Source organism: Hydractinia symbiolongicarpus, chromosome 4, assembly GCF_029227915.1.
Source record: "Hydractinia symbiolongicarpus strain clone_291-10 chromosome 4, HSymV2.1, whole genome shotgun sequence".
In the NCBI taxonomy this organism is placed as follows: domain Eukaryota; kingdom Metazoa; phylum Cnidaria; class Hydrozoa; order Anthoathecata; family Hydractiniidae; genus Hydractinia; species Hydractinia symbiolongicarpus.
The window spans coordinates 20,285,182-20,357,270 of record NC_079878.1 but is presented as its reverse complement, the minus strand read 5'-3'; the positions used below and the strand labels follow the sequence as shown (position 1 = coordinate 20,357,270).

General features: G+C 34.2%; 4 protein-coding genes across 5 annotated transcripts in view; 1 reads left to right on the top strand and 3 right to left on the bottom strand.

Moving 5' to 3' along the window:
- LOC130642311 (uncharacterized) overlaps positions 1–8 on the bottom strand; it is a 2,799-nt gene extending 2,791 nt beyond the window's left edge. The window contains exon 1 of the mRNA XM_057449400.1: positions 1–8. This exon is cut by the window's left edge and continues 46 nt beyond it. Within this exon, the coding sequence (XP_057305383.1) occupies positions 1–8 (8 nt within the window).
- An 18,345-nt stretch (positions 9–18,353) lies between these two features.
- Positions 18,354–35,201, bottom strand: LOC130642310 (uncharacterized). The gene is made up of 4 exons (XM_057449399.1): positions 35,037–35,201; positions 34,975–35,001; positions 19,748–19,895; positions 18,354–19,623 (listed from the first exon to the last, which is right to left on the bottom strand). Exons 1-4 carry the CDS (start codon positions 35,199–35,201, stop codon positions 19,448–19,450), a joined length of 516 nt encoding a protein of 171 aa, XP_057305382.1. The 3' UTR covers positions 18,354–19,447.
- Positions 35,202–35,464: 263 nt separating this feature from the next.
- Positions 35,465–65,405, top strand: LOC130641736 (uncharacterized). 2 transcript variants are annotated; one of them, XM_057448676.1, is made up of 32 exons: positions 35,465–35,728; positions 36,442–36,551; positions 39,186–39,648; positions 41,383–41,501; positions 42,450–42,975; positions 43,561–43,679; positions 43,764–44,205; positions 44,962–45,083; positions 45,315–45,816; positions 46,545–46,645; positions 48,130–48,616; positions 49,188–49,315; positions 50,956–51,457; positions 51,670–51,782; positions 52,681–53,182; positions 53,313–53,434; positions 53,557–54,055; positions 54,682–54,800; positions 54,885–55,374; positions 56,162–56,283; positions 56,531–57,029; positions 57,306–57,427; positions 57,603–58,104; positions 58,900–59,021; positions 59,281–59,779; positions 60,044–60,343; positions 60,546–60,827; positions 61,182–61,339; positions 63,098–63,329; positions 64,027–64,319; positions 64,418–64,611; positions 64,968–65,405. In XM_057448676.1, the coding sequence occupies exons 1-32, from the start codon at positions 35,665–35,667 to the stop codon at positions 65,212–65,214; spliced, it is 9,102 nt and encodes a 3,033-aa protein (XP_057304659.1). In that variant the 5' UTR covers positions 35,465–35,664; the 3' UTR covers positions 65,215–65,405. The 2 variants fall into 2 exon arrangements, with proteins under 2 accessions (XP_057304659.1, XP_057304660.1); XM_057448677.1 differs by lacking the exons at positions 35,465–35,728; positions 39,186–39,648 and having other exon boundaries at positions 36,448–36,551.
- Positions 65,406–65,667: 262 nt separating this feature from the next.
- LOC130641735 (uncharacterized) lies at positions 65,668–69,611 on the bottom strand. Its single transcript, XM_057448675.1, has 3 exons — positions 68,374–69,611; positions 67,102–68,210; positions 65,668–66,973 (listed from the first exon to the last, which is right to left on the bottom strand). Exons 1-3 carry the CDS (start codon positions 69,205–69,207, stop codon positions 66,397–66,399), a joined length of 2,520 nt encoding a protein of 839 aa, XP_057304658.1. The 5' UTR covers positions 69,208–69,611; the 3' UTR covers positions 65,668–66,396.
- Positions 69,612–72,089: the final 2,478 nt, after the last annotated feature.

Below are 72,089 nucleotides of genomic sequence, written 5' to 3'. Positions count from 1 at the left end.
CCAATCATTCCTGAAGTTTTTTCTGTTACAAATATGGAATGTAAGAAACCAAAAGCTCCTGAGAAATCTTCCGCAAGTCACACAAAATCTTGTAAAATCAAAACACCCGAAAAACTTGCTGCAAGGTCTTTTAAAACAACAGTCGCATTGCCATCTAACACTGATTTTAGAAAAGCGGTCCAAAAAACTTGGGAAACACATGTTATGAAACTCAATCTTACAATGTTTTTATAACCTTCCAAAAGTTAAAGAAGCCATTTCTGTCAGCAAAACAACCTCAAAGTTAGGCGAAGCATTTGTAGGTGTTCTTCAAAGTTTGGCTGTTTCTAGAAGTCCAGTTGATCCCTCCCATTTTTTGCGTGCTATGAAACATCATATCTCAGCTGCGAAGGGAAGTGCGTTTAATATCTTTGCTCAGCACGACGTCCCCGAGGTTCTTGAATATGCCCTACCTGGTCTGTCATTAGACTTTCCATTCCTTGGAAGTGTTTTTAGTATTGGCATCCAGACATAAATCACTTGCAATTCATGTCATATTACCAGCTCCTCAGAAGTTATAGCACCATGCCTCCAACTTTCTCTGCACCCTACGTTACAATCTTCCTTAGATAATTTTTATGAAAGCGAGGAGTTTTCAGACACTAATGCCTACTCCTGACATGTTTGCAACGCTTATCAAACTGCTCTAGTTGAAAAAGAGGTAGTGTCGTGCGGTTCCCATCTCATTTTACAGCTAAAACGTTTTGCCAGTGCCAACGGCCTTGTGTCAAAAATTGCCTCTCGTATTACTGCTTACCCTGGTACCCTTTCCATACCTTTTACCGTAGATGAAGAAGTGAAATTTGTTAAAATTTTTCAATTAAGGGCTATTATCAACCATTGCGGCAACTTAAATAATGGTCACTATACAACCATAGCCTTCGACCAAATGGTTCATAGGTGGATACATTGCAACGATAGAGCAGTAATTTTCTGTGATGACCGCCTTATTAACAGTCATGAGTCATATGTTTTCTTTTTAGAAGAGCTGAGTTAAGAATATTTTAACCAGAATGAGTCAGCAAGGGGGCTTGCCTACACTCAGTCTTGTCTTTGGAGAGTGACCACTCCACTTATTACCCCAGTCAAAAATAAAACAAAATTAAATAAAAATTAAGTTAGCAAGGGGGTTTGATCATACTAGGTCTTGTCTTTGGAGAGTGAGACTTCACTTGTTACCCCAGTTAGAAAAAATATATATTAGCAGGGCGGGTTTGATCACACATGATCTTGTCTTTGGAGAGTAACGATTCTACTTATTACCTGAGCTAAAAACAAAGAATAGCACAGTTGAACAGAAAGTCGTCAAAGTTTGCTTTAGGAAGATAGGGATGTTTAGTTTCTGCTGATGACCGTCCGCGGACCTCTTTGTGGTGACCCAGCTAGACATCCAGGGTACTTAGGTTCAGAAATATGGGTCGAAACCTACCTGCCTTTGGGTAAAGTTCTGTTCATCTTTTCAAATGTGTTGTGTCCTTTTTATTTTTATATATATTTTTAATTAATTTCTTGAAAAAAGGGAGAATTGTGCTTTTAGAGGCATTTTCTCTAGAGGAGTACAACCTCTAGCTTATTTCCAAAGACCTAACAAGTTGAGTTCATCATTGCGGTGGCTAGCCACCTCTTTGTAAATCATTTTCTCTTTCAGTCATTTTTATTCGCGCCTGCTCTAGTATCTCCAAATGTTATCATCGTAGCCTAAGAGATAATTATTATTACTAGCTATATGCAAAAATGTTAAATTTCTAGGTCAGTAATTTTCTGATAACTTCTTAAAAATTTAACATTTCTCTTTTATATCAGATTTTTAAAGAGCCCTAAAAACCAGTTATTTTTTTACGAAGGCTTTCTTTTGGATTGGCTTTTCTTTTTCTTTATTTTCCTTTCCCCTTTCTTTCTTTTCTTTTTCTTGTTTTCCTTTTCTTTTCTCTTCCTTTCTTTTTTAACGCTACTTTTTACCTTTTTTGTTCTTTCTCTTACTTCCACACTTTAAAACCATCTGCAGTGCCATTTCTGCCTCGTCATTTCTTTCATCCGTCTGTTCGCTGCTTTCAAATTTGCCTATTTCCAGGGTCATTATAATATTCCAAAAGCTTTATTTCTAAATTAGTCTTGTCATCTGTGTAAAAATGTATAATATAAGTATAAAATAATTTTAGTCTATGCACTTTAAACTTCTGCCTCATTACGGTCAATGTTTTTAGGAAATCCTTGCAAAAAAGAGGATTTTGCTTTTTTGAAAAATCTTTAAAGGGTTGCAACCTCATTAGATAAGAAATATTACAGCTAGCTGTTTTGTCACCTCATCATCAAATATAGTATAAAATTAGGAGTCATAAATTACCCTTTAAATCAATGATTTCTGCTTGCTCTATTTGTCTTTGCAGCTGAATATCCACCGTCATACCAACTTGTTAGGTCTCATTTTTATGTATTTTGTTGGTAAGACCATTAATGTTTTATCTGAATTAAAATAAAATAAGCCATTTTTGTAAACTTTCAACAATTTTTGTGCAGACATCTTTACTCTTTCGATGAAAGTCGGGATTGTATCTTAACTTTAAACAACTATGAATTATAACTGATGCGTTCTGTATTATATGACGAATTGAAACATGAGAGCTTTGTTACAGCTGCAAAAAGTATTTTATTCAAATTGCCACCAATTATTCATTTTGCTACGAAAAAACCTCCTTCCCAGGTTTTTTTCTCTTGAGCAGCTTTGCCAGCGGTTCTATAATTGAGAACGGGTACGGGTTAAACCATCTACTTTTTTCTCCCTTAGATTTAATAGCCGCAGGAAACACTATGAAACCTCAAGAGTTGATAGGTTTTGTTTTAGTAAATTGTACTGATATGATTGATGTATCGCTGACACTTTTCCTAATCGACGATTTTCCAAAAATCACATATGCCATTTACTAACTCATCTTTTACACATGGTTTAATTTTTTTACGTATATGATGTTTCAATTCATGCCATAACGCTTCGATAGGATTAAGATTAGGACTCTCAGGTGGGGTTGGCCAATAGTTTATGTTGTTGTGCTGAATAAACTTTATTGCTAATTTACCTAAGTTAAAAAAGAGAATATGTTATAAAAAAAGGCTGTGTTAAAAACTATAACAGGTTCTTATAAAAACGTACATTCTCGTTTTAAGTATACCTATTTTATGCTTAAGATCGTTGTCTTGTTGGAATCTATGTCCGTCAGGGTTAACCTCGTTAATAAATGGAAGCAAAGTATTTTTCAATATGTCTACATAAAATTCTTTTTTCATGATCCCTGAAAATATTGCTATTTTCGTGGGACCGTGCTTTGTTATACCAGCCCACACATGTACTTTATACTGATGTTCTTTGGAATAGGTTTGATGTGTGGCAAGCAGTCTTTAGATTTCGGTGAATATGATGTTGTCAAGCGTTTCGTTGTATCGTTGTAACTCCAAAGAAAACTCTAGTCTAGCGACCTGGTTCGCCTCTCTTATTAATTCGCAATATTTTGGACCACTTAACGTCTATCCCAATTTCCAAATCAGTTTTTTCTTTTATATGTTTTGGAAGCTCCAAAGATAAAAAAAGAAGCGTAATAATAAATGATATGCTAATTTCTTAATGTTAGATATGTTTTAAAAGCAAGATTGGGAGAGAATTGAAATGTAACTTGTCATTTTATTTTGAAAAGATATCGTAAATGTATGAAAGAAAGTCATAACAAAATGTCAAGAATAAAGGGCCTCAATAACATAACAAGTTAAAGATATCCCAACCAACAGAACAAGTCAAAGTCAAAGTCAAAAATTTTCTACATCTTCACCAAATAAAATCAATTTTGAGAAGAAACGACAACAAGGCTCCCAACTTATTTGGTCGTGTTTGTTAATTCGCTTGTGAAATTTGACTGTCTTCCATCTAACCGACATCATCTCGGTCTCTCCTTGATCAACCTCGTTGGATCTATTTTGATAAACAATACCGCACAGATTAATCTTTTTTGCTTTGGAAAGGTATGGTATATCTCCTAGTTGGATTGCCATTGTAAAGGGTTACTATTCTGGGCTGTACAGCAAATCATTCTCCAAATCTGCTCCAAGCAATTGGCACCAGCACTTCAGGGGCATCTTCGCTGGCTGCACCCTGTCTATCGTCTTGTTTTTATCAGGCATAAATGTTATTTTGGAGTATACGCTGGCAACATCTGTGTCATGCTACATCACCTCTAACAGAGTATCCTTACCTTTAATAAGGGCTTTTATGGACGACATAAACATCATGTCTTCTTCTGTTGCTGGAACACAAGTACTCCTTAACAGGTGCACCACAGCTCTAAGTTGGGCCAATATGACATTTCGCGCTGAAAAATCCCGTAGTTTTGTGATCATCAAGGGAAGATCTATCAATAGCACCCCTTTTAGTGTAAGTAGCCCTGAAAACGACATTGATTTCTCACAGTATATCCCATCTATTCATGCCTCGCCAGTGCGATTTTTAGGCCGGATTATTGATTGCTCTATCTCAGACAGGAAGTCCATCAACGAATTGGAGGAAAAGCTGATAGAAGGGCTTGGTGTCATTAATAGGTCCTTATACACTGGAGCGCAAAAACTTTGGATCTTGCAACATCTTTTGATCCCGCGAATTCAGTGGCCACTGTTAATATACGAGGTCTCGATGTCTGTTGCTGGGCGCCTAGAGCAAAAGGTTTCAGTGTTCATACGAAAATGGCTGAACTTACACCGTTCCATCACAAACATTTCCCTATATGCTGACTCCTCTCCTTGCCCTCTGCCCATTAAGAGCCTCACTTCTATTTTAAAATCCGCAAAGATTAGCGGCCACCTACTTTTGCGTCACTCCAAAGATCCGATTCTGTCAACACTCGATCCATCTTTAAAAGCAGGTTCTTGGAAGGTGAGCGATGCAGTTAACATAGCTGAGGGTGAATTAAAGTACAAGACCATAAGGGGTCCTGTACAGCGTGGACGAACCGGTCTTGGCATTTGTAAAGTGGAAGTAATACCACCAAAAACCACTCACAAGTACAGAAAGTTAATCGCAAAAACATCGGCTGAGATTGACGAGGAAAGCTATCTATCTAAGGCACTGCAACTTCAGGTGCAGGGCCAATGGACAAGATGGGAGAACTACGTAAAGTTTGATCTTTCATGGAAGAACATCCTAGCAACTCCTCCTAATCTCTTATCTTTCTGCCTGCAATCCACTTACGATGTTCTGCCATCACCAAGTAACCTAAGGAGGTGGAAGATAAATACAGAACCATCATGTTTCCTATGTCACAAAGAAATTTGCACTTCTGCTCACATTCTTGGTGCTTGTAAAACTGCTCTTTCAGGGTAGATATACCTTTAGACACGATTCTGTACTTACCCATTTGGTAGAAACTTTGAAAAAGTTCATTTTTGAGCTTCCTTCTGAACCTCCTAAAAATTGCCAAAAAATAACCTTTCTGAGAGCTGGGTCAAAGGCACATACAAAATCTAAAGTGTCAGGTATACTGCACCTTACCAAAGATTGGAAGATTGTTGCTGACACACACTCGAACTATGTGTTTCCTAGCCATATTGCCATTTCTGAGCTTAAACCGGACCTTGTGTTATATTCAAATGACCTTAAGCGCGTTATTATTGTAGAACTCACTTGCCCATGTGAGGAAAACATGAATGCTTGGCACTCCACAAAAGTTGCCAAATATTCCTGTTTAATGAATGTGATTATGGTTAATGGCTGGCAAGTTGATTTCTTCGCAGTGGAAGTAGGAGCAAGAGGATATTGTGCAAGAACCACCACTGCCTGTTTAAAAAGAATGGGTTTCACCAACAAACTTGCTTATTCCACTGCAAATGATCTCGGTAAAATCAGTATGAGGTCTTCTTTTTGTATCTGGCTGGCACGTGAATCCAATGTTTGGTCAACTGACTCCTTAATGCAATTACCCAAATCCAAGCAGGCTTTGCCCATTGTGGAGACCAAGGGTGTTTCATCTCGCCGAAAGGGGCCATCTAAAAAGGTTAGCCAAAATAAAAATGACACTCAACCAATTAGTGTCTATAAAAACATCGGTTTTTTAAACAAAGGCAACTCTTGTTACGCCAACGCCATTTTGCAAGTATTAAGTACCATTCCAACACTCTGGTGCCAGAGTGGGTCAGAATCGTTTCATTTATCACCTATTGCGAGGTCTATTTCGCTTAACATGGCGAAGCTGAAGCAATCATTGTCACCTGTTGACCCTTCGAATTTTCTCTGGGCCCTTGAACGTCAAATGCACTGTGATGGGAAACTGGACTTCCAATTTAATACTCAGCAAGATGTAGCAGAGATTTTGTTTGTGGTTTTGGACGCCCTTAAGGGATTTTCCCCGATTGCTGCAGATAAAATCTCAACTGAAATCTCAATGTCCGTAAGCTGTAACACCTGCCTGTGCACCTCGGTAAATGTCGAAATGCAGGACATTTTAACACTGCCAATGACATCTAAAATCCAATCTTGTGTCAGCAAATTTTTAGAACCGGAAATTCTAACTGATGGAAACAAGTGGTTTTGTCCGCAATGCTTTGCACATAGAGAGAGTACTAGAGAAACGCAAATCAGCAGGAGTAGTGAAATCTTATTCCTGCATCTTAAAAGGTTTTTAAAACATGGTGAACATCTGGTAAAAGACAACAGAGTTGTTGAATGTGTTTCTTTACGTGACTCTCTCCTGCAACTACCTCTCGTCAGTGATACGGACACAATGTTTAATCAGAACTACTCATTGTTAGCAACAATTAATCACTCCGGTACATTAACCGCAGGTCATTATTGGGCTTATGTTAAGGATCCTGCCACAAATTCTTGGTACCACTGCAATGATAGAGCGGTTTGCAAATGCTCTCCACCTATTCTCAACAACAATTCATGTTATATTCTTTGTTACGTTCGCTGTTGATCCGCTTTTTCTTTCTTTCTTATACAGTTATCATTACGTTTATAAAACCTGTACTTCCAGGGTCATGGGGAGGAAAATGTAAATCCGAGCGGTTTTATATTACCCCAGCTAGTTCATTCGAACCAGTTTGCCGTCAATACCCAGAGGGTAAAGAGTTCAGCTCACTCTTCTCTGGTAACTTAAAAGAAGCTTAGCAAGGGGGTTTGCTTTCAGCTTGTCTTTGGGTGTAACGACCCCACTTTTTACCCCAGTTCAGTAAGGTGCCCAAGTTTACTAACTTGGTCTTCAGGCTTGACAACCCTGCTGTCCTTAGTCAAAATATGTACAGGCTGGTCCTGTCATGACAACCTCCTTTGTAAGGCTGAGTGTTGGGGCCCTGTAACACATGTGGAAAGCTACAGCCAGAGTCACAAGTTCTGGCGCACAGGAGGGTTTTATATAATTCTTTTTTTATATTATATATTTTTGACATATACATTTTTTCCATTTGTGTTTGTTCTGTAACCAGTCCGTTTATGTTGTTAGATCTGTCTTGTGTCGTATTGTTTGTGATTGAAGGATTGTTTTTTCTCTTTAAGATTTTCTCAGTGAATAGTTATAGGTCCAAGTTGGACAGTACTCATGCTTGTAATAAGCAAGAAAGTGTATTCAGCACCTTCTTCTGGGAGCCTAATCCCAATTTTATTTACATCCACCGTCCCTGTAGACAAGATACTTCAGTGCAGCTTGCTGTATTGTAAACCTTTTTCATCAACTAATTCAACAATACTTGTACCAATAAATTGGAACGTCTTATGACACAGTCACTTCCTTACTGTACATATTCATTGGTGCAGGTATTTAGGATTAGGTCATGCCACTGAATTTGTTCTGTTCGCCATCGAAAATCGTTCAAGAGAATTATATCGGCTTCATTGGCACCAAGGCAGCAAATTTTGTTGACGAAGGATTACATTTCGTACGAGAAAACGACTTCTTTAATGGCTCCAGCAGGAACGTTTTCCCAGTGTCTGCTGGTCCACTAAGAAGGATGTTTCTGTGCTTGCCTCTGAAATGTTCCAGTAGATCTCGTACTGCAGCCACAAAGACGTACGAATGTACGTTGTTGTTTCTCAAGACATCTGTCGCACACTTGATCCAGCGGGCATCGCAAGCATTGGCACATTCCGAATCATTGCAGCGATGTACCCGTTCCATCCGTGTGAGCTTAATGTCTTCTGCGTCTTGGTTGATTGTTCTAACTGCCAAGCCAGATCGATGACTTCGCCTAACTGTTCCCTATTTTTCGCAGTGACAAAGTTGGCGAGATCATTGCCTTAAGCCTTGCGTCGTTCCTATGTAATCGGAAAAGTTAATTCTCTGTTTTGATTTTATGTTTTACAAGAAAATCCGCTACTTCGAGGTTGGTTATTCTTTTTTGCTTTGCTCTATTTGCGTTCGAATTGCCGTCCCTCTGCGAAAAGAAAAAGAAGAAAAAGAAGAAGAAGAAACATCTTCATTGTTGCTTCTTTTTCTGTTGGCGTCGATACATTTCTTGATTTTCGGTGATCCCACCATGTCCAGCGGTGGGTGTTCTGCGCTATGGTGCACGTTTGTGTCTTCTTTAATGATATATCTGTAAGCTGCGAGATAGTAGTTGTGACTATCCTGAAAATGTAAGACCGAGCCATATTTGTTCTCTATGATTTCCTTTGTACGTTTCCATCGTTGCGGTGCTTTTAGTTTTATGCTCGCATGGTAATGACGACCGTCCACTTCGTGCATTTCCTTGCAACAGGCATAGTAATCGACAATCAAAATGCCCTTACCAATTTGAAACGCTTTCGCGCAGGTGGATAAAAATGATTCCGGGGTAGGGAATTTGGCCAAATCGGCTTGACCGTGGGTGATTAGGTATGTGCGACGAGGATTGTTTGAATTATGCATGTTTGACAATTACCTACGGAAGGTACAAACTGCTTATTTAGAATAATCTTGAGGCGGTCAGATAGGTGGAAGAACGAGCCGCCAAGACATTTATTTAGCCACTTGTGTGTGGTATTCAACTTCCTAGATTGTGTCAGTAGCATATAAACGCACACCTGTTTCAGAAAAAAATTATTTCGGTCGATCAACCTAATCCTTTTCAAACGATAAGCTCCTCAGAAGTTATAGAACCATGCGTCCAACTTTCTCTGCACCCTACGTTACAATCTTCCTTAGATAATTTATTTGAAAGCGAGGAGTTGTCAACTGCTCTAGTTGAAAAGAGGTTGTGTCGTGCACTTCCCTTCTCATTTTACAGCTAAAACATTTTGCCAGTGCGAACGGCTTTGTGTCAAAAATTGCCTCTCGTATTACTACTTACCCTGGTACCATTTCCATACCTTTTACCGTAGATGGAGAAGTGAAATTTCGTGAACATTTTCAATTAAGGGCTATTATCAACCATTGCGGCAACTTAAATAATGATCACTACACAACCATAGCCTTCGACCAAAAGGTTCAAAGGTGTATAGAGCAGTAATTTTCTGTGATGACCGTCTTTTTAACAGTCACAAGTCATATGTTTTCTTTTTAGAAGAGCTGAGGTAAGAATATTTTAACCGCTCATAATGAGTCAGCAAGGGGGCTTGACTACACTCAGTCTTTTCTTTGGAGAGTGACGATTCCACTTATTACACCAGTCAAAATTTCAGGGTACTTAGGTTCAGAAATATGGCTCGAAACCTACCTGCCCTTGGTTAAAGTTCTGTTCATCTTTTCAAATGTGTTGTGTCCTTTTTATTTTTTTATATTTTTTAATTAATTCCTTGAAAAAAAGGGAGAATTGTGCTTTTAGAAGCATTTTCTGTAGAGGAGTACAACCTCTAGCTTATTTCCAAAGACCTAACATATTGAGTTCATCATTGCGATGGTTAGCCACCTCTTTGTAACTTATTTTCTTCTCTCTCAAATTCAGACAATCCCGGGCAAAAATTATCGGAAAAACGAAAAATGTACCACCACTTTGACATTTTTTTGCCCCTGCCCCCATTTTCAGTGTTGATTAGTGCTAATTTCCTCCCCAAGCTGTCGCGGACACATATGCGAAATAGCTTGGGGTTTTGACATTTCTTTGCAGAAAGACAGAAAAATCAGTTTTTCTAATAATATTTTGGCCGGTGTCGCGGAAAATAAGTACTCCTCTAAAAAAGTACTCCCCAGTATTTATTTCCGGGAAAAAGGTACTCCCAAGTATATATTTCCCAGGAAATTGATACTCCCGGGAGTACTCTTATCCTAGGAAATAAAGGCTCCTTCGGGAAATAAGTACTTCCGGGAGTATAAATTTCCTAGGAAATAAGCACGCTTAAGACATGAAATAGAAATTGAGGGAATTAATTTTCGCTTATTTGCGGGTTTTCTTTGCCAAGATTTGAACCAGCGAAGTATATTATTTCGAAAAGTTCTTGAAAATAAAATTCTTCACAAACCCCTAGGAAAATAAAAGAAACTCGTCCCCAATAGGTCAAAACCAGGAAAATTAGCTCACGCAAAATGCAATTTTTCTGATTTTATTTTTTGACCGCGAAAATGGATTCCCCCTCTTAAGTCAGATTTTGTCAGACTTTTAGACCCCCCTCCCCTATGAAGGCTGCCGTCATATGTGAACGATCCCTAAGTACGAGGGTAAACTGAGCCTTGAAGTATAGTTTTGACAATAATTATGAATTGTTATGAAAGCTATCACGTGATGTAAAAATATTTCGAAATTTTTTTGATGACGTCGCGATTTGGGGAATTTTTGGTACTGGGAGAACAATTCGCGATAACTTTTGATCGGATGAAGCAATTCGCATGAAATTTTGCACAAAGGATCCTTGTTATGAACACGTGATGTAAAAAAAATTCGAAATTTTTTTGATGACGTCACGATTTGGGGAATTTTTGGTACTGGGAGAACAATTCGCGATAACTTTTGATTGGATGAACCGATTTGCATGAAATTTTGCACAAAGGATCTTTGTTATGAAAGGTAACACGTGATGTAAAAAAAATTCGAAATTTTTTTGATGACGTCACGATTTGGGGAATTTTTGGTACTGGGAGAACAATTTGCGATAACTTTTGATCGAATATAAGCCGTCATTATTAATTTCTAGCGAAATTTTCGACTTTTCAGTCGTCTTGTTTTTTGTTGCCATAAACTTGTTTGTGACGAAAGTATTTAATTGATGGCAAAATCATTATGGGAAATGAAAGAATGAAAAAAGAGAAAAATGTTTTCTGTGAAGAATGATTAGTGTTATCCGACATCACAAAAACTCAACATAATAAAGATAAAGAATAAAAGAAAAACGAAATAAAAACTACTTTAATGCATAATAATTGTTAAAATTTCGCAGTGTAAAAATCAAACAAGTTGCGAAAAAAATCAAAACTAAAGTCAGATAAAAAAGGGAAATTTACAATCAAATCTTACTCTTTTTCAATTGTTGCTCTTTAGCTCAAAAAGGGGTGTTTTTCGGTATCTAAAAGCGTAAGTAAATTTTGGCATTTTAGCCTTCATTTCAATCAAAAAATGGTAAGTTAAGGTAAGTAAAAAACATATAAAATAATACAACAAATCTAGCGAATGAAACGTACCGTAATTTATATATGATTAGCCTTATCGTTTAAAATAGAAAAACGAAATAGAAATTATTTTTTGTTTTGTTAATCAATTCGAAAATGTGTAGTTCCTGTTCTCAAAGACTTGCAATAAACCAAAACCAAATAAAAGTCTCTCTAGCTATAAAACTATAAAACTATAAAAGGTAATGAAGAAAAGAAAAAATTCAATCAAGAAAAATAATCAACAAATATAAAAAATTATCAAAGATAAAACTAATGTCATTCAAAAGTAAATCAAATTTCGGACACCTTAGGGAAGGGTCTCAGTTTTTGTTCTTCCAGACATGATATCAAATGTGCTCGCATTCTATCAACAACAAATACAGCGTCAGAGGGTGACTTTCCGTCCAGAAGTTCAGCTGCAAACGCTATGGCGAAAAGGCCACAATTATAGGCATCAGGTTGCTTTTGTACTTCAACAAAAAGAAATAATCTCTTTTCCAGTGAAGTAATTTTTGTATAAGGATTTGATTGATTTTTTCGAGGAGCGCGTTAGAAATTGATTCAAGCTGTCGCAAACTTGAACGCGACCATTAGAGCAAAAGCTGAGGATCCAGTGATTGCGACCATCATGAAGTAGTTGGATGTGCTCTTGGTTAACGGCTTCATATGGCTCAACATCTTTCTTTTGGGAATTCAGGACTGTCTGGAACGTCAGAGGGGTTCCGATTTCTTGACAAATCAGCTTTTGAGCCGCATCCATTAGGTTGTCGTTCAACCAACTATCTTTAGAGATCAAGATATCCTTATCTTTTTGTTTCAAGATATAGAGACGGTTACGAAGCCACTCGTTTGATTCGGTTTCGGGTAACTGGCTTGTTTTGGGAAACGATTTTCTCCAAAAGACACGATCAATTAGAAACCAGCTGTGCTTTTGCTTTTCAAGAATCAACCAAGCCGATTTCCAATTTTTGTGTGAGATTGCTTTACAGACATCATCGATCGTGCCACTTCCTGAACCAAAATGTCGAGAAAGTTTGATTACACTCACTTTCACTTTGTTTCCATAGAATGGTAGCTTTTCCAGAAAATCACTGTAGAAATCCAGATAGACGGATGGCAAGAGGCTACTTCTTCTTGGTTGGATGATTGTTCGAAATCTGGAACAAGTATTTGCAATGGATTTGAAAGCACCAAAATCATGTTTAATTGAATATTCTAAAATCAAGACGACGATCTCAGTGGGAAGAAGATCAAAATAATTTTTCTGTTTTTTACGTGAACTGAGATTGGTGTGGGTTGTTTCAGCTTCTGGTTCACCTCCGAACGATTTACCTTCGTCTCCAGACTCTTGCGGTTTACCTTCGTCTCCAAACTCTTGCGGTCCACCTTCGTGCGGTTCACCCTCGTCTCCAGACTCTTGCGGTTCACCTTCGTCTCCAAACTCTTGCGGTCCACCTTCGTGCGGTTCACCCTCGTCTCCAGACTCTTGCGGTTCACCTTCGTCTCCAGACTCTTGCGGTTGACCTTCGTCTCCAGACTCTTGCGGTTTACTGGTATCTTCAAACTCTTGCGGTTCACTTGCATAAAAAGGTTTTACGAGGGAAACATTATACTTTTTTTTCAATGTAACCCCTTTTGCATTACTGAGTTCACATAAGCCTCTTTTTGATATCGATGTTAGAGTGTATGGACCAACCCATTTGAATTTGAATTTCCCACCCTTTCGATCTTGTCGTTTCAGATCTTGAAGGAGTACTTGTGAGCCAATGGGTATGGTTGATTCAGGCTGACTGTGGCGTCTATTGTAATCTCTTTGTTGCTTCTTCTGGGCCTTTTCGATGTTTTCCCCTGCAATACAGTGTGATACTTCTCGTAGCTTCAAGCTCGAATTTAGGATATCTTTGAATGACTCAATGTCGAAAGGATCATCACATTTGCCAAGTTCTGCAGGTTCCTTGATCAAGTCGTACTTTACGTCAATGGGTAAAGTAGGGTGTCGATTATACAGTAAAAAGAAAGGCGAAAATTTTGTCGAAAAGTGAATACTTGCGCGGTGTGCAAAAAGAACACCATCGATAACATCTACCCATTTTGCTGGATTTTCTTCCAACACTTTAATTAACGTATCTTTAATAGTCCGATTCTGCCGTTCGCACAATCCATTGGCCTGAGGGTGGTAAGCTGAGGTCACCCTTTGGTCTGTCCCTGTCAGTTTAAGCAAGGCATCAGATACTTGGTTCACAAATTCTCTCCCTTGGTCGTTAATTTGTGTCTTAAAACAGCCATGACGACAGATCATTTCGTACAAAAATCTTGCTACAGTTGGGGCAGTTTTGTCTTGAACAGGTTTGGCTTCTGACCATTTTGAAAAATAGTCAATCAATACAATCAAGTGTTTGTAGCCATTCATTTCGGGTAGATTGCGTATATCCACCCCAACTTGTTGCATAACATTTGAATCGACATGGATACTTTGAAGTTCAGGTGAGATCTTCTTGACTATTTTCCCTTGTTTTTGGCATTTTTGACAAGTTCGAATATAGTTTTTAACATCATCGACCATACCATGCCAATAAAATCTCTCGGATACTTTTTGGTAGGTCGAGTCGCGTCCTCTATGACCACTCATTGCCACTGACTCGACAGTTTCATTGATGCCCTCGTGTATGTCGTGAATGATGGCATTCTTTCTTTGATTTTCAAAAATAACTCTTCTGGTCCCTTTAAACGTCAGATGACCATCAACAATTGAAAAGTTTTTACTCGATTTCCTAAAGTTACTTTTGTCTCCTTTTTTTTATATGAGCAGGGTACTGCCCATTTCTAATATAATTCTCAATATCTTGCAATTTCACATGCTTATTCGTCGACATGTTGATTAAAATTAAGCTTGAATAACATAAACATTTGAATTTTTTCATACACATGCAATGGAGAGTCTTCTTCTGGGAGTGCTTTTTTCCTAGGAAAAAAGTACTCCGTAGCTTTAATCGGGGGAGTACTTATTTCCTAGAGGGAGTACTTTTTTCCCAGGATAAAAGTACTCCGGGAGTATTTATTTCCGGGAAATAAGTACTCCGGGAGTACTTTTTTTCAGGGAGTACTTATTTTCTGCTACACCGGGATTGTAGTTCTATACGACTTGGTATCTGTCCTGACCGTTTTTGACAACTCTTTATGATACGATTTTGTTTTTACTACTCAGAACCCTAATCTACGGTACGTGCCAGTAGATGAATGGCTAATGGGTTAATTAATCACTAGCGAATCCTCACAGTCGTGGCGAAGCTGTGGAAATTATAGCCTTACCCTGTGTGCCAGGCAACGCAGGGTGGCCTTTTGTTCTGTGCATATTCCTTCAGTGTAGTACTGAATTCCAATAACCCAAACCCTCAAAACTACTACAGTGACAAAGATGTTGATTTTGAGGTAAGCCAGACAACTTATCTTTGTCACTCAGATCAGTTTCCTCCCCTAAAAATGTGTAAAAAATCTGAACGTGGTGCTGAAAAGTTTCAGACAGCAAGTGTATTTCCAGACAAGAACCACACGAATTACTCCTGTCACATTGATGAGAAATCTCTGAGATGAATGATCCTCTTTGCTTGACCCTGAACAAGGCTGTTGCTACCAAGTTATTCAACAGTCTAAGTCTATGTGACTCTTTTTCAACTAAAGTCAAACTGATGGAAGACACTGTTTATGAGGAAGCTGCACAATTCTTTAACCATTCAGCAGCTAAGAAGGTTAAAAAACTTTCTGGGAAAAATAGGAGAACCTTACACTATTAATTTAATAAATTTAAAAAACTCTTTTGTGACTCAAATTTTATTTGCTGTAGAGGTTGCTCAATAGTTAGCACTGCAGCAGCTCCTTGCCGAAACAAGGGAAAAAATCAAGGTAGTGCGTCGGGCAGAGACGCGTGTAAAGAAGAAGGTAGGTTAATGAAGGCACAGTCTGCTTTCAGGACAAATCCGTTTGCAGCTGGTAAAGCCTTTCTTGATCCTAAGTGTGCAGCCACACTGCGTGTCCATCAACAGACCTCAGACAATTATAAATCTTTGGTTGTCAAGGATGAATTTTATGACGTTCCCTATGTAATCTAGAAGATCTTCCTGCTGCCCCTACTGTTACGAAAATTTCTCCCTTATTCTTTTAAATACAAAGACTTTTTAACTCTTTTAGCAACCTGTTCAGAAGGGATGTATGGAAAAGGTTCCAGGCTGCTGGAAACACAATGATTTGGTCAGCACTTAAAGATACCCGTCCTTCTAAGTCGGATCTAGCTATCATCTGGCTAGATATATCAAGTGCTTACCCTTCAATTCCCCATCGACTTATCTTTTTTGCCCTGAAGCGCCATGGTGTCCCTCCACAGTGGATTTCTTTTATCGAAATTATTACATTGGCGTCTACAGCAAATCATTCTCTACGCTTGCACCAAGTAATTGGCATATACATTCGCAGGGAGTTTTTGCGGGCTGTACACTATCCATTATCCTTTTTTTAGCAGGCATCAATAATATTCTTGAGTATGCATTACTGGCTTCCGCTCCTAGGTTTATCGCATCAAGCAAAGTGTCACTCAGTGGCCAAATAAAGGTCTTGGCGGCTCGTTCTTCCACCTATCTGATAGACTCAAGATTATTCTAAATAAGCAGTTTGTACCTTCCGTAGGTAATTGTCAAAAATGCATAATTTAAACAATCCTCGTCGCACATACCTAATCACCTACAGTCAAGCCGATGTGGCCAAATTCCTTACCCCGGAATCATTTGGATCCGCCTGCGCGAAAGCGTTTCAAATTGGGAAGAGCATTTTGATTGTCGATTACTATGTCTGTTGCAACGAAATGCACGAAGAGGACGGTTGTCATTACCATGCGAGCGTAAAACTAAAAGCACCGCAACGATGGAAACCTACAAAGGAAATCATAGAGAACAAATATGGCTCGGTCATACATTTTCAGGATAGTCACAACTACTATCTCGCAGCTTACAGATATATCACCAAAGAAGACACAGACGTGCACCATATCGCAGAACACCCACCGCTGGACATGGTGGGACCAACAAAAAACCAAGAAATGTATCGACGCCAACAAAAAAAGAAGCAACAATGAAGACGTTTCTTCTTTTTCTTTTTCTTCTTTTTCTTCGCAGAGAGACGATAATTCGAATGCAAATAAAGCAAAGCAAAAAAGAATAACCCCTCGATGTCTTGAGAAACAACAACGTACATTCGTGCGTCTTTGTAGTTGCAGTACGACATCTACTGGAACATGGTAGAGGCAAGCACAGAAACATCCTTCTTAGTGGACCAGCTGACACTGGGAAAACGTTCCTGCTGGAGCCATTAAAGAAGTTGTTTTTTCGTACGAAATGTAATCCTTCGTCAACAAAATTTGCATGGCTTGGTGCCAATGAAGCCGATATAATTCTCTTGAACGATTTTTGATGGCGAACAGAACAAATTCAGTGGCATGACCTAATCCTATTTACCTGCACCAATGAATATGTACAGTAAGGAAGTGACTGTGTCATCAGACGTTCCAATTTTCAGTACAAGTATTGGTGAAATTGTTTACCAAAATAGATCCAACGAGGCCCAAATCTAATTACTGGCCAGAAAGTGCAGTAAACATTAACATTCTTATTTCGGAATATGTTTTCAAACATGGAATGCATTTAGAGAAATAATGCCTGGAAGCTTACTAAATAATTTCTTTTGTCATTGTCGCATATATCTAACAAAAATGGTAGAGTAAGTTGATCTTTCTATATAATGACCTTGATATATGATCTCCGTCAAATCCTTTTTAACTTGTGAAAGTTATCCTCAATCTTACCAACCACAAACACACCTATGACGGTGGACGTTAGCTACTCCTGCTGGGTATCCAGTGCAATATTAATATAATGACCTGAAACAGTTGCATTGCTATCTACTGATTTGTTTTTTTAATCATCTTGTTGTTGTTGTTTTTTTTAAAAAAAACAGGTTGCACATAAAGGTTAAACATGACAAAACCTTCGTTCAGAATTGGTTAATCAATGGCAAAAAAATACAAAAAACAAAAAAACAACAGATAAAGCTATAAAATTTAAATAAAAAACTTCTTTTTATGCTTAATTATTTAGAATGGTAAGATACATCACAATTTCTTTTCTCAGTCTTCAAAGAGTGGAATTACTGGATGTTTGAACATAGTTCTTGCCAGATGCAAAATCCATTTGAATGTCCATCATGTGAAGCTTTCCAGCATAGCTGCCATATTGATGGAAACATTAAATTATATCGATTTAAATTCTCAGGAAGGTACGTTCCTTAAAATGCTATATTGGCACTTGTCATTTAATAAAAATTCCATTGGAAATATCTTTAAAACTTCTATGTAAATATATTTAGGCTCAAGCGCTCAACGTATTACAATGGAACATTTTTCAAGACAAATAGTGAAGTTGATCAATAATTCCAACAAGTATATGGTACCGAAAGATGTATGATAAAGGTAAGGCACGTTTCGCCATGTTTAATTTTATTTATTTTCTGAATATACACAACCCAATAGCTTAGTTGTAAAACAAATGTTTTTTTTTACTATTTTGGTCTCAGAAAGTAGCTTAAAATGGAAAAATTAACATTTCTAGGTTGAAGTGGATAAAAGGTGTGGTGGAATATGGTCTGCAGCAAGCAACTCAAAACGAACTCTGTAGAAGAAACTGGAATTGTGCTCAGTACATGTCGACACAGGATTGGCAAAAAGTTTTAAATATATTTCAAGGAAAGCTCTTTGGCTATCCAATGTACTTATTAAAGAATTACAATTCATTGCAGTATTGTTTCACTGATGTCATGTGCAAATTTTGGAAGTTTGTTACATCTCGTGAACACGCTATTGCTTCAAAAGTGACTCCAGCTTGCATCGGACTGTCAGGTTCAAATAACTTTTTAAATTTTGTAAGAAGAATATTACCAAAATTACCTTATACAAACTAATAGTCTAAGTCGTGAAATTCTCTCAGTTGTTGTATAAATATAAATAGACTTTAATATATTTGTAGGTGCTCTAGGGTGGAGAGTGTATAAAGGGAGCTAAAAAGTCAACTGGTGAAGACACTAAGCAAATTTTTAATATTTTGTCAAATTGTGGAAACACAACAAAATCCCAAACTCCTGAACGTAGGTTTCATTTTATTAAGTGAATATATTTAATTCACAATACGTTTGACCAGAAGATGTTTGTTATATTTGAAGATCGGGAGGAAACAATCACAGAAATGACAATGGCGTGGAACAAAAGAAAAATTTCAACGTGGACTCATGACCTTAAAAAGCGGTACCTGAAGGTGATAATCTTGATGTTATATATATTTATCATGCCTCATTTGTGTTGTCATTTATAATTGAAAATGTTTACTATTTTGCTTTTATTTTAATTTTTTAGACTGAAACAGAAATAGCAACAATGTGAAATAATCTACAAAATACTCTAAAACCTCTAAAAATTACTTATAATCCAAAACAAATTGAACAATGGAAAGTTGACATCCAAACTAGCGTTGCAGGTTACACATTTTTTTAGAAACCGTCCTTACAGTTTGTTTCATTTACCAAGTGTTCCATGAATGAACAAATGTATTTTTTTACAAACAATATCCTAAAAAAGTGCTTCTGTTATTTTTTTATGGGCGTAAAACCTCATTATAACCACAAACTATCACACACGGAGAAATATCCGGTGTTATATAATGAACTAAAAGATAATGCTTGCACAATTGATTTCCCAACATCAGCACGAGCATTATATACATAGAATTGTGAAACAGTTGTTTACCTTCAAACCCATCTTGCATAACACGCAAAATCATTTCTCCTGCTTAAGTGCGATTTCCTTTTTCTCCAAAAAATTCAGCCGAAAACCCAGGTGTTGCAAGTGTGTCCAACATCATATTTCGTTCCCTTTTTTTAGCATAAATTACAAAGCTGTCCCAGTAATGCTTTTCTTTCATGCCAATCATCAAAGAAGTTTCTGTCAGCATACAAAATTCTTGTTCTAACTACAGAACAAGACAAACTGGTAAAGGAGCACACTAAGTTAGACCCGTTCTTAAACAATACGTACTTAAAACAAAGAATTTAAAGCCAACTGATAACCGTAATAAACTTGATATACTTACTTTGGAATGAAAAATATCTCTCTGTGCATAGACTTGTTTGGCCTGAATGAATGCGCTCTTGCAGCGTCTTTTTGCGTATATCAAATATATTTCCACAAGGACAAACTCTTTTTCTGTTGCCACTTTTTTCCCCGCAATGTACACATATCTACAGAATAAAAGTTATATGACACCACACATTTAAACAAAAAACAAGAACTAAGTATAAATTGCAAAAAATACATTATTGGTAGCAATCGAAACATACCTTTAAACGATTATCACTTAAATTAGTTTCCCTTAATTATTTTTGGTGGCTCTTGGTTAGCTTGATGACTGAAAACTAAAAATTACTTTATTGTTTTATATTTATGCTTGCCAAAAGATGTTTTCCTCAAATAATTATTTTTTAATTAAGTTTTGTTTTAGATACTTTAACTGAAGGAATAAAAGTAATATATTTACTAATGACTGATGTAAACGAAAAGGAAAAATCAATTCTATACAAAAATATAGCAATTGGTAATTTGGCTTTTATTATTCAAAAAAGTATAAATTTATCACTGACTTTGTGCTTTTTGAAAGAAAATGTAAACAGAATTGTATAAAAAATAGATTTAGTTTATTTTTCAATTTCCATTTGTCGGGAACATCAAAGATCATATTAGGCAGTAAGTTTGTGCACAAAAGGGCATCCTAATCATTTTACATGATTCAAATAAACATTGCCTTTGCAATAGTCTAGTACCAGTATTTCAACTATTTAATTTCGGTTATTAGTTTCAGCTTACCACTACATATTAGCCATATTAGCTAGCTACCTACAAAACAAGACAGTTATGGTTGTTCAAATGGTACAAAATTCAATAAGGTTCATATTCAAGGAACATTCATTCATATGCAAGGAATTTTATTCATATTCAAGGAACATTTATTATATGTAAGGAATTATGGTTCATATTCAAGAATTATCATGCATATTCAAGGAACGTTTGTTCATATGCAAAATTTAAATTTATTCATCTGTAAAACAAATATGGTGTCTCAAATCTGGTCTGTTAATTTTATTCATTGGTCAATACAATGTACCAACAAATTTCATTACAAGCAGAAAAAAATCGCAAATTTTCGCATTATAACTTTTTTGTGTGCATATTTTTGCGACTCAAACTTTCGCGTCTACTTCATTCCAGGACACAAAAAAATTATTTTTTTTTGAAAAAACTCTTGCTAGATCGAAATCGGATGATGTAAGATAAGCCTTGGAACAATAAGTGTGTTTGCATTTTGTTGGCTAATATTATTCTGAGTTATAAGGTATCCGTGGTGGAAAGTGTTCGTTTTACTAGTTGTGGTTATATAGAATCATTCAGGTATAGTTTAAAATTTTATTCCTCACACATGACGTCATAAACTGTATATAGATTTCAACGGGGTAATCATATTCTGGAGTTTTCAACTGGAAGGTCATCTGAAACCAATTTATATGTAGTATAATCCATCAGTGCTAAATTACAGGTTACGAAAATTCCTTGTCTTTTTCGATGGAAGGATAGAATAAAACTAACATCATATTTTCCGATCTATCTAACTTTTTTTACATACGTCCATGATCTACACGTTTTGTTAAGAAACTTCACAACATTAATTTTTGCGAGTAAGCAATGTAGTATGGGCGAATTAGGCTTAAAAACGGTGTTACCCGGAATTAATTCCAGTTTTAAAGCATATTTTGTATCACTGAAAAATAATTTTATATAGATTAACAATATCTTATGCCTCCATACACAGGTGCTGAGCAATTTTTTTATTCTTGGTTGACTTAAAGGGGGTATACCTTTAACCATCGATTATAAAGGCGGGAAAATTTACTTCATTTTCAGAGAAAACTTTCTAATAAATAAACCTTGCCATTTAAAATAATCTTGCCATTTAATACATGTCATTGTAGATGTAAGGGAATTATTACATGATAAGCATCTTTCCTCTTTGTATCCTTCTTTACAAACATGGCTGCAAAGAATCTACTAAAGGCAAAATCTCATTCCTTAATAATTTTCGCACCATACAAATTTACTTAAATATTAGATGCAAATGATGTGTGAAAAACATTTGGCATGCAAAAATATTTTTTCAATGCAGTTTTGTAGAATTTTAATAGTTTGTCACTCTAAACGAAGTGTAGAACACGTTATTTAACACAAATAATATCACTCAGGACGCTAACACAATAAAAGAACTATTTTGATGGATATAAAAGTACATTCGTAACTATTAGTGCTAATGAATATAAAAGCACCAAGCGAAACTAAAAACGTGATAATATGCATTAACCTATAGCCTATAGGAATATAAAACAACCTTTGTCATAAAACTAATTGAACAAGACTCGTAATAGCTTTTAAGGCAAAAATATGTGCAACTATTATATATGTACAAGGCAACTCTCAAAATAACACAAAAGGAGCACTGAAAATCTGATACCAAAAAAACGGTGTTGGTCAAAAGACCGTCGGTCGAAAAATGAAAAATCAAAACAACATAATGGTAACAAAATAACAAGGTATATGGAATAAGAGCAAATTAGCACTTAAACATTAGTTTGAAGCGATGTTTAAAAATACCACTGCAGCAGTGATTATTTCTCTTATTGTGAACACAGTAAAAAAACATGAAAAAACTAGGAATTAATAATCAATTTTTAGAATTGAGTTTTGAATAATCGCTACAACATTCGAAATAACTCAGCCTAGACAGAAGCAAATTTTCTGAAAAAACAAAATAAGTTTTGGGTCTAAAATTGTACTAAAAATAAGTTTGCATTATTTTTAAAGTTTTTTTTACTGCTTTATTTTCATAAAATATTCAGAATAAAAACTCTTATTTTGAGCACAGAAATGCCTGATAAAAATACAGGCCAACTCTTTAAAATTATACACTACTGACAGCTTTACCACTAGGTGTGATATTGAGTTAAAACTTGTGTTAAATTCTTCTTGTGATGTGTAGACCGTGGGGATTGTTAGACAAAATAAACAGATACAAAAAATCCCTCATCTTCTTCATATTTAACATTAATCGGACGCATTGGAACAAACCGACACTCGGTACAATACATTAATAATCGTTCTAACTGCTCCTGGTTATTAGTTCTTACGAATGTTCTGAAAAAAGTATCAATAACTGGATGATTTTGTTTTGAATCTTCCTGAATCTGTATGATATCCAAGACAGTATCAACTGTTATTAATTCTGGATGGTAGACAAATAAAGGCTCAAACAAACCACTATTATTTTCTATTAAGTTTAAAACACAAAGCATACATAAACCCTTCCGCAGCTGGTCAAGAGCTACAGTACGTTTTGCCATTACGTCATGAAAAATGATTCCTTGCATAATAACATCTCTAGTGTTCATCTGAAAAAATGTTAATGTTTTGAAAAGACTAAATTCGAAATTTTGGAACTAAATACCAGACTAAAATTATCTATAAAATTGTCCAAAAAAAATTTGCACAATTTGTTACACGAAATGTATGCGGAAATTATTATATATAAAATTGTGCTGAAATATTGTGTGTGAACTGGATAGCCACAAGGTCTGGCAGATTGAAATTAATTTAATCAATCATCTCATAAGACAATAGGATTGCATTTGTGTCTTTGTGGACTTGTGTCATGCCACATTCAGAATACAATTATTGGGAATCATCTTCTGCAAATATCTCTGACATAGTGTCTGCAGTGACATCTGAATTAAAAATTTTAAATAGAAAAAAAAAAGATTAAGTTAGAAAGACCATGACACAGTTCATACATAGTTATACAAGCAATCACAAAAAACGTGTTATTATGTGTGATTATATACGTGTATGTTTCACATGGTTCATCTATATTTGTCATCAAAACTTCAAAATATGGATTAAATTAGGTATATGCAGAAATAAATAAATTTGTAAAAAAATTATTTTACCTTGAAAAACATATGATGGAATCAAAATAAAATGTCTTATATACGCGTAGCTTTCTGGAAAGAAAATTATAATCAAAAGTTATGGCAGGGGGGTTGAATGAGCCGCCAAAGGCCCAGTATTTAATATCTTATTATCGTAGAGATCTCTTCTAAAAGAACTATCCGAAAAGTGCGACAAATAAATATAAAAACTTTGATCGCTTGATAGATCACATGCACGACGTATTTTGTTTAACTAGCTATTTTTGTCTGAGTTCTTTCTTTTTAACATTCGGGATTCTGTGAAAACTGACTTTTTTTCACTTCTCCGATGATTGATATATCGAAAAGCAGAGCTTCAAACGAGAAAGATTTAAACGTAAATTACATACAAAAAGCGAATTAAATGTAAGCTGTAGGTCTTAACGTTGTCTGCTCTCGCTTAAGATGTGATGTCATTATTAATAATCGGGTCCAGGCCTAAATAAAATCGCGCCTGTCTGTTTTTTTTATGACAAAAAAATTGAATATGCGAAGGCTAGTACAACAATTTTAAATGAGGAAAACAACTGAAAGTTTTTTTTTGATTTCTTATGCTTTTCTGAGTACGTATAAAACAAAAAAGAAAAAAGTGATTCTTACTGGAGTTCCCCTTTAACTTTATATTTCATTTAATGTTTTTTCAAAATTGCCCATGCCCAATGTCTGTTATCTACCTTTAAGTTGAATCATGATATTACGTATCTAATTTATGCCTTTTATGTAATTGACGCCGCAAGGTTTTTGACTAAGACTGATGTGTGATGTTTTCTGACTCGTAATATCAACTTTTAGATGTTTTTGTTATTATTCCACATACAATGTCTCTTGTTTTTCTTGTTTAGTTATTGTAAATATTATTGAAATATATGCATTTCCTGAATTTATTGAACATTTTATTTTTATTTCTTTACGGTATTTTGATTTCCGTCGCCGCTATGCGGGGTGGAATCTTTAAAATCGCCTGATGGGAGATAGAGAGAAAAAGAGACAGCACAAAGCCCGGGCGGTGTTAAGTTTTTGTCCAGGCTAAACGTTCGGAAAATTCCATTTTTGCGAAAGCCAACGAAGATGCTTTATTTTAATCTCTGTCAATTAAATGACCAATCTGAACAGAGAGTGTACTCTTCGTGTGGCTAGAACATTCCGTGCGCGGCCATGTCTAAAAGTGCTTACATTTTGTTGATCGTCCCTTGCTGGTCTTTTTGGTTTGGTCGTAGTAGCTTTATTGATGGGGAGCTAAGCACTTTTTTTTAAATTTATTTTATCAGGTAAGAATTATTTTATATATAGCTAAGTGAGAAAGGTGTGCTAGCTAGCTAGCTATCTCAATTTTTTGTGCTGACTTGATCTCATTTTGATTGGTGCTGACATACCCTTTCATGAAATTACTTACTTGCTAGCTAGCTATGGAGCTAGCTACACAAAATAGTGCTTTGATTAGAGTGCCTTTTTTTCTTAAAGAGCAAGCAACAAAAAACCTTTATCCTGTCTTGCGTAGGTCTTTCATGACTGGACACTCAAATCCTGTTCTTATGGGAAAAAAGGGGCGCTAAAAATAACTTCCAAATGACACTTTGTAGGACTACTTCAATTGGATAAAAAGATAGATATATTCGCACAGGATTTTTTTATATTTTTTGCAGAAGATTCGTTGAAACGTGACAAAAGTTTATTGTTGCTTGCACTGAGCAGTCGGTGAACTGATAATTAACCTGTAACAATATATAGTTAGTCGATGCAGGATAATTAGATGCTACGCCTAGTATAATCAGCTGTTAAAAGCTTCTTTGTTTTCTTTACAGCTAACTGCGTCTTTTCCATGTTTTTTATTGAAATTAGAATAGTTTTGTTGTTTAATAATATAGACGACATATGTACTGCTAGCTACAGTAAAATTATATATTTTTTGCAAAATCGTTTCTTGTTCTTTTTCTTGGTTTGAAAATCTAAGTAAAAAGGTATATATCGTATAAGTAGCTGTATAAGCGGCTAATTTTACTGTGCGCACCGTATATATAATTATTCTACATAGATAAATAGAATGTCTGTATATTTTATATGGCTAGCCTTGCAAATCCTGTCTATTATTTCCAGGAAAGCTCATAGCTTAGATAGGGAGTCCTAGTCCGGGGATATGGTAGCATAATATTGAATTACCGCCAAGGGGAATCGAACCCCATTCTCCCGCACAAAGTTCCAGAGTTATAACCACCAAGCTATGGCGCCATTGAAAACGGCTAACTATTCTGTTACTGGCTAATTATCAGTTCTCCTTGTGCCTAATTTGCTTGAAAATCCTTTTTAAGATTAACCCAAAGTATCACAAAATATTTTTCTAAGATTTCTTAGAAATGACTTGATTCTCACGAAATATACCTGTGCATCACATCGCATGGATTTGTATCTTTGTATTAAATTCCCCTTTTAAATCAAAGAGGCAAAGAAAGGTAAAAAAAGATACAATATTTAAACAACCTGGTTTAGATGCAGTTTATGGTTAAATTGTATTCATGTTTCTTATTTTGAAAACGTACTTTCTTTTTCAGATCAGCTGTTATCAAACCATGCACCATCACCATTTTCAAAAAATTTTTAACAAGAGAGTAAATTTTGAAGGCCTAAATACTGAAATGCTAATATGTATTTATTGCTGAATTAATAAACAATGAACTACTTCATCATTCAAATTGAGCTCGTTCAGAAGTTATTATTTTCGAATCGTCAAGTTTTTACATAGCAAGATTTGTATTCTGGAATTTCCAGAATTTTCCTGAGCACTTTTAAAAATATCCAGTTAAAGTTTTAACTGTTATTTTAGAATACTTCATATAGCTATCTAAATTTTTATTTTTTATTTATTGAGTTGTATTTTAACATTGCAGGTTAGTTAAAAAAATAGTTAAGAATCGTGATACTCAATGATTTGTTTACCCCATAATTCTTCTTTTTCAAGGTCTACTTTAAATTTCAAAATCTTTTAGGCTAATGACGGAAATCTTAAAGCCGCGGAGCTTGTTGTTGTATTTTGTGAAACAGTGCAATTTTGCAAAACACCAGGGGTTAATTTTGTTGCACCTGAACCAACAACTATGAAGCTTATTGAACAAAGAATCGTATTCTTTGATTGATATGTTCAGAAACTTTTACGAACCACTGATTTTGACATCATCAATTTTTTAATTCCAGAAACTTTGCTGGTTGTATCAGTAGTAGTTGTTGGGTAACCGTCAATGGATACAAAGCTGGCAACACGGATTATTTTGTTTTCGTATCCATTCTTTTTTATCGGGTCTAGTGTTAACATCTCAGCCACATTGTAATGTGCTTCTTTGTGATTGAAATCAGCTTTTCATAAAATATCTAACCGTGTCTTTTCGTTGATTTTTATGTCTTGCAAGTTATTATTTTTAAAATTGGCTTTAGGTTTTACATTACTCAGCTTGATCGGAGATTTTTTTTTCTTTTTGCATTTTGGAAAGCTGTATGCAGATCCCATTTATATGACACAGCTTTATGATTTGTGAATTTGGTTTGCAGCTCGCAGTTAAAATATTCAACTTCTTGACACTTTTTTTGGACTGGTGGCATGTACGTAAGCTGAAGCCTCATCTAGACAAAAAATAATTAGGAAATTTTTCACACTGTTCAGTGTTAAGTTAAATTGTGTGGTTCAGTATTATTAACTGAGAGAAACCCAGTTCTTGAATTCACCATGTCCCGTTATGCACAAGCTATTTCCTAATCTATTGCGTGCAAATACCTTCATCAGAATGGAGTCGGTTAAAATGTTTTGCCCCATCGCATCAGCGAAAACTTCTGGACACACTAACCCTACTAACTTTTTAATAAGTAGATCAATTCTTTTCTTTGGAAAGAGTAGACAAGCCACGCAAACATGCAAATTATCACGTCAAGCAAAGCAATCACGTGGAGAGTTCAAATAAAGTAATAAAAAATCAGGTAACTAGCTAGCTGTGTTAATTTTTTTGGACTGCTCTAGTTTGTTTCTTCTATTTCTCCATGAAATCGCTGCTAACTAAAGCTAGGTACAATGTTTTTGTTGTTTATTATTTTGTTATTGCAATGTTTTTGTTCTAGCCAACATTCACATTGCCCACTTACATTGCAATTTACAAACTTTTTTGACGCAGGTGCTTTTTAAACTTATGACATCAACAACTGTCCAACGTCAAAAATTTTGCTTGCCAATAAACGTAGTAAGGGCGTAATTGAGGAAGGTGACATACTTAATAGAAGCACTGGTAGCACAGGATTTTTATCTTGCCCTGAACTACCACGTCAATTAACAGTAGAGCATATAAGCGTCAATTTTCTTTTCACTGACAATGTTTTCGAATTTCTGCACACAGGTTCAAATTGCCTACCCCACTTAATTGATAATTTAATGCTTAATTCCCCTCACATTGGGAAAATTTTTATTTGTGAAGGCTATTGTTTTTCAATTTTAAATTGCAACGTTTTGTTAACATTGTTGATTCACACAGCCGTAGTCATACTGATGTGCCTATACGATACGATGGTACTGCTGTCATTCTAAAATTCAGTAACTATCCTTCAGTCGCATCTTATATCAGGCATACCTACTTAGGTTTAAATAAGACTATTGTAACATATGAAGTTCAGTATATCAACATCACAAATGATATTTCTGGAGAAAGCAAAAGAGTTGTGCTTATAAATCATAAATCAAGTAAACATAAAGAAATTAGTAAGTAACCTAGCACGTCCAGAAAAAGGAAGTATCGTGAAACTCACAAAAGTTGTTGCATAGAAAAAAGATCGAAAGTATTTTTGGGACACTGGTTTGTGTGATATGTAACCGTTCCTTGTATGAAAGATCAGTTCAGAAATTTAAATTTGAGCATTTTCCAAAAGTAGTTGATCTACTCAATACCCATGTATATAGTACTGAGGGTCAACTTTATATCTGCTTCACATGCTCATCCAAAGTGAAAAAAAAATCTGATTCCTTGTCAAGCTGTTCATAATAAACTGACTTTAGATGACCCCCCGACTGTCTTAAAAGTCTTAATCGGCTCGAAAAAGTCCTTATTTCAAAACGATTGTTATTTAAGAAGATAGTAATTATGCCGAAAGGTCAAATGCCAAAAATTCATGGAGCAATATGTGATGTGCCAATTAATATTAATGAATTTTCTACCAATATTTTACCAAGGTCTGCAGGTTCTAATGGAATCATTTTTAAAAATAAATAAACGTCTACAGTTTATATGTATATTTTCAAGCTGTTTCACCTGCAAAAGTCCAAGAAGCTTTGTATTATTTGAAACTTAACAACAGGCTTTATAGTGATATTAGTATACAAGTGGATCAAATTCCTCTTGAGCTGCTCTGTTTAAATTTCGAGGAAGAAATGGATGTTGAACTTGAAGTGGATACAAATGTTGAACAACAGGCACAACCAAACCCTTTAGATCAGTTCAGACAACCTGACTCCGAAAGTTTTACTCTTCCATTAATTAAAGCAGAACAAGGAACAAAATGTTTCACAACCAACAGAACCTACTAAAAATGAAGAAGAAGAAGATATAGATCCAGAAGTTCTTTTTGGTCATCAGCCACCATCTTCTATCCTTTTACAAGGAATCTTCCTTTCAGATGATCAAATAGGCACTATGATAAAATCCCCTAATGTTGCACAACACGAAATTTTTGATTATGTTTTTTTATGGGCTCGCAACAAAGATAAGTTTAAATTAGCTAAAAGTAATCTTAAGGTTGATCCTATCAGGCTATTCATAACAGGAGGTGCTGGTTGAGGAAAATCACATCTGGTTAAAACAATTTATCATGCTTGGACTAAAACTCTTAGTATCACATCTTGCACGCCAGATAAAGTTAAAGTACTACTTATATCTCCAATAGGAGTAGCGGCTATTAATATACAAGGAATTACTGTGAATTCAGCTCTTGCTATTCCACCAATTAATAGCAACAATTTGCCAAAACTTAGCTGTGAGAAGAAGTGTTTATTACGATCTCAGTATGCATAATTGCAGACTGTCATAATTGACGAAGTTTCAATAATTTCCAACTTCATTGCCTATTGCAAATACACCAGCGGCTCTGTGAAATATTTGGTTGTAGCTCTCATGTTAAATTTGCTAATCTTAGTGTCATTGTTGTTGGAGATCTTCTTCAGTTGCCACCAATTAGGCAAAATCAAAGGCAAAGTTGTATGTGGTGAACTAACACAATGCATGCGTCAGCAAGATGATAATGATTTCATTGATTTGCTGAATTCTGTCAGAGTAGGAAAACTTAATGCTGATAATATCAATTTACTTAATACTCGTAAAGTTGTGGAGGAAAATCTGAAGTTGTGGTTTTTATAGTTGCAGAAAATGTTTTATAGGGTGCCCTTAACATTAAGAAAATGAATGCATTGCCTTATCCATCAGTTACAGTCTATGCTATTGATAAGACCTAATGTTCCTAAATCGAAAATAAACAAAGCGTTTAAATTGTTCTGTTTCTGAAGCTGGTGTACTCTCTAGACTTTAGAACTGAAGAAAGGAGTGCGAATAATAACTAGCAATATTGATTTGAATGATCGTCTTATTAATGGTCAAATGGGTGCAGTGTTTGATTTCAAATATGTGAACAATAAAGTGAATATCATTTATGTTAAATTGGATGACAATAGTGCAGGCTTAAATCGTATGCAAAAATGTAATTATGCCATGCAACATCATGTTGTACCTATATTTAAAATTGAAAGTCATATATCAATTGGTAATAATTCATCAACAATTCAACGCACTCAGTTTCCACTTGCCTTATCGTATGCCTATACAGTGCATAAAGTACAAGGACTTACTTTATCTAATGCAGTTTTCTCATTTGAACTGGCACGTCAAAAGTCCTTTAACAAAGGGCAAGTTTATGTTGGCCTTATTCGTGTTCGTACACTGAATAACTTGTTTATTCTTGGTAAAGTGCGCTCTTCAGCAATCAAAATTGACCATGATACAATTCATGAATATAGTATGAAGACATGAAGCAGATTTTTTTTAAAATTTGCAATGTTGAATTAGCCAAACCAAAAATAAAAATAAGTGTTCTTAATTGTCGATCTTTAAGAAAGCACACAACTGATATAATTAATTTTCAAGAATTAATGTCTTGTGATTTAATTTGTGCCGTTGAGACTGAGTCGATGCCTAATGACACTGCTCATGACGTTTGTGATTTTTTTCAGGAGCACAAAATGTTGTTCCACAATGTAGAGGTTAAGTTTTGCAGCATAGCAATGATACACCATAATTCGTTTTCAGTACAAACAATTTTTCAACTAAATGGGATCCAAGTGAGCAGTGTGCATGTCCCTTGTTTAAATCAGTCCATGAATAAAAAGAATTCTGAACCTTTGCAAGCGTTTATTGACATTATTTCTTATCTTATTAATGCATATTTGCCAGGTTTAATTATTGGAGATTTTAATATTAATCTACTATCAAATAGGAAACAAAATTTTATTGATTTTATGAGAAATAAAGCTTCAATTAGTTCAATTAGTTTCTCAATCCCCACATACCCTTGGATCGTTGCTCGATCATGCTTAAATTTCTCAAAGTTTTAATGCTATGATGTGTGTCAGTTACAAAATTCTGCCCATATCTTTCAGTGACCATGATGCAATTATTATTTTCATAGAAAACTGAATTTTGAATCATGATGAGCAAGCCAAACACATAAAAATGTGAGTAACTTTTTTGTGTTCATTGGCCCCTTAACTACTCCATTGACAGACTAAATGCAGTTACCCTAAATATTGTAACCACTTTCACTGCTTGTATTTCAAATTTTGATAAAGTTTGTGGTCCAAAAAAATCTTGGAATTGATCTTTCTTACAATTCTACAATGTTGCGAACTAATTTTTGCAACAATTAAAAAAAAGTTAGGGAAAGTGACTTAATTTTATCCAGACCGAAATTTCACTCAATTATTTTTTCCGTCTAGTACTTTTACCTAACTTTTTATACCCGACTAAGAATTTTTGTACTTTTCTCGCAGTTGTTTTTGCATGAAAAATATACCTAGATAATTACAAAAATTGAATTAATTCCCTTGTGGGATTATCTACAGAAATATTAAAAATTAGTCAGGGAAAAGTGACTTATTTGAAAAATTGTGTGAGGGAAAAGTGCTTTATTTTTCAAAAATAACTTAGTTTAAAATTTTTCCTTTTTCCCCCAATAAGTTATTTACTAGATATAGCATTGTTTTTTAGAACACAGTATTTCTGGTCATATATCACGTCTATCTCCCATCAAGACATCAAAGCGTAACTCCAATTATTTCGACATGGAGTTGCACACGTCATCAGGCGATACAAAACGAGTTGTTTGCTTTAACAAGCAAAGATATGAGGTATTTAAAAAAATAAATGATAGTGAAACTGAAGGTTGTGATTATAAAAAAACAGCGTTTACAAAATGATGATATTTTAATAACAGACTTCTCAAAAATCAACACTTTACCATTGACACCTGCTATTCCTGCTAAAATAACTGTAACCGGCATTTCAAATGCATTATCCGAATAAGCAAAGTATGACCGCTTACACATAGAAGCTGTTATAACTCATCGGATGTTATGGAACATGAACGTGACGGAAGGAAGGTAAAAGTTCGAACTGGTATACTTCATGACAATACTGGAATTGGTCAAATTTCTATATTTGAGGATTTGACAGACAAGGTACAAGAAAATCATTCTTAATGTTTCACAAACCTTACCATTGATGTGTACAAGCGTCAACGTGTTCTGAAAACAACTGACATAACATCTATAAGTAATATAGAAGATTTGTCCGTAGATGTAAAAGAACACAACGTTGACTTGCATATAAAATCCTTTACTGGTAGGTTCACATGTATTAACTTTGCTGGTATGGACATCTATTATCTTTGTCCCAAATGTAACATTAATGTTAAAGTTGAAGAAACGGTTGCTATCTATGAAAATGTATGTCAGTCACACCCATAGATCAGTGCCTCAGCAATTCAAGAGCATCGTATACCATTATGGATAACGAATCAAGAGAAAAATACGATTTGACTGTCCATCATAACCTGCTCCAAAAAGTTATAGAAATACCATTAGATCAGAAATTAAAATTTCTAAAGCAGCTTTTGTCATTGACATTCTGTATAACAATCAACACTTTGGAGCAAGAAGTAACAGCAATATCAACTGACAAAGAATAAACATTTTTTAGTCGTGTAATGAACTGATAATCTTTTTTGCCTTTCTTCAGCAATTTTGTTGGTTTTTTGTTTTTTTTGTTTTATGATTAGTTTTTTGTTTTATAGTTTGTTTTTTTTCCTTTTCCTGCGCCGATAAGAAATAGTGGTCAAGCTGGTCTTGTCTACTGTAAACTTGTTTTAACCAACACAGTATCTTAAATTTTGTTCTGGGGTAGTTGAGATATTTGGATCCTATATTTGTATATTTTCGAGTAGCTGTATATAACATTTTTGTTGCTATTGAATTCTTTTTCATATTCATACCACAAAACCTTGTATAAAATGGCCTTACTCTGAGCTTCGGTTAAAGATCATTCTGGCAAGAAATTCTTTTAAGCAGATTTCAATATAAAAATCTTTGCCTTGATACATAAGTATCTCACCAACATCTTTTTTATACTGATTCATAGCCAGGAGACCCAGCATAATTCTGGGTCCAGAAACTGACCGCGATTTTTCATTGGGCAATTCTATTAGTCTTTACTCACGTATCGGGAAAAGCCCTTTTTGTCCCGAATATTCGGGCGAGTTTCACTCACTCTAACAAACATTAAATCTAAAGTTTTTACAGGAGAAAAATGTGGCCAGGCTAACTTACAGATAAATTAAAATAGCCTCCAAGGCGATTAGCCACATTGTTTAATTTAAATTCGGTGACATGCTTAAGCATCCATGGGTTATCTTTAACAGCTATGCTACATATGTCTTCAGTCATGAACTGATCCGGGACATACTTGAGCATACAGGGTTCTGCTCCAACAGCTATGCTACACATGTCCTGGGTCTTGAACTGATCCGGAACATGCTCAAGCATGCACGGTTCTACTCCAACAGCTATACTACACATGTCCTGAGTCTTGAACTGGTCTGGGACATACTCCAGCACTGATGGTTCTAGTTCAACAGCTTTTACACATATTTCTTCAGTCTTGAACTGATCTAGGACATACTCGAGCCTACAAGGTTCCTCTATATTGGCTCTAATGCACATGTCCTCAGGCGTAAGATGATTTGGGTCATACATGGACGTTAAGGGGGTCTCTTCAACGGCTTTGGTACGCATGTCCACGGTCTTGAACTGCTTCGGGACATAATGGAGCATCCAGGGGTCATTATCAACATCTTTGCTATAAATTTTGCTCATTGCATTTATAAAACAACTCATTTCTCTTTATTATAAGTAGACCAGCCCCGAACAAGCGGTTGTAGATTGAGTAGGGAATTTTTTCTCTCTACTCAACTTTAGCATGATACTGTAGGATGCCGCTGCGGGTAATTTATGATAATTCATGCTGAGCTACGCGCTCTGCTTTGCCTGTCAGCAGTTTTTAGGGAATTTTTCTTTTCAGAAATTGTGTATAATATATTTTCATTTTCAGGAGCGTCTAAAAGCTAAAACACTCGGTAAGTTTAAACGATCTGTTAAAATGTATCATAAAAACTTTGGACATGTTAAACTTTTGCTAAGTTTTTTCAATTAAAATTTACAGAATGATTAATGAGCTATTGTTTAAACTAAAGATTTGAGCATATTTTTTCGGTTTCTAATCAAAACCAGTGCTAATTTAACAAAACTTATACATTTTATCTTAACGTGTACACAGGTGTATTACCTGCAACTAAACATCCGTTTAAACTTGCCGTGTATTTTAGCCTTAAGGAGTATCTGCGCAGATACTCTGAAGCGAAGGTTGATACTCTGAAGCCAGGGTTGATCGTTAGATATTAAGTATCTGCGCAGATATTCAAATATATAACGACCGTTAAAATCGTAACTCTACTTTGAGTGACTCCCTACTTCTTCTCAAAAGGCCCGAGATTGGAGAAAATGACCATGCTGACGTCAGCAACAATTAGCAATTTTAAGAGTTGGGGATCTAACCAAATAACTTAAGCTCTTAAGTCAGCTGTAAACATTGACAAGTTTAAATGGCGTAGACCTTGTATAGAAATTACCTACATGATTATTTGGAGGTACGAAATTTGTCTTTTCTCAATGTATTTTATGGATAGCTTTTTCACCCATCCTTTCCAAAGAAGCTTTTTGTCTGTGATATCTTTCCGCATGAGAGAAGTTCCTTTGTAAATAGGTGTTTGCAGAATGTGTATTGTAAAGAAACATAACGTTTGTGAAAGTAACATATACACAGAAAAACTTGGTGTATTGTTGTAAGAGATAGAGTTCATGTTTATATATTATATATTATTTATGACAAACGTTACATCCGAAACATTTGTATGTTTATCCTTTAATACGCATAAGACAGATTTTGCTGTGTTGAAAAACCTTCAATGGAAATCCTTGCAATAAGGGAGATTGTTCTTTTGTTCATTTTTTAAATTTGTTAATTTAATTAATTTATTAGTTTTCTAACATTTTTGTAAAAAATATAAGCAGGTGCGTTCTGTCCTAAAGAGAAGTAAACGTAAAAATTTGGAAAGGTGAGCGTTTTTAATTGTAATTTTTTAATTGTTTATTAATTTATCTTTTTTTCTCTTAGATATTAATTTTCAATTAAATGTAAAGGTAATTTTATTTAACATTGTTTGAATTTATGTATAAAATATTGTAAACATTGACAGAAGTTGTTAGAAGCTCAACCCTGACCTTTATTACTTCATTGGCAGAATTGTTTTGTGAAGTTCTCATATGATGTTTGCTTTAATCTGGATTTTTTTAACCTATTTTGATATTCAGTCTGCAGGCGCTTCCGGTAAGTATACCTGCACAATGGTATTTATTGACGTATTTTTAATCATTTTTCTTGAAATTCTTAGTACGTCTGTAATGTCCTGGTTATGAACTTTCATTAACCTTCTTTTCATTGAACTTTAATCCCAAATAGTTGAACTTCTGTTCTATTTTAAAACTGACAATTTTAACTGTTTTTAACATTTTAATTTTTTTTAATATTTTAACAACAAAAGTAATAATTATTTTTTATTGTTAAAAGGAAGTCAGCTGTTGGTGAGCCTAAAATTCAATTTCCTTTAGCTCGAGTGACTTTATGTGATTTGTTTAACTAGTTACCACATTATTAGTAAGGATGAAGTTTTACGGTTTATTTATATTTTATATCGATTCATTTTTAAAACTTTTAAATATGTTATTACTTACGACTTTGACATATTTGGATTCTCCGTCATATCAAACACTTTTAGCGTTTATCACAGCAGTTTTTGTATTGTTGAAATATCGATCATAGATCGTGAATTTTTCATTTCGTAAACACGTTTAGGCTTCTTTAATTTTCAAAATTTTGACTTTTGCAATGTACCCTAACGTAAATCTATCTTAATATTCTTACAGAAGCCTATTTTAGACAAGAACCTCTTTTTTAGAGGTGTGGGTATAAGAATTATTAGCATAAGTAACTTAAATACCTATACTGTCAATGCTTTATATATTTCTGAAATAATTATTTAGACCTATACCCATATGGCTTAGAGCATGGAGACAATGTGATGAAATCAGATTATGAAATATTGAAGCTATCAAAACCGATTCTTCTTACTGAGCGTTACAACGAAATAAAGGTGAATTGAAATGATATGTTGGGTTAATGCCATCCCAGTTTAAAGCTTGTCAAAAAATGTGTTATTAAAGTAAAGGTAGTTTTTAATAATACAATAGTCAACTAAAATTAAAACAGCATCAAACTGTTTCAAGAGTATATAAAAACAAGGCTTCAATATTATATTTTTTATAACTAGAAGACTATTTTTTGCTTGAACCTGTTTCTTCAAAAGCTATTACTTTTTGTATTGAAGCCGCTGAATCTTCTCATATTGGACTTTTTAAATTGTGAAAATACCTTATTTTCATTTTTTATCTTTTAAAATCCACCTATTGTTACACCTGCACGGTTGTTTAATGGTTTATCCCAATATTTTGATAGTAAACTATCTGTTAAAGATATTTATATTTTCCTTAACGCTAATTTATGTCCGATGTCATGGGAATTAGGAAGCAGGGAATTAAGACTCCAGAGTCATAATTCCCTCGTGAATTAGGATTTGCAGTCATTTTTTCTTAGTGTTTTTTTAGGCAGTTCTAATTCCCTAGTGATTTAGGAATGCATCGGTGAATTGCAAATAAATTGTGTATGTTCATACAATGTTATTATTGGGTGTATGTATACATACATGCAGAAGTATAAAAATTTAAAAATGTGCTTTAAAAATAATATTAACAATGAAAACGATAATATTTCAACAATTCCAAAAATAATTCCATTGAAATTTATTTCGCTCAAGGTACATTATTTCGTTGTACTTTTGGAAAGAATAGCTATTCTTTCTCCACTAAACACAAAACGAGATGGCTTCTTATCTGCTGCACATCAAATCGAGCTTCAATGGGCGATTTCCCGTCCAGAATTTCGGCTGCGTAAGCAATGGCAAATACGCCACAGTTGAAACCGTCTTCTTGCTCTTGAACATGAAGAAATGACATTGTAAGTTTTCCAGTTGGATTTTCGATAGAGAGCGTTTAAATTCCTCAGTGAATACGGATCAGCTTTGTTTTTTTAAGCTGTCACAAATTTGATCACGGTCACAAGAACAAAAGGAGTAGTAGTTGGTTTCCGTCATGTAGTAACTGTATGAGTTCGTGACTAACTGCTCTGAATGAATAATTTGTTTTCTTTTGTGAAATGAGCACTGACTGGGCTTTGGCGTGCGAGTTTTCTCCGATACTGGAAAAGTAAAATGAAAATAGCCAAACCCGTATTTGTGTATACATACAAATAAAAAACACGCAAAAATAAACACTGCTTACAAATGGCCGATTTATATAATTTTATTGTAATAATTGCTCTACCTTTATGAATGTCTTTTATAATTGCCAACTGACCCTTTTTCTCGACAATAAACCTGCGATCTTTTTTGTACATGAGCTGTCCGTTTACCAGGCTAAATCTTTTATAAGCTAAATGGAATTGAATATTTTTAGTTATGTATATTTAAATGGCAGAAAATTTTCGCTTCATCTTCAAATTTCTTTTCAAGTCCAATGCAAAGGTTAATTTGCGTGAAATTTCCAAATATTGTTCAAACGCGAAGTTATTTCAGATACAGACAAATTTAACGAAGTATTTTTGCTTGAAAAATTTGTTTTCGCAGGTCCATGCAACTACAATCATGAATAAATGTCAACTCAAGGGAGACCGTCGTTTTATATAAAAATAATTACGAAAAGAATACACCAAAAAATATATAAAAAAATATGTTTGTAAATACGTACCTTTCCCGAAGTTAGACTTTTCTCCTTTGCCGATATTTTCAGGATAGCCTCTATCTCTAATAAAATCTTCAATTGTTGAAAATTCATGATGTTTTCGTTGAGATGGCATTGTTTTGTTCTGGTTTTATAACCACGTAAATTAAATTTCACAATATAAATCCGTATAACTTGAGTTTGGAGCTCGAATAATCTATTTTAAAACAAGTCCTAATTCACTAGTAAAATATGACTTCATTATTACAACGAGTCGTATTTATGGTAGATTCCTAATTCCTTAATGGATTTACGACTCATGGTTCTTAATTCCCAGAAGTCCTAATTTCCTGTTACACCGGGCCTATATGTCCTAAATTACATTCCCAATTTATCACGGATTATTTAACGCCTTTTTTAGAAACGGTTCATATTTAACATGCGGTTTAATCTTGTAAAAAAGAGTCAATTTGTTAACAACAACCTAGCCTGAAACAGGTAAATTAAGAAAAAGGAAAAAAATAACAATAGTTTTTAAAGTACCCCAAAGGTAATGTGAATTTCATAACATGATTATCTTGAGTTTGGCTTTTGCAGGTTAATACTTGCTAAGAAGCATGTAATCGTAGTTTAGAAAATATAATTAATTTAATTTAAAATGATAACGGTAATTATGTAACGAACTCAATCTGAATTTCCACTCAACAGCAAAACAAAACTTAAATTTGATTAGCTATCTGCGAATCATTTCTTTGTTTTTATAGTGTTTTCCGTTCCAGTCATCAAGAAAAGTTGAAATTATTTGAACTTTCAGTTTTGATTTTAACGGGAAAGTTCATCAACCAATCCAATTCGATAAATCACAATTTTCCGTACCAATCCGTTCTATTTAGTTTTTGAGTGGAAATTCACTTTTACATTTACATATGTATCTTAAATATGATGTTTTTTAGATTGATAAAGGTGGCTTGCTCAGTTACGGCTATAGGAATAGAGGCTCAATAAAAATATACCAGAAAACCAGTCGTGATTACAGTTCGGGTCATGTTTATTACCGAGAGACCTATGATCAGCATTTCCTATCAAAAGCGAACATTGACGTAAAAAAGCACGCTAAAAAAGAATTCGCTGCAACACAAGGTGTTGTAGCTACATTTATCAATATGACTATTTATTTGCACAACACCCGAAAAGAAACTTTTCAGGCTGTGATTGTTTCTAACAACTCTTCAACGTTTATAATTTTAAATTATTACCGTTTGGATTTGAACGGCGCCGAAATTGGCTTTTATGAGTCATTTTGTGTATGGAAGCCTATATATACTCCCAAGACAAGCAAAAGAGTACTTGCCACATCCAACATTGGCATAAGAGGTCGACATGTTTTTGAATTTAATTTTCGCTGTGAACAACCAGGTAAGATGCTCAAACAAAGATGTACATTTATCACACTGGTCGAAGAACGGAGCTTTTTTTTAGTTAAAATTGTTTACCTGATGCGGTAATAGTCTTAATCAGCTAATATGCTAACGCGATAAACCCTCGCATGGGAAATACTTTAATATCAATATTTAGAAAAGTATGGCGCCCCAAACATGATTAATTTCATTTTTTTATATTTCTAAACTCTATATAATGCACTGTTTTGCATCATTTGGTGTAGTTAACGGCTTGTTCAGCAGCTGCTATAACACACTAAATACACACTTGTCGAACATCGTCAAGACCAAAATCATTAAATGATTTTTATGCAAAATTAAATGTGTATAAACTCTAAAGAAACTGTTGTGTGCTTTGTATGTACGTGGAAAAGTATCCAGGCTCTTTTTGTGACTGCAAGAATATTCTTCTTAATGTAGCAGAATTATTTTAAATTTAATGTTATTGAGTGTAATATAATCTGTATTGCACTTCCTTAACGTTAAAAATGCGGCACGCTAAAGACTAGTAGGAATTTGATACTTTAGCGGAACATGAAAATATTTGCATTAAAATGTTCATAAATCTTTTTTAAATTTTCAATAATCGTATAGTATATACATTGCTATTTGATTCACTTCTCAACAATTAAACTCTCTTGGACAGAGAGTATCAATTGTTGTTGTTTTTGCATCTTTTATACTTTCTATCTCAAAATCAAACTTTTAGACAAATTTTTGAACTTTTAATTTATACCACGAGTAATTCCTAACACAGGAACGCCTATGCAAAATATTTTGCAACTCTTTTCTGATATCAAAATTAATTTTGTATTTATAAAATCTGATATATTTATCTGTTGGTCAGAACTGTTGGACGACAAAATTGCAAAACTTAGAGCAGTCTATTTCTTTCAATACTTTCCATCTCAAGGTCAAATTTTTTAACTTCAATTTTTTTTAAGAGTAATTCCTGATAGGAATACTTATGCCTAAACTTGAATCAGTAGTCTTGTATATATAAAAAGATATTATACAAACTAGAAATTTTATATTTTCTATAAAACAAGAGCAAACAAGAAAAAAATAGTTATTACCGATATGTACGTACGGTACAGAGTACATTATGACATTGTACGATGCTTTAGTGCGATAACTAGTTTATCATTAATTTGGAAAATCTTACTACAATGTGATCCCAAAATGAAGCGAAATACGAAAAAGACAGGAACAAACAATAATATACTGTGAATATTACGTAATTAATTTAGTTCACGTAAGTTAATTCTTTAATAAATTCAGTTTTATAAAATATGGAACATTTTATGGAGATGTTTATTAGCCGTCGTAAAAAATTAAGAACAATAAATTACATTTAATGTCACAGACAAGCAGACTGCATTAAAATAAAAATATTTGTTTACACATACGATATCTTCAAAAGTTCTGTTTTCATAACATTCAAAATCATTTTCAAAATTCAAATATTTTTAGTTAATCATTTTTAGCTTTTCCCTTACTACCCATACACCAAATACTTTGCTCGGTAATATTTAACCTGTACAATATGAGATATTGTTTTCCCCTCTCAGCCAATCACATTGAAGATAATTCTCGTGCTAATGATAAGACATATTGCGTCTTGTTATTTGAGTTATCTTCCCTATGAAGGACATATCTTTTGAAGCATTCTTCCAGCACGTGTTTTGTATCCTTAAACTTTATTTTTTAGAACTTTATCCATATGGCTACGAAAACGGAGACAGAAGAATCAGTTCTAATAAAAGATACGAAATTCTGACGTTATCTAAGCCATTTTTATTTTTCTCGCAGACAGTCCAAAACCTTTATGTAAGTTAAAAGAAAGAGTTTTCTATTGCGTGACTGGTACAAGTGTAAAACATTGCAACCGCTCTTAGTTCGGTTACCTCTTACTGTGCTTGCACTTATACAAAATTTAAATAAAGTATGCTTAAAAGGAAATTTAATAGTTTGAAAACAGAAATATTTTTAATCGTACACCAAAACGAATTATCTATATTTCTTATTGTATATATTCAGAGAAATGCGTTATTCTCAGGCTACATTAAAAAATCGATACGTATTCCAGCAACTATTACGGGTTCAAATGAGTGCAAAAAAACTTTTTCGGAAGCTCTTTGTTTTTAATTTTTATCTTTTTTTTTGCTGAATCTGCAAAAGCTACAAAATCAGCGTAAACACAGTTTGTATAGATGTCCATTTTTCGGAAGTTCATTCGTGAATCCGGTAAACACTTGTAAAAATATTTTTAAGTTTAAATGCAGTATAAATAAAGATAAACAGCTTTCTTCGTCTGAGTAATAAGCGAGAGCATAGCACCGATTTCGTACGAACTTTCTAGTTGGAACATTTCTTCTTTTGGACAAATATAGTAGGAGTTAAAATGCTTTGCCGTCGTGACCACCACGAGAAACGGACAGAAGAGATTTGATGATGCGCAATAACCTTAACTCTGCAGACTATCCTAATGCAAAGGAAGTCTTAAATTTCATAATGATATTTAGAGGTAGTTACCTAGGAGGATAAATAGCAGGAGACGCGACTTATGGCGTCCCTACCTACGTCAATTATGTACAATTACTAAAGCTAAATATACTACCTAAAATACTAACTAATTGGCAAAATCTGCAAAAAGAAATATGAGTGAAGAGGTTGGTTGGCCTTCATATGTGGATAGTTAAAAATTGAGAGTAGTTAGTTCTAGTTTGTCTATTGATGAAAAGTCGCGCTTTAAAGAAAGTTTGATTATTGTTATAGATATATCCAAACGGTATCATTTCTGCTGAAGAACCAATAATTGATGATGCACCTTTGAAATTACCAGCACCATATATTGCATTTATGTTTACTTTATCTATGCAATCGGCAAGCCTAGGCAAATCTGAAAAGATATACTACAGAGAAAGCTTTAATCAAGCTCTTCTCGGAAATCTTACTGCTGTTGTACACAGATACATTGGCAACATAAATTTCACTGCGTCGCAAGCCGTTATCGTAACTTACACTGATTTGGAATGGAACCTGAATGAAAACTTTACTGTAACTGCACAAATAATTTTCATTTCTGATAGCGTGTTAACTTATTACGTTGGCAACTTTGTGTCTTTGCGTGCTCCTTATATTGGATTTACAGAATGGTTTTGCCATCATAAGTATTTTTACCATGACAATGGGGAAAAATACTGGAAAAAAGACGTCCAATCTGGATTTCATATTGACAATAATGTTCGCACAAGGGGCCGAAGTGTCCTGCTTTTGTCTTCTGGCCATTGTGTGGTCCCAGGTAGAAATACATTTATTGTATTATTCCCTAAAGCGATACTCCTAATTTTCCCAGTCAGATTTTTTAGACCTGTTGCTTTATTTGACGATAGACACATTGCTATGATCACCTCTGCACCCAACATTGAATGACACAGTTCCTTTCTGATTATTTGTTCCGCAAACATTGACTATACATATTGCAATTAGTAATGATATAATTACTTTTTATTAACCCCTTTATCGATTAAAAACAAACGAAAAAAAAAATAGATTTCGTAAAAAAATGTTGAACCGTTATTTTCTATTATCGAAATGTGCGTACGACGGTGTCTCGTTCGTCAAGACGGTACCCGTACGTCGTTGTCGCCAATCGTCATGACAGTGCGTTATGTTGTGAGTTTATCCTAAACAACTGCATTCGTGGTTGCATCCGTCAAATTTCTTACGCGTGTTTGTGTGTGTGTGTGTGAACACCATAAAGCGCAGACGTAAAAATTGTTACATATAAGACAAAACAATCCCGTGAAAGGAAATACCGTGCAAAGCAACAATGAACCTTCAAGACCATTGCATTTAACAGAACTTAAGCGAATTTTTTTTATAGGTTTGTACTCTTTTGGTTTGCTTCACGGGGACGTAATATTCACCAAATCACCACACATTGAGTGCGCTAATTTCTTTGTTAATATTTCTAATGGATGGAAGAATTTTGGACACACATATGTACGTAACACTTAATTTTCTGTCCGTTAGAGTCTGTTTTGGTGTTTATAAAAATCTCATCGCTCCAATCGTTCCCATTTTTAGGTTGGCTTATTAGATATACTGACATTGTATTTGCCTATGTCAATTGCAAGTGACAGCTTTATTCGTTTGTGTACTTACCCTTCTTACTTAAAACAAAATCGCATTTACTTTCGAGAAATAAGAACAAATAATGAATTGCTCGGTGCTAATGAGGAAATTTACAAACACATCCAGGCCAACTTCACTGCATCTAAAGCGTTTTTGTTGACATATATTGCTGGATCCGATGAAACCCAATTTCATGCATGGTTCGAGATGCAAGTTTTAGTTGCTACGGATAATTATTCGATTTACGTTGTTGTCAACCGTACAAAGCACACCTGCAGATACGAATGGTGCTCACATTTGAAGGCGCTGGTTGCTTCAGGTCGTAATTTGGAACTTTTATATGACAATAAAGGTTTTAACGTGTATAAATATGTTGCTACACATTTAGCTCCAGGTACTTTTCCTACATTTATTTAAAAAAAGGATGTTTTAGAAGGCATATCTAAGACATAATTTCTTTAAAGTAAATTTTAGCAGATTACCTAAATGGAAGAAATTATAACGTAAGAAAAGATTGCGGAACTAAAGATTAAAAAATTAATCAAAATTCGCAATATTTGCTTTCGCAAGTCCAAACAAAAAAATCGCCATCTAGTTTTGCTGTTTTCTAAGAAAAAGACAACTTTTTCTGTCATTGTTTTGCTATATGATGGTTTACAGGGAAAACCCTTCAATTATTTGCATCGAAGGAAATTTTCAAAAAAAAAAATATGAAAAAGATGAAAAAAAATATCAAGAGATTTCATGGGCCATTGCTTTGATTCGCAACTTTAAGTTTTGCAATATCTTGACATTATACCAAATTCTTTAATTCCGCAATTTTATGGTTGCATTACCAATTTGCAATCTTTTGTTCCGCAATTTACGATGTTTTTTTTTCTACCATAAAGTCGCAATCTGTAATACAGCAATCTTTTCTTGCGCAAACTTTTCTTCCCTTAAGGTATACAATGGTTGTCTTGCTTTCATTTCCGTACCCTAAATCGAACTTTGGAAACAATCATTACGAACTATTTTATGTTTTCTCATTCTTTTGTTCTAAAACACCCTAATATTTTGCGTTAGATTGGCTAAAAAAAAACTTTTTTTCACAGGGGCCAAATCTTAGTTTTAGTACACATGTCCTAACTGTTGCGTTTTACTGTTTTAGAACTATTTCCATATGGTTCAAAGTATGGAGATGTGAGCATGAATGCAACGAAAAATGCAATAGGAAAACTGGTTCTAGAGAAGCCAATTTTGTTTCTATCCAATAATGCATCCGAACTATACGTAAGTATGTGTTTTAGCCTATTTTAGAAAGTTTTTGGGTTTTTCTTAACTATTATATACAAATTCTAGTTGGTTTTGAGAAAAAATTGTTTGAATAAACAGAAGTTTGATTCTGAATGAGACATTATTATTTCAAATGACTGGGACCTTTGTTCAAACTGAGTTACTAAGTTAGAGTCCATCATGAATATTCATTTGTGAAGTTGCTTTGAAATTCTATCCTGTTTTTAGATTAATGATCAAGGGCGAATTTCATCCCTAAATATGAGTAAAAATGAATATACCTTTTTTAACCGATATCCTGTGATAATGATATATGGAAAGCAATTTGATTTGACACAAGGAGGAAAGATTTATTACCGTGAAACATTCAATCCAGTCGTTTTAGCATTGGCTAACAAAGACATTAATGCATACAGAAATGCATCTGATTATGTCTCCAAGCAAGCAGTTATCGTTACGTATATTAATGTGTCTGCATATGACCATCCACAAGATTTAAACACTTTTCAACTGGTAATCGCCTCAAATGGCAACATTTCCTATGCTGTCATGACATACACAAATGTAACATCAGTTAACGCAAAAACAGAATTCACCGATGGTTTCTGTTTTACTCAACAATTCGAGATATCTGGAGATAGTAGAAAAGTCAGCTTTACATCTAATGTACAGTTTCCAGGCAAACACGTTTATCTTTTAACATCGTCTCAATGTCGGGGAAACAAAGCAGGTCAGCAATGTTTTCATTTTGTTTTTATTTGACCGGTTAATTTATTGTGTACTGTCGATCCTAGCTATAACTTCAAATTAGTTTCAAATAAAACAGCCACTCCAAGCAGATGGTGACCAGATGAAAGCTTCTCTTTTGTTCTAGAAATGATACGGTACATGGTTTTTATAAGCAATTGGAACTCCAAATTGAGGCTTAAGAATGCTTATGAAAAGTGCTTTTACAGTCTCAAAATATGCTTAGGTTATGCTAATGGTTGGAACATGCTTATGAAAAACAAATGAACACACTCAAAATATGCGTATTTAAAAAAAAATATTGCATTTTAACCTTAATTATCGGTAATTACAACTCAAATGTCACTACATACTGGTTAGTTGACACATAAAGAATAAAAAGAAAAACTGTTCACTAAACAAAATACATAAAAAAATTTTTAGGCTTCACATAATGCTTAACATATGCTTAAAAAATGACCAAATTTAAGCCTACAGATGCTTATAAATGTCATGCTTATAAGAAAAAAAATATGTAATTCAATAATGACATATTTTTTTATTACCTCGGGGAAAAATATCACTTTAGATAGTATGTTTAAGCGGCAGCCAAGAGCAAAAAGCTGTTAACAACATGTTTGCGACAAATAGACTAATTTTTATAATTCCTACACTGTCGTAGAGCTCAATTTTTACAAAAAATTAATGTGTTTATTAATTGTCTATTTGTAGATCTGTATATGCACAAAACTTACCATGAATCGAATGTTGATAAAACAATCATTTTACCAGTTCCGATGCTACTTTTTTCATACAAAACCAGAAACATATTTGTAAGATTTATTTTGTTTTTATATCTCTTTTTTCTTGTTATTCTTTACTTACCATCACTAAGTTTATTTAAAGCATATTTAGCTGCAACTAAATACAAAAACGGGCGAAAGAAGGTTAACGTCGTCAGTTTATATTTTGAATTGGTAAAAGATGCTCAATGCATGACATTGCATGACATTTAACATCAAGACTGCGTAGTCATAGACTTCTATTTACTCACAATCTTTTCTCTGTTTTATTTTAGTTGGTTTTTATTTCAGTCATGCAAAGCCTTTAAGGGACAGGAGATTCTATTTTGATCTAAACCCGGAGTTTTTTGTTGTTGATAAATCACCTCGAGAGCCACTCCTAATTTTGCCCAAACTCACAAACTTTTAACTCTAACAATCTAGAGATTTGGCTAATTGTGCGCTTGCTGTCTTTGTTGTTTTGGAATGTAAACAGACAAATTTAGTATGTTGACTTCCGGATATAAATCGTGGGCCGTCTCACGGTTTGTCGCCAAAATACCGATGACGAGTTCAATTGTCTTTTATTTATCTCCAGTTATTGTTGTGTTTGAGCTTTTTAGCTGACTAATATATTCAAATTTCATCTAGAACATAAGAAATGGATCACAAATCATATATTTTTAATAAACCGATGCATATAAAAACTATACATGCCAGACTGATTGTCAGATAATATAAATAAGCTTTGTGCTCTGACCAGAGCCATCATAACATTCTTATATTTTGCATACAGAAAAAATTTTTAAAATATACTTTCAGCGAATTCTAAGAGAACAAATTAATGAACTGAATAAATGCAAAGGTTATATTTCTATTGAGACTCGCTTTCTCTTTATTTATAAAAATACTTTCATTAATCTCCAAAATGTAGTTAACAGGTCAGGTGCAAGAACTCAGAACCAAATGAACCCAAACTGTACTGTTATGACAAATAGCAACCCTTTTACCAGTAAGGTACAAAACTCCAAGATGTTTCGAAGCCCTTACCTTCAGGTGAAGCATAGTCTTACCAATTATGGTGGCATTGCTTGTTTACGACAACGGAAGGCAAATCCTTGAAAAGTTTATCTTTGAAAGATTTATTTCAAAAGCTTCATTTCAAGCCAGAACTCGTTTATTTAAGTTATTTCGTAAATCACTTCCACACTGCTAATTTCAAATCAATAATCCGATTATCCCGTCATTTTTTTTTTCGCTGCAATTTTACATAACAATAAGAATCATAATTCCAAGCTGTCTTTTATGCTAAAAAATAGGTAAATATAGAAAAACATGATCTGTCAACCAGGATTAAAACACATAAATATCGCAGCACACTGGAAAACTGCACCAGTTTCACAGCCAAACAATAAGCGCCAAGGCATGATGAGTTAATTCGTCATCAGCAATCAACGTGTTAAAGTCCTTTCCATTCACTTTTCATTCTTCATTATTATCTTTAATCCTTTTACAGCATTCCTTTTTTTTTCTAGATATCTATTTTAGGAATGGTTGAAGTAAATAGAGAGGAAAGAAGTGATAGTAGATTTGGGATTCTTTACCCTCGAACGGCTTCTATTTACCTGTATTACGGCGACATAAAACCCCATGATTTCTATCACGAATTATCGTTCGATCAAGAAACGCTGAAAAAAGCGAATGCAGACATCCACTTATACGGCGATATTGCATTTAAGGCTACAATAGCATTGATCATAACTTTTTTTGACACGCCTAGCTCTATTGAGGAGAGTTACCTTAACACCTTCCAATTAGTGCTTGCGTCAAACGGCAGTGTAACATATGCCATATATAATTTCATGCGACTGGATGATACTTGCACTAGAGTTGGTTTTGAAGAAGATTTTTGTGGATCAGTAACACTTGCAAATAGTGATTGTAATAGACTTTTGGACACCTCCAACATTGGCGTACCAGGAAGGCATATCGTAAAAGTCACATCAAAGTGTCACCAAGCAGGTAAACGTTAATTTGTTTCGTCCGAATGTATTGTATTTTTAGAGATAACTGTTTTGGGGGAGATCAAAATTTGTTTTGCAATTTTAATTAATCTTAACATTTTTTCCCTTTCGGTCTGCTAATTTGTTTTTGCTGATGTAATGCACTGTTTTTTTGTCTTTTTTTATTACAAAAAACCTAATACGCGATTTCGGAATAAAATTAATATTTTTAATTTTTTATTGCGGTGGGACAAATTTGACTTTGAACCCCGCCTTTTAGTAGCGAACCCTACAAACCATACAGTAATGTAGAGGCTTTTTTGAGAGATTTGCAGGTTTTCGTGAAAAGGTTTTGCTCATGCTGATGCGTCAACAACATATTTTAAGTCTCTCATGAGTTGTTTTGTAGCAAGTTCAAATGTCAAATCCAAAGCGATTCTAAAATTCGCGAATTATAACAAAATACAGGTCCAAAACTTCATGCTAATGCCCAAATGTAAACTTGACCCACAGTGATGACAATTAAAGATTGTATCCTTATTTCAATATCGCGTGTTATCAATTACGCATACGAATTTCAAATATTTTAGAACTGTATCCTTACGGAGAAGCGCACAAAGACGTTAAAATGCTTCCAGGTCAGCGCCACATGGAGATGTTAAAATTAAGACGCCCTATCAACTTATTTAGAGCTGAAGAGCTTGTTTATAATTTATCGGTAAGTTTAATAACCACCTATTTAGTTTGTGTGCGCTACTTAGGCGACAACCTTAGGACCTTTTTCCTTTTATTTGCTGCCTTAAAAATGTGACAAAAAGACAAAAGAGTTACACACCCATACACCTCGATATCAATATTTTGTCTGTTTGTCTGAAGTTGAGAAATAAATCTGTGAGCAGAAGAATGGAAAGATGTTGACTTATTATGGAATTCTTGTAGACAGTTCTGATTTCTTTATTCTGATTTAAAAGCTGATAAACTCGTATCCTATCATATCATATCATATCATATCGTATCATATCATTTCATATCATATCATAGTACACCTTTCCCGAATTAGTTTTCTTTGATGGACCGCTGCTATTTCTAAACTTTTTCAAACAAAATGAATGCGATTTTTAAAATCCTCACCTAAAACTTACAACAGGCTTTTTGATTTTGTGCTAATTGATCTCTGCTTGCAACCGAGGCTTATTAATTAGAACAAGTTGTATTAGTACATTCATACCACCAAAACAGCACTTTCCCATGTCGGATTAAGTTAAAAATTTAATTACGCACAATCAAGTCAAAATATCAAAATTTGAAATTTTCAAAAGACATACAATTTTAGAAACGTGTGCTCCCAATCCAAAAAATAAGAAAAGGCTAAATACGAACAAAGACTTGAAAAAGGGTAATTATATAATTTTTTTAATGCGAAAATCTTTTTTCCCCTATAACAAGTTTGAAGCGTTAAAACCAGGATGGTGTAGTCCTGTTTACAAACGGGTCGCACGGCTCACCGTAAGTTTTGGTTTACTGACCTGCTTACAAACGGTATATCCTGTTTGCAAACAGGTTGGCCAAATCGTGTCAAATTGGGATCTCGCTAGAACTTTTTTAACATAATGAGATAATAGTAATACATTGTCTTTTGGGTGAAAACAAACGATTCGAAATGTTAGAAAATCATACAGCCTGTTCTTTCACACACACTGATCAATTCTCTTGACCGAACTATGACCACCAAGCTAAGTTCTTTTAATTTTTGCATAGAAACATGCAAAACATTGCATACAAAGGAAGTCAAGACATTAACAATAACTTTGAAATCGATTAAAAGATATTTATTACTTTTTAGAAGTTAGTTCATAAAACATTTTATTAGCAAGCCAGCCTTTTGTGTTGATTTTTGCTTCCTGATCAAAACAAAATTTCAGTTTTTCTTATTTTTTCGGTGTACATAAATTTAAAAATAGCAAATTCGTCATACAAAAATGTATATTCACAAATTGATTGTCTATATGGTTCTAAAGTGTATATAATTCTAAAATATTGTGAGACCAGACCATTTTAAATGGATATTGACGGGCCTTTTTTAAGAAAGGTGTGAAAATAATCAACTTTGCAAAAATCAGACAAGCAAACGGAAGTAAATTAACTAGTATATAAATCTAATTGTATGGCCCGTGGGAAAAGCCACCTGTTGTTAAGGTGAAATAAAATTATTTATTTATCCTCAAAGATTGTTTACTTCTTTTGACCGGGAAGAAATATTATCAATTTGTTAATCTCTTGTAGCCCTATCCAAACCCCTTTCTTTGTCCATGTTTGTCTGGTTATTTCATTATTTTGATTTTGCTGTTTTTCATTTAGATAAGTGTTGACGGTTTTGTAACGACGTATTCGTCGTTAGTGTCCCCAAGTATAAAAGTTCCATCTGAGCATGAAGTATTGGTGGGATATTACCAAAGATTCAGTAACGAAAAAAGTGGGAGCGTTTACTATAGAGAAACGGAGGATGTCAGAACACTTTCCAAAATAACACAAGAAATACAATCGTATCTTCTTGATTCTTCTTACCTCGCTACTTCAGCTATTATTGTCACTTATATGAACCTATCCACTGTCAAACACGAATCATTAAAACATACCTTTCAAATTATCATTGCATATAATGGCAAGACTAGCATTGCAATAGCAAACTATATAAGACTTGATTCAAAGGGTACCTTTGCCGGCTATTCCATAAACTCATGCAAAACAATATCATTTGTTTCTGCTGAATTTAGCAACGAGTTAGTGAAAACGTCAAATGTTGCACATCGAGGAAAGTACATATATAAACTTACAACGACATTTTGTGCCACACTGACAGGTAAGTTATGTATTTCGTTTTTCTTTTTATTTTAAGATTGACTAGGCTTTATTGCAACACCCAGATGGCTGTCGTAATAACAAGCAGCTTTTGGGACATAGATGATGAATATGAAAAATAATTGTGTCAGGCAACAGCACGAAGTATAAAAAGAGCAATAAAACCAATTGTTTCGAAAGTCATTTAAAAGAAAAATTTACTTTTTATGATAGATTTATATCCTTGGGGAATAACTGTCGGTGATAAATTTTCAACTCGTCCTCAAGGTGAGTTGATATTAAGTAAGCCAATGCTGCTGTTTTCAAGGAGAGCCAGCTACGTTCATGTAAGTGCCACTTTGTTTTTAATTTTGTTCTTGTTTCTGCTGCTGCTGTTGTTGTTGTTGTTGTTGTTGTTTTTGTTCGTTCGTTCGTACCGCGAAGCAAAATAAAAGTGTTTATTTTAAGCAGTTAATTCTTACTTGCCTTTTATTTGTGATGATTATCCGATATTGAAGATAAAGTGTAAAGTAGCTTTTTAATTTAGGAAGATGTGACCACAAAGCAGATAATTAAGGCATAAATACCAAAACATGACGAAAACGATGGGCCAAACGTGATTTATAAACGAAACAAATATTATGAAAACAATACTTCAACATTTTATTGTAGGCAATGCAAAAAACAATAATGTCTGAAACTTATAGTGTTTTTAACTAGAACCTATTCATTGTCCGTCTATGTTTATTTTATGGATATGCAAAAAGCATTTTCGAAAGTTTTAATTAGCATCAATTTTTTTTTTGTATACAACGTTAATTGTGCGTTGGGTAAGTTTTAGAAGTAGTATGTCTATTAATGTTGGTTAGCTCTCTTTTTGTTGTTGACAAAGGCTTTAAGCAAAATCGTAAATTTACAAACTTTTTTTCGAAAGTGACTCAAGAGATCTCACCAAATTGCATTTCCTTGGATTGTCTTAAACACACTTAGGACGATAATTTTAGGACCATGATATCAAATCATATCAAAAAAAAGAATACCAATAAATTGGGTACGAAAAACAACTATGTTTTTCTAAAGTAGACATATATGTTTTATATGATTTTTTCTGGGGGGTAGGAGGGGGACAGTCTACATTGACTACGCTATCGTTTAAATTATTACTTGTTGTAAGAATTGAAGGGACATAAGTCGTACTATAATTATTACATACTCTTAGGTTGGGCGAATTCTAATTTTATTTAGATCGGTAGATACGCAATTGGAATTGATAAGAAGTATGATGTACCACGTTCAGATTTTCGTATTATGGGAGAAACTAAACTGACTGATTCGGATGTAATGGTAATACCGTATCAAACCAGAGTGCCGTCAATCTTTTATTTTAATATTTACTTCAGAGAAACCTTCGATCAAAGATTTTTAAAATTGGTAGCCAAAGATGTCCAACTGTTTACAAAGACAGACTTTAATGCCACACAAGCCATTGTAGTAACGTATATGGCTAGGGAAGGAGAGGTTACAAAGTTTAGGACATATCAATTAGTCCTGATAAGCGATGGCGAAAAAACATATGCTGTGTTGACATACCTTTACGTACCATCTCGCTACGCAAGGAGTGGATACTCAGAGCCATTTTGTGCAAAGAAATATTTGCAATCATATACAAAGTATTTAAGAAAAACTTCTAATATTGGAAGACGTGGCCGTCACATATTCTTACTAACGGCGAACTGTAAGATGGCAGGTACAACATTTTTTTTATAGAAGTTCGCTGTTTTATCAATGCGTTATCATTTCAATAGGAAAGGGGGGAGGAGGGGGGTGGTTTCCTTGTGACACTTTGCAAGTAGCTTCATACGCATTCTTTTATTTAGACCTTTATCCTTACGGAACAGACATGGGTGACAATTTTTTAAGCAAGCAACGCAATACACTCATGAGATTTAATTTGAGTAGTGCAACTTTATTGTTTTCGACCAAAGTATCTTTTTTATATGTAAGTATTATTTTTATGAAAAAAAGATGAAATTACGCGAATGTAATTGACACGTATTGATGCGACCTAATGCCTTTAAAAATGGTACTAGCATCAATTTAAATCCATGCGTTTCTCACTAGATAAGTTCGAACGGCTATATATCGACTGATTTTCTTAATAATACACGTGGAATTGCTTTTGAAACAGATGTAGTTATTCTGGCGCCATACCATGCAGATTTGGATCACACAGTTTCAGGAAACGTTTTCTACCGGGAGGAGAACAGCACGACTTTTCTTAACACGATAAGTAAAGACGTACAGTTACTTACAAATGATGATTTCGCAGCTACATATTCATTTGTTGTCAGTTATATAAATGTAGCTGCTTACGGTAATCCTTTAAGGAAGTTTACATTTCAGATAGTGTTGGTAAATAATGGTACTGTAAGTTATGTCGTGCTGAATTATATAAATATGGATGAATCTAAACATTTCAGTGGATATAAAGAAGGAATATGTAACCAGAACACAGAACTATCAAGAATTCGCAAATTCACAAGATTTTCTAATGTGGGAATTGGAGGAAGGGTTATTTATCAGTTATCTTCGCCTTACTGTTCTGCTAAGAGGGTACCAAGTAAGACCCCTTTTATATTACCACGCCCTTTCTCATAAAAAGTTTTAGTGCTAGCTATGCTTTTCTCTATTCTTTCTGTTACTTGGTTCTGTGATAATGTGTACCGAATATGTTGGCAACATAGTTTGGAGAGGAAGTTAATATATCTAAGAAGATTTTCTGTGGAGATTAAATTAAACTGGTGTTTGCAATTCCTTAAAATCTACATTTTACCATTGTTGCACATTTGTACTTAAGTTTTCAGTACTTGTACACCATCACATTCGCTTAGAATCAGTATTCTGTTAGGATTTTTTTACTCTCATAATAAAAAAATCTGTAGAAATGGATTCTGGAAAAATTTTTGGAGTGTTGCATACTTGTTCTGCTTATATGGCTGAGGCGAGATAATAGTTGGAAATGATCTAGGTAGTAAAATAAATTTCTAAATTAATACATCCAAAACATTCTGCATCATGATGTGTATTTTCCAAGTATTTACCATAATTATTAACATAATTAGCCGTCTAGTCGCCCTGGTGGTATTTAAAGATGAATAAGCGTTTATTTGGGCATGAGCCTTCATTTAAAGAAGACGTGTATTCGTAACATTCAATTGTTTTGCCTTCACTATTACTTTTTTTTAGTCTTTTATCCATATGGAGAAGCTCTAGGTGATTTTGCGATAACGAGTGAGGGCAGATTGAATGACTTTCCATTAAGTCGCCAGATGCTGTTTTTCTCCAGTAAAGTTTGGCTCTTATACGTGGGTGTTTTAAAATCAGCTTCTAGTTGACATACGTAGCGTTATTTTAAAGCCGATTAAGGAATTATATAAACTATATTTCAGGTAGATGTTAACGGATTCATATCTACATATAACGGACATGAATTAGGGGAGGATTACCGACATCTGCATGTTTTCTTAGAAGTATATCACAAAAAGCTGTCAACTTCCGGCGGTGGAAGAGTATACTGTCGTGAAACATTTAAGGAGAGTGAACTAGCCATGTTATCTAGGGACATTGAAGCTCACACAAAAACAAACTATGCAGCAACACAGGCCGTTATCGTGACGTATTACAATTTAAATGACACAGAAACTCCACCAGCCTATTACACCTTCCAAGTTGCTCTTGTGACCGACGACTTTGTAACTTATGTTATATTGAATTATATACAGCTTGGGAATTCTGGAGGAATTGTTGGTTATCGTGAACCATATTGCTCTCAATTATCCATTATTGAACCAGAGAGGAGCAAGAATCTTTTAAAAGACAGCAACACTGGAAAACCTGGTCAACATATATTTAAATTAACTACAAAATGTCGTAAAGCTGGTGGGTTAAGTATAACTAACTTGTCCTTGTTGTTACCTCACTGATGCAAAATAATGCCTAGTATAAGGAAATTTGATAATCTAATTGGTTTATATCTATTTTTAACAAGGATTTGTATGGAGCTATAATAACTGATTTTTGAATCCATTATTAAAATAGTAAACAAAAAATGAAAACAGAAAAAAGATTAGATTCCGACAGCACACAAAAAGTAACTCGCGGACGCGGAGATAAAATTTACATGCCTTGATTCCATAAAGGCTAACAGTAGCTACAAATTTGTGTTGAATACGTAAATAAATATTAGAAGAGGTACAAGAGCAATGGTAAACATATTTTGAAATGTCTGCCTAGAGTAATTGAATAAATTATTTTTAATTAGGGCTTTTCATTCGCTAAGTTTAGAAGCACACAAAGAAACTGAATATCCTGAGAGCGTTCACATGTGACAAAAGTTAAATTAAGGCGAATTGAAACTCCAAAATCGGAGTGAAAAGTGCAACTGTTCACAAAATCTACTTCGAGTTGAATTTAATTTTCGGTGTGTCACTTTCAAGCACGTGCACTGTTTAAAAAACCGCATTTTACACTGGGATAAAGTGTTTACATGGAAGTCTTCATTCATCAGAAGTGGGTTTTATTTTACCTGAATTGGCTGTAAAGAGTCCTACGAAATACGTTGTGGACCGAAGTGACCCAATCTGGTTCAAGTTCACTTCGGGTCTCACCTAAACGACCTTGCAATAGAAAGACTAACAAAAATAATTTTCATTACCTATACTTTTAGATCTTTATCCTTATGGATCAAGTTATGGGGATAAGCTGCTTCCGAGAGGAAAAGAGCTGGTGGAGCACTATCAACTAAATCAACCAATGCCACTTTTTTCGAGTCCTTCTAGAGACTTATACGTAAATTATTTTTTATAGAGAAACTGTTTTAATCAATGCATCGTTTGGAATACAATATTTTACAATTTTTTTCACAAGTTGTTTAGCTTTGCCTTGATAATGGTGACGTAATACGTTACTGTGGCAACTAATCAAACGTCACTGACGATCAATTTTACCAGCTTATTTAAAGTTGACGCATTAGAAAACTGTTTTGGACAATCGAAACGATGTTAAGTTTATCTAGGTTTTTTTGTTTCTGTTATAGATCAGCAGTAATGGTAACATAGGCATCAATCAGCCACGGTATGGCGTTCTAAGGAGGTTTGATGGAGAAAGTACAATGATAGTGCCCTACTCTTTAGAATTTGACACTTCCATAAGTGGCAATATATATTACCGGGAAACACTAGAGCCTGATATCTTACACAGAACGGAAATCGATGTACAATTGCTGCATCAGAATTTCACGCCAACTCAGGCAGTGATTGTAACATATCACGAAGTCCCATTACGTAGTGATCCATTGTTAAAACACACTTTCCAAGTTATTATTGCTTCAAACGGTACCCTAACATACGCAGTATTTAATTTCATCAAACTTGATCGAAGCCATGGCTTGTTTGGATTTGCAGAGAAATTTTGCTACATTAAAGAGCAAGAAGCGAATCCATTCACACATAACTTATCAGAAGACACTAATGTAGATACAAAGGGGAAATTTGTGTATTTGTTAACAAGAAAAAATTGCAAAGAAAACGAGAATGGTAACTTCTTCTGTTTTTGATTCTTTATATTTTCTGTTGTGAGATAGTATTGGATCTTATGTTATGTCTCGCATTGTACGATGTATACTCTCATTCTGTGTTTTTATTCGAAATTCGTTCGTTTTCTTTCAATTATTTGGAAGAACATGTTCTTGTATTTGGCCCGAGCTATAACACCAATTTCATTTATTTAAGAATTTTTCGGAGTTTTTTAACAAAGTTTCAAAATAACGCACCTTTTGACGCGTAAGGGCTAATGTTTTTCTTTTATTTCAGGACTTTACCCATATGGAACCTTCCACGGTGATCAATATATGAAAAATATTGACAATTATGCAGAAGGTTTTGCCTTACGCTCGGAAATGTATCTGTTTTCGAGGAAGAGCAGAAAAATATGGGTAAGAATACGTGACACATAGGTTATACTTAATCGAGTTCTTAAACTAAGTACAGAGAACATCATAATAATAATCTTATAATATCGCTTTAAGAGGGCAATGCCACGCAACAATCCACTTTGACAGACATCCTGGTAACATTTTCATTGCCCTATATATACCTTTTTTTCTTTAGATTAGTACCAATGGAGTTATTGCTGTAGATGCCTATATAAATGAAAGAAAAGTTACCTTACCTTTCAAACAAAATACAATTTTAGCTGTATATAATGTAGACCTGGACAATCGGTATTCCGGAACAATTTACTACAGGGAAAGTACAGAAGAGAATATCTTAAACCGTGCAAGTAAAGACATAACGCGTCTTACTGAGCAAAAATTTGTAGTTAACCAAACCGTGATTGTTAGTTACATACACGTTGCCTCTCACAATAATCCAACAGAAAGGCATACATTTCAAGTAATACTTGCTTCTGATGGAACAGATACATACGCCATTTTGAATTATAAAGTATTGGAGACTGATGAAGCTACAGTCGGTGTATCAGAACGCTATTGCGGTTGGACACGGTTTCTCGAACAAACACAGTCATCCAGATCGTTAACAGCTTCATCAAACGTTGGAGTAAATGGGAAATACGTGTACTTGCTTACCTCACGGAAGTGTTTAAAAGCTGGTTAGTTCAGTATCCTTATAATCGTTTTTGATATATGAATATCTAACAATACGTACTGGTAATTAAACCATAAATGTTTAATAACAGCAGTAATTAATTCGTTCACTACATTACGATGTTTAAAGTCAGATCACCGAGATAACCATAGTGTTTATCCAAATATGATTCTTTTTCTAACACATTTACCTGATCAAATGGTGTCTCCAACAACTGCTATTCGCTGCACACACTGACGTCTAAACTGTACAAAGCTATATCGAGCATTGGATTTATGAAGAGAGCATTGTTATATAAAGTTACATTAAGATTTGCTGAACTAAACGGGCAAACGCCGAAAAAATTTATAAACGGAGTACCGACCAAAATTTAGTAAAATCGTATTGATGGGGATATTAAAGATGTAACCTTCAGATATGTAATATAGCGAACGAGTTAATTGCTGTTACCGGACGATTGCGATAAATTAGTTGTTTTATGGCTTTTATGTATGTTCAGACGCTTCGAAACCAGGAAACCAATTTTAAGACACTAACCAACTCCAGTTCATCGTGGAAAAACTCCAAACACTGCGAAGATTTTGTTGTTGTTGTTGTTGTTTTAACATCCCCGCCCCTCACTCCCTCCCACTAGTCCCCATTGTTTCCCAGTCCTAATGTTCGCAAGGTATTAGCCGCTAAATCTTCAAGGTGATTGCAAAAAATCACTAAATATACATTTATCACAGCAATTAATTTCTTTGTTGTTTCCATACTCACTTTCTCAAAATGCAGTGTACAACGTTAAATTTTAATTTAGATTTATATCCATACGGAGAAGCAAATGGAGACACAAGAATGAAGAATGGTGACAACTACGCAGAGATGTTGAAATTAAGCAAACCAATGCTGTTGTTTTCAAAGCATGCCACAAATCTATTCGTAAGTTCGCTGTCTCTACGTGTCTAAAACAAAACAACAAATTGGACGTACCCAACTATAGTACTACGAATGTTATTATTGTTTGACAACAAACGTGTTGTAGCTAATTTAGTGATATTCAATAGCGATTTGCAGCCTTTTTAACGCTTGGCCTTTTCCTTAATTATTTTAATTTTTTATTTATTTTTTTAGTATTTTTTCATTTTTCATCTTTTTTGATTGTTTTTAATGAAATTTGCTATGTATTTTTTGTGTTTAGATAAACACGAATGGCGTAATATCTGTCAATAGCAGCGTGACCACGTCAATAACTATTCCTTATTTCCACACACTGCTTGCACCTTACCATACTGATTTAGATACAAATATAGGTGGCTCAATATTTTACCGAGAAACATTTAGGGAAGACGTGTTAAACAAAACTAATAGTGATGTTCGACGATACGGTGTAAAGAACTTCACGTCAACTCAAGCAGTTGTAATAACTTACCTTGATGTGGCACATCATGATAACGCTAGTAAAAAACACACCTTTCAAATCATTCTAGCTACAAACGGAAACGAAACAGCAAGCATCTTAATATACAAAAGGCTTGATCAAAAGAGTGCTGTTTCTGGATATTCAGAAAATTTGTGCCTTTGGATGATGTTCAATATTCTGTACAGATACTACCCATCATATTTCGTCCATTTATCCAATGTTGGCATCCGAGGCAAATACGTGCTCATTCTTACACACAATAATTGTTATGAAGCTGGTGAGTATTTTTTAAACGCTTATTAACAAATTAAAAAAAAGATTTTGGTTAGAGAACAATTAAAAACAACAAGATAAAATGAGCAAAAGCTTTTCAGTAATAATACCAATCTTCAGTGCATTTTTAATAAAAAGCTTTTTCTTATTTTAGCTTGTTGTTGTTATTTATTCTCTACCCAATATCAATATGGCGTGCAATTATAACGCATCAAAAAAAATTAATGTTTTATTTTTAACGACTGATTATGATTGGGAATGAATTTAGACCGATTCAAAGCGGACATGCCAACAGATGTTAGAGTAACAAGAAAAGGTTACGATTTTGTTGAGTTGCGCTGGAAACACTATAGCTCTTTTGATGCATACTATCAACATCGTTTTGTACTGTACGTCGAGTCCAATGGCGACTGGTTGGCAAGACGATATGTCTACACGTCGAGGTTTGCTAGGATAGAAGGATTGCAACAAAATAAGACATATCATCTTTCATTATACTCGGAAAGAGCAGGATTTTTTATGCAAGCCGGGTTTTTTGTAAGCATTGACGTTGAAACGGTACCTCTATGTAAGTCTTTTTAATTGGTTTGATGTAAGGTATTGTGTGTAGCATAGGATTTTTTCTAAAGATCTTTGGTATCGCAACCCAACATCACAATCATTTTTTTACGTTAGTATCTTTTCTGTCTTGCATTTAAATGTGATTCTTTGTCATCAATATTTTTCTGATCGTCTTAAAGAGATCACGTGTTGTTTTAATTATATCTTAGTACCGGTCACAGACGTCCGTATAAGATCAGTTGGATTGCAAAGTTACATTCAGTGGACAGTTCCCATTGAGTTACTACAGGATGTTGTGATAGCGCACTTTTTGGTGATACACAACCAAAATTCTCCTATAGGGAACTCCTCCACCAGATTTATGCTTAACGTTTGTGAAAATCAGTATGAGATAAATGAAACAGATCAATCTGTAAGCAATATTACCATCATGCCAACTATCGATCATTACATAGGACCAAAGAAAAATAAAAGTTACGTATTTTACCTAGGTATGCTTTATAACTTTTAATTTTTTATATGTTTGTTTGTTTTTACAAAAATAATAAGTTGCTAAAGTAATAAATAGCCATAAAGATTTGACCCTTTTAACGGGCAAATATGCCCTAACAGAATGTGTTTAGAATTTGTGACTGAGAATGTTAAATGATGTTTAAAGGGAGAATGTATAACTTAGAGGTCAATATTTTTGCGAGAGCCGTAGAGTTCGTGAAATTTAACGATTTTTTTCCCGATTAAGTTAGCCCAATTAAATAAACGTTATATCTTTGTTTGGGAAAGGTTTCGTCGACTTTAACGTGATTACAGCTAGCTACTTTATGTTTTTGTTGTTTTGATTGCTGTAGATAAGAAAGCGCAAATTGATGAATCGGAAATGGTAGCAATTATTGGTTCCGCTATGGCAATGATTTTAGTCGCTACTGTTGTGACGGTGTATATTTGGGATCGAAGAAATAAGAAAACCAGACGAAATCTTTTTCTATTTAGTACTGGTACGACGACGGTATGTTATATTGATGAAATATAAACTGCTTTATCTATCTATACCGAGAAATATTACCAAGGTCAAATATATAGACCGAGCTTGCAAGGTTTATACGTTGACCAAGGGTAATATTTTTCGGAAAAAAATAGATGAAACAGTTTATATTGTATTTATTAACTTATAGTTGTTTTGTTTGTGTTTGTAGAAACCAGAATTATTTTCTGAACATCTACAACCGTGAAAAGGTTGTTAAAACTAGGCTTTGATAAAGAAAGAAAACGTTAGATTTGATATTCATTGTATCAATTTTTCAAATACATGTAAAAAAAGAAAACAGTACATTCAAATATCCATATATAGACTTCTTTAAACGTTTTTTGAAGCAAAGTTTACTCTTTACAGATACACAAAATAGCGACACCTGAGATATGTATGACAGGCAATAATTAATTGACTACAATATGTACAATAATAGATTTCTGCATGAGCTTTGCGTGAAACTATGGCTATTTTCAAAACTGCAACAAACACGAAGCTAACCAAAAAGTCGTTAAACAAAATTAAATCAGAAAAAATATTGCTTAATAAGTACTACATTTATGTTACATTTTTAGCTTACTAACCCTATTTGGTGAAGGCAAATTCATGCCTTTTTTTATTTTTTGTTGCTATACTGTATGGCTGTAACAGGGAGTTTTCATGTTTATTTATTAGACAGATGCAAGTCATATGTTGAGCTCCCATACCTCTCACTGACGCTCCATACCTCTGTCAAATCCACAATAATATGTTAAATAACTTTTATCTAGCTATCAGAAACTTGATATTTTGGACAAATTTAAGATCTCGTGGATGTGACAACTTTATTATGTTCTTTTTGGGATCGAAAGGAGGACGTTAACTCTATTACGGACGTTTTCCCTGATCTCCACATGTGTATTAAAAAATAAACAATACTTTATCCATCATAGGTGACCTATCCTTGTTTTTTGATGTCTCTAATGAAATGATAATTAAAAACATTTCATTATTGCACCTACCCAATTATTTCTTTCACTAATTAAGAGGGCTCGTTGAAGTTTTAACTTGGGTAGAAAAACAATGAAAAAGATCTGCCATTTGAATTCCAATGATGTTAGCAGTAATAGCCTGTCGACTTACCAAAAAATTATTTTTTCTGAATTTTATTTACCCGTTGCTTTTATTATGCAGAGCTTGTAACACTGACAAAGAATATGCAAAGGATCATGTACTTTCGACAATCAGTTGAATGGATATCGGGATTTAAATGAATTTTGATGACTTCATCAATATATAGGACTTACAGGTCAATTTGCTTAGGGTATAAAATTTATTCGTAGTGCGGTATAAAAAATGAATAAAATGGTAAAATACACGTCCCGTCAAAGTTCGAATGTTTATGGTATTAATACGCAGAAAGTTGCAACTGCATTTAGCTTTGACTTTGTACTTAAATTTTGTATTATCTTTGTTCTTTAATATTCTTTGCTTGATGTTTAAAACATTTATGTCCGTCAACTTGTGTATGATGGATATACCCAATTGCCATGCTTAGAGAACTGTATAATATATGGGCTGTAAGTCAAATCTCCACCAAGTGAAGTGTTGCTGCGAAAAGTACAAGTTCCTTGCTTATCTATTTTTGTGTGATGGACGATAACATTTGAAGCATTAGGCTGACTTAACATTAAGGACGTATTGACTAAGTTTTGCAGTATGACTAGCAAAGCTTCTAAGCCTTCTTGTTTATCTTAGCTTGATCCAAACAATACAATCTTGGAGCAATCTGGCAGTATTAACTACGATAAAAAATTTGAATTTCCAAGGAAAAACATTAACTTAGTGCGACAGCTTGGTGATGGTGCTTTTGGTGAAGTTTGGTTAGCAACTGCTAGAGGGCTGAATAGATTCGATCCCCGTGGAGGGAAACGCAAATTTTCACTTCTGGGAAGAAAAGATATGATTGTTGCAGTAAAGTCTTTGAAAGGTACATGGTGTAATTTATACCGATGAATCTTATACTTTGAGGTTAACAGTTCTGCGAATTCCTTTTTCTCTTTCTAACACACGGATTGTAAGTTAGTACCACTTGACAGAATAATTTCGTGATTTGATGGAAAAATTATACCAATTAATACATAGTTCCGTAATTGTTCTTTTAAGGTAGCGCAATATTCCTTATTTATTTCGCGAATATTGAAACATCATAATACCGTTAAGAAAGGTTAAATCATAAATAAAGTGTCAATATTCGTTTAACTATATGTAGACTAGGATTGTTCCTACCATTCAAGTTTCATCTCCTTGTTTTTAAAACGATATATTTTTTTTTTGAAAACGATGCAGCTAATCCAATTGCAAAAAAACATTTTATCACAATATTTGCACTAACAAGATTATAAAACGCACTTTTAGAATTATAGCATACACTTTCAATGGTGTCCTCTCAATTCAAGCTGGTGTCAAATTTCAAATAGCACAAACTTCAAAGGCCCCCTCGTGCCTTAAGAACTACCCATGAAGTTCAAATAACACTCAACATGTGATGCAGCTCATAATATTATCACACCATAATATTATCCAATTAATTTGCCAATTTGCCAATTTAAACATGCTATGTGGCAACATAAGATCGCAACTGAAGTTAATGTTAGTTTTGTGTCGAAATTTCGGAATGCTTTTAGGTAATGCTAGGGAAAACGAATACAGGGATCTAGCCAATGAACTGAAGCTACTCATTCACATTGGGGAACATCCACATATTGTAAATTTACTTGGTGCTTGCACTAAAAGAAATAACCTTTTGGTTATCCTTGAGTATTGCTCAGAAGGAGCTCTTTTCAATTATCTTCGTTTAAAAAGAGATGATTTTGAGGAAGTTTGGACTTGTGGTGGAAGTGTAAACATAACATTGTATGACTTAACTTTGATGGCTGTACAAGTTGCTGATGGAATGGTGTTTTTAGAAAAGCAACAAGTAAGTTATTTGAAATTTTTTAACATTTATTTGTGTATTTGCCCTTATCTAACTTTTTGAACAACAAAAAACTGTTTTTGATTTTTTTAATTCTTCAGGTTGTGCACCGAGATTTAGCGGCAAGAAATATACTTTTAACTGAAAGGAAAATTGCTAAGATATCGGACTTTGGTCTTGCAAGGACTGCTGACCAAAAAGAAAGTGAGGATAAAGAAGCAGGAGGTCTTCTCCCGTTTAAGTGGATGGCACTGGAATCCCTACAAAACCAGCAGTTTTCTTCGAAAAGCGACGTGTAAGTGACTCAGATTAACTGCATAAACTCTTAGAATTCTTGTGAATCTGGATTTATTGCAGAAGGGCTGCAAAAAAGAAGGCCAATTTCATACCAGTAATGCTGACAAACCTTATCTCCTTATGCTGGCTGTTTTTTGTAAAAGCTATCACTGTAGCACCAGACTATCGACAAATATGAAAATTATATCACATTTCTAATAAGTTTAAGTAAAAAAACTAAAACCTGGACAATTTTGGAAGTGAGAAAACTAATGAAAAAAATTTGCAAAAATCACGAAACTTATTTCGTCAGGTATAAGTTTGTGAGTGTTTTGTAGGAAAGAGAAAATATTTTACCTTCATCCCTTTTTATAGTTGGTCTTATGGAGTCTTACTATGGGAAATCTATTCACTTGGTACCACACCATACTCCGAACTAAACAATGCAAATGTGATGGCATTTGTAAAGTCGGGTAAACGGATGAAAAAACCGGAATATTGTGACAATACAGTGTACGAAATGATGCTTAGATGCTGGTCAGCTCCACCAGAAATGCGACCAGATTTCGTTGACATAAAAAACGAGTTGGAACAGACACTGAAATTTCACGTGAATTTATAAATGGAAAGTAGAATTGCTCCATGGAAATTAATTATGACATGACTTAGCACCGAAACGTTTATGAAAGCAGCAAAAAAAAACTTTCTGGAAAAATAAGCAGAAAATCTTTTTGCGTAATATTTATATTGTACCATTTTCTTTATAAGCAAGATAATGTAACGAAATAAAGTAACCCATCTCATTACCAGGGACATTTTTCGCTTTTTTTATGTCATCAAAAATCCCACATTAAAAAAATAAAAAGGGCCTGGCGACAAGGCTGCTTATTTAGCATTTCAATGATGCACAGTTTTTTATAAAAATAGTACCTCTTGGTTTAAGCATCTTGATACTTAAAAAATCGACATTTTTTAATATAAGTGATTCTTAAATAATTATATAAAAAATCAACAATTTACTTAAAAAAATGCAGCGGTATTTATTAAATAAAAGAATCAATGTATAACACACTTTCAAAAAATTCAGGGCTGTTACACTACAATGACATATCTTCTGCTTTGTGAATTTCATTAAGAGCAACCTCGTTCCCAACGCCAGTTGTCTCGCCGTTTCGATAAAAAAATAAACAAAAGGCGCCGGGAAAGAGGTTGTTTCTACAGATATGTAATAGGTAATATTTCAGATTATTCGATAGCGTGTAATACGGTACATAATAAGTAATATTTCGTAAAAAATGTTACAATTTGCTTAAATCTGTTACTCACAACCATCGGCGTGACTTTCGTGTAAGTCCCTAAAGTCAAAAATCACCAGGCCGTTTTGTAGCTTCTTTAAGTGTTATATATTTTTTGATCATCACCAAAAATTAGTTCCAGCAAAATTAACTTTTTTTATCGCCAGAAATTTCTTACCAAAAAAATTTTATGCAGAAACGTTTGAGGAAACAAATACAATTAGACAAAAAGAGGTTGATAAAGTCATTAATTTTACTATATTTCAATATCACTGATTTTGGACGCGTGAGGAAAAAACTGTGAGTAAGAACAATAAAATATAAGATAGGATGAAAGCACAAATCGTATCACCTTACATAAGAATCAATTGCAGACATATATTTTATATGTTCGGACCGATACGCCTCATTGGTTTCTTCGTTACTAAAAAAAAATCTGGATGAAGGCGGAAGGGAGGGCGGTGGTTTAGACCCCCCTTTTCCCCTCTCGTAAATGGCTCAAAAAGGTCTCAATAGTTATTTGTTACTGCGCTTCTGATAAATCCGAATAATCCTCCTTTACTTTCTGGTACTGGTTTTTTGTTCACTTTTCGTTTTCTACTAAAATCACTTTTAGTGGCTGAAGCGTAATTGGATGGAAAGTAGGAATGACCGTCCTCTATTTCATCTTTGATGTTATCGATCGCCCCCAAAATGGTGTCTTCGTAGCCGCTAACCCTCGAAGTGAGACTGTTTGGATCTGTACGTGCCTGCTGTAGAGTTACAGCTATTTTTATAAAGTAATGCAACTGCTCAAGACGTACTTTCTTGTTGGGTCGACTGCTGGCTTCTTCGGATTTGATTAACCTTTCAATATATGTCACATTTGTTAGAAAACTTTGACGAAGTGCTATTTCTTCTAAGGATTTAGCAGCATCAGAAGCTGCGCGAATGTCGTTAAAAACTCTTTCTCTATATACACGGTATTCATCTAGCATGCTTAATAAGAGCTTCTTTTTACCATTTTTGTCATTCATCGCAATTTGATATCTATCCATCATATCTTCAACTGTATCTTCAACTTCGATCTCATCATAAACATAAATTCTAAAAAAAACTTTTTGTCATAGAAACAAACAAGAGATATTGAAAGATTCTATTTTCAAATGTCGTAAAAGAAAATTCAAAGAAGAACATAACAAAGAAGAGATAATTTTAAATATATAAAAAATTACCTATCACCGTTTGAGTGACTATCCCAAGGACATTTTCCAGGACAAGCAACACACTGTCCGCCTTTCATAGATGCACAACTTTTTTTGTCATCTCCAGGAATGTTGCATGGATCATGGCAGGTAAACATACAGGCCTTACAATTTGTTATATTGTGATTAATAACTTTCGTTGTTTGGGGATACCTCTTTGACTTGATTTTATAATCCTTGTTTGCTCTCATGGTGCCTTTGAGTGCAAGGATGTCGTTAATCATATTTTCAATGCACTGAAGCATGTCCATCCCTCTGTCAATTTCCCTTTGTAGGCCTTCCAATAAAGATTTTAAACCATCTCTTTTACTGAGCACTTCTTTTGTCAGATCCAAACTTGTCGAAACGATCTGACTCAAATAATCGAAAAACCTTTCCAAACTATCGTAACCAAATACCCAAGAGTGATCGCTAGCCACATCATTATTCGGAGCATACAATGCTGAATTATTAAACTTGAAAGTAGCATCTTCATTAAATGGAATTTTGTTATTCTTTACAACTTCCAAAGCAGGAGGTGCTTGAGCGTCGGCAAATGTAAACAACAAAAATATATTGTCTGTCATATCTTTGCCAAAGATGTTTAAAACTTGATCAAAAATGTATTTTTGCTCTTCCGTTATTCTTGCTTGACTTGCTTGTATCACAAGTCCAATACAAGAAAGTTCTTTTACTGGACATACATTTTCACTATCAAAAAACATACGTATTTGGTCAATTATCATTTCATCGTATTTTATGCCACGTGTGTCACCGAAACCAGGTGTGTCAATGATCGTCAAGCTATGATTAATTCGAAATCCTTCATCATGATGCAGGACAAAACTGCTAACCCAACTAGTCATGCTTTCTGCTTTGCTCCTTGAAGCATTTGGCCCACGTTCTTTTATCTCTTCTTCGTCAACAATCAACTGAAAGCGAAATTTATCTCTGTATGTCACGCCATACACGTAATTAATTATGTTGTTAATTAGCAAACTTTTTCCAGCACCTGTCATTCCTGCCATCATTATATATTTGTTTGATTTCAATGGATTTACCCGACCTAACTCGTAGAGTCTGAGCTTGTTCGTTGGATCCTAGAATAACAAAAAGTACAGGATCCTGTGTAAGTTACATAAACACTTTTACATCAGGATGTCTATTTGAGACCACTGTGTCCATCGCATTGCTAAATGCCAAGATACGCAACTAGATTTAAATAGTTTTTTAATAGAATTTAAATAGAAGCAAAGTATTTACCGAGTCGATCAATTTTACTGGTAATTTATACAATTTAAGACTGTTTTCTTCTTTAATGAGAACTGATTTAGATTTCACTTTTCTTGCAAGTCGACCATATGATGTTGCGCCATAAACTGTTTTTACCTCTTCCAATCTTTTCTGATATAGTTTCAGCTCCTCTTTCATTGCTTCAGCCTCTTTATTGAAGCTGGTAATTACATTCATCTGTTCAAGAACATCAGAAGATTCTGATATAACTGTTCTTTTTTCGCTGTGTAAAGTGCTAAATTGGGATAATGCGTCATTTATATCTTGTTTGATTGCTTCTAGCTTCAAACGCATTTCGTCAACGTCTAGATAATAATTAACATTCGATTGCTCCTTCTCAGTATTTGTACTACATACCAACATAGCATCGCGAACATCCTCAAAACAAATTTTTAGGTCGTTTTTAAGTTTCTCTTTTCGTCTCATTGTAGCGTCTTCCTCTTCCTGTAGCCTCTGTTTTTCTTTTAAGTTTCTTTCTTCTTCTTTTTGCTCTTCTTCTTGCCTTTGCTTTTCCTTCATACTTCGTTCTCTTTCTTTTTGCTGTTTTTCTAACATTTTTATTTTGTTTTGCATATGAATTGTCATGCCTTGATACAATAATCCTAGTAGCCCACAAACTACTGCAAGCAAGGCTAGAGCGTCTGTTGACAAACACGGCAGGGAGATTTTTGTTAAATAATTGACGATGCCTATCACAACCACACCAGTGGCCATTAATAAACCGTTGGTACATGTTTTAGCAGTTGATTCATTGATTTGATCATCTTCCTCTTTCCCAAGTTCTATAGGCTTGAGCTCCACCATTGTACGGAGATTACAATTCTAAAATAAAACACAGGAATTTTTTTCACTCGTTTCAAAAGTTATTTATTCAATACGCTGACTCTAAGTCCGTTTAAACATAAAATCAACGGGAATTCAACCGTCAATTCTCCCGGCTACTATTTCTGCCTCACAACCGGACCTATGATCTTTTCACATTTTCTCTGTTTGTTTAATTTTTTTATTTTTTCCCCACCCACCAAGGTCATTGCCAGCCTATTTTTGTGTTCCTACATGTTGAAATAAAGATATTGTCACGTTTTGATGAAACATCCTAAATGCTAGCTATAGCTTCATTGGATTTACGACATACAGAATACATGTACTACAGCGCTCCACCTGGATGGTTTACTTGCATCTTAACCCTATTCAGACCTTACGTTGTTCCGGAGTGAATAGGGTAGAGGTTATTCCCCTAAAAAAACTATATATCGTTTAGTTATGAAACTTCTTATACTTTTCTAGAACCATAATTAAAAAATAAAATATTCAAATACTTATTCGCCATTAAAGATTAGCTTTGTAGGTTTTACCGCATATTTTTTTATAGGATTTAAAATTTTGAATGATTGATAGCCTCGATGAGTCTTCCGAATTTTACCTGTGGGAGTGATTCTTGAAGCCTATTTAACACCAGTGAGATTACGCATTTTTCTAAATAAATCAAACAAGTGGCCAACTGGAAAAAGTTTCTAAACTTTTACATGATCTTTAAAGGCGCATAACCACCGTTATCTAAAAAACTTAACATATACATTTTTTTCGGATATATTTCAAAGTCCGGGACGAGTTATGACTATCCTGAAGATCTAAAGCTTGCTACAACTTAAAACACTGGTACTTTAATGTCACCAAATAGAATATGGGGAATAGCTTATTTTAACAGCCACGAAAAGACTTTCTGGTCTATTAAATTTCACTTTACTGTGATATTATAGCACTGTTGTGTATACTAAGGATAAGTTTGATTTGGGTAAATTGCATCAATTATCAACTGGCCAGTTATTCTTTTTATTTTTTGTACTTGATATTTATATTTCTCACTGCACAAAGTGAGTCATGCGAAAATAATAGTCGAAAGTCATTTTTTTTTCAGAGTTTTAATATGAATTATTCATAAAGCTTGTCGAAAGGAAAAAAAGTTGTTTTGAACAAGAAATTTTTAAATACATACAAGATAAATAAATCTATACGGTCCATTTGCGAAATAAGAAAAAAAGAAATATATTTATCATTTATATCATTCTTTTAATTGTCCGAAGCATACACTGTCCTTAAAATATTGATTTATGGAAGCCTTGTGTTCTATAAATCTTCCCTTATAGAAATTTTGATCAAATGTTTTTCTCTTTAAACTTCATATCAAGTAAACATCACTGATGTTAATTTTCTGGGCAATGGGTATAAAACTTCCGGCAAAACATGTTTACAATGACGATACTTGTGCCAACAACATAAACAGACTAATTTAGTAAATAAAATAAAAGTTTAGTTATAATTAAAAAAAACTAAGCAAACCAACTAACCACATGGAAACAGTATTTGGGGTTGATAAGCCTGGGTATAATTCTTATTTCTACTTTAACAATCAGAAGATTTAAGTCGTGTGGTTCTGTTAAACTAAATTCTAAGACCTGTTGTGAACTGACAAAAGTACAATTTAGTCTAACAGCAGTAGACACATATCAACTTCCTTACTCATTCTTTTTTAGTTAGCTAAGTATATTGCAGTTGTTGCCACATTTTGAAATCTCCGTTGATTTATACCTATGTTTTCTGTTTTATAATACTTAGCAAGTATCACTCATGCTTTCCACTTGCTGGAGAATTTGTTTTACAATAAAAGCATGGAATGCCCTGCCTAGGACATTTTCGGTATTTCCTACCTAGAACTAGGTCCGACCCTTCCAAGCAGTCTACTTATTTTAAGGGAAGGGAGAAAAAAGAAACTATGTTGTGGCATCCACAAAATAAATTTTAATCGAAAGAGAAAAAAAATATTTCTAAATACCAAAAATAAAAACCATAATAACAAATAAATAACTATATTTCCCAACTAAGTATCTATATATCTCTCTAGCAACATTTTTACAGTATTTTCATGGATGTGTGAGGTGAAAATAAGTAGATTTTGGCTGAACTGCCCAGTAAACATCAAAAATAAGATCTTTAACTCAAGATAACCAAAACATTTTAAATACTGTAGTAGTAACATCATTTTTGAACCTTCGTTTATACTTAAACTTGATATCGTTTTTTTAAAGACCAGACTGACTAGCTTGGTTTGGTCAAGTTCACCCCTCCTTTAAGATTAACAAAACCAAGATGCTAGATGCAGGCTTGAGCCCCTTTATAAAACTAAATTACGGATACATTACAAAGATAACTAAAGATATTTAATGAGAAGCCAGCTTTGACATTAATATCTCGATTTTGTTTTTTGAGATTAATTTTTAATACATTAATTAATCTCTTTCTAACTACCACAAAGTTTGTAGCTTTAGTATTTTACCACACTAATCAAATACAACACTCACTCTCTTATACTTTACTCTTATATTCTTATAATAATTCACTAACCGCATAGAATATAGAAAATAATAAACTTACTATCCTGCGTGTTGCTTTGCTTACAAGAAAAATCAAATCAAACGTCTTTTACGTGTCGCAACTTGTTTTACACATATATGGTGATTTCCCCATGGTGGTATCCCTTGATATTTAGTATGTACGCATGCGTATTAAAAGCAGATGAATAAAGGATACAATCGTGTATTTTTAGACAAAAAAACTATCAATCTTGTGCCCAAGCTTCTACTACTACGCAGGAGTGCCTTTTGATCAATTACGCAGCTGGAAAAGAT

Excerpts from the sequence above, each read along its gene's own strand:
- LOC130642310 (XM_057449399.1), bottom strand. The coding sequence starts at position 35,201 with ATGAACTCTATCTCTTACAACAATACACCAAGTTTTTCTGTGTATATG. Across the intron at positions 35,002-35,036 it reads AGCTTCTTTGGAAAGGATGG|ACAAATTTCGTACCTCCAAA; the intron begins GTGAAAAAGCTA and ends CATTGAGAAAAG. Across the intron at positions 19,896-34,974 it reads TCGTACCTCCAAATAATCAT|ATATGTGTACATTGCGGGGA; the intron begins GTAGGTAATTTC and ends TTTATTCTGTAG.
- LOC130641736 (XM_057448676.1), top strand. The coding sequence starts at position 35,665 with ATGATGTTTGCTTTAATCTGGATTTTTTTAACCTATTTTGATATTCAG. Across the intron at positions 51,458-51,669 it reads ATTTTGTGCCACACTGACAG|ATTTATATCCTTGGGGAATA; the intron begins GTAAGTTATGTA and ends TTTTTATGATAG. Across the intron at positions 60,344-60,545 it reads CGTTGAAACGGTACCTCTAT|TACCGGTCACAGACGTCCGT; the intron begins GTAAGTCTTTTT and ends ATTATATCTTAG.
- LOC130641735 (XM_057448675.1), bottom strand. The coding sequence starts at position 69,207 with ATGGTGGAGCTCAAGCCTATAGAACTTGGGAAAGAGGAAGATGATCAA. Across the intron at positions 68,211-68,373 it reads CAGTAAAATTGATCGACTCG|GATCCAACGAACAAGCTCAG; the intron begins GTAAATACTTTG and ends TTGTTATTCTAG. Across the intron at positions 66,974-67,101 it reads AGTCACTCAAACGGTGATAG|AATTTATGTTTATGATGAGA; the intron begins GTAATTTTTTAT and ends AGTTTTTTTTAG.